The 70,345-nt window shown below is 45.7% G+C and overlaps 1 protein-coding gene across 1 annotated transcript; it reads right to left on the bottom strand.

Annotated features, from left to right (window-relative positions):
- Positions 1–36,846: 36,846 nt before the first annotated feature.
- Positions 36,847–46,318, bottom strand: LOC130475173 (serine protease 1-like). The gene is made up of 5 exons (XM_056846911.1): positions 46,276–46,318; positions 43,324–43,498; positions 40,099–40,349; positions 38,630–38,766; positions 36,847–37,008 (listed from the first exon to the last, which is right to left on the bottom strand). Exons 1-5 carry the CDS (start codon positions 46,316–46,318, stop codon positions 36,847–36,849), a joined length of 768 nt encoding a protein of 255 aa, XP_056702889.1.
- Between the last annotated feature and the right edge of the window lie 24,027 nt (positions 46,319–70,345).

Genomic DNA, 70,345 nt, shown 5'->3' with positions numbered 1-70,345 from the left:
GACCCCTGGAAAGCCACTGCAGATCACAAGAGGCTACTCAGCTAGATGGACAAAAAATTCGATGCACTACGTAGCAACTTCACGCATACAGAGGTTCTGGCTAAGTGACAGAACTTTGCATGTAGAAGGTCCCAGGTTCAATCCCAACCAATCTCCCATCAAAAGGATTCCCAGTCTTAGGAAATGCCATCATCTGCCTCAGGCTCTGTGGAGCCATTGCTGATCGGAACCAGAAAATGCTGAGCTGCACGGACCCAGCCGAAGGCAGCTTTCTATGTTCCCGTTACAGATGCGCATACCGGCGGCTTGCTCTCTCATGCGCACATCCCCCCCAAATGCATCTTTTCGGACCCCATGCAGAAAGGGAGGCATTTCCCTACCTGAAACCACCTGCAGAAACAGTGCTGTAGCCAGAAGCCTCACGGCCCTGCAGGGATGGGAGGAAAGCGCCTGCATGTGAATGTTTTCGTCCTCGGAAGTGCTGTCAAATTGAGAGCAGTTTTATTGTCATTGGATTCGTCACCCTTAAATCCCCGCTGGCCCCACCTTTCCTGCCTTTGCCTAGGAGCAGAAGGATCTTGTTACGTGGGTTTCCTTCCCACGCCCTCCCCAGGCAGGCAGCTTACCTGCTGCCCGCCCCCTGGGAGCACCTCCGGCCACATGAGTGAGGACTCGGAGGAAGAAAGCTCCCTGCTGGTCCTTGGTTCTGGGATGGTTAGGGTTGCCAACTCCAGGTGGTAGCTGAGATCTCCTGCTCTTACAACTGATCTCCAGCCGATAGGGATCAGTTCACCTGGAGAATATGGCTGCTTTGGCAATTGAACACTATAGCATTGAAGTCCCTCCCTTCCCCAAATCCTGCCATCCTCAGGCTCCACCCCCAAAACCTCCTGCCAGTGGCGAAGAGGGACCTGACAACCCTAGGGATGGTTCTTTTCCAAAGCAGCCCCGCCTGTCTTATGATGGAGGCCAGAGTCACTATGTGCTTTGTATTCCTCAACGACGGGCAGACTCCACAGCTAGGTTTGCCAACTCTGGATTGAGATTTTGGGGTGGAGCCTGGGGACGGCTGGGTTTGGGGATGGGAGGGACCTCAGTGCCATAGAGTTAGGGCTGCCAACCTCCAGGTACTACCTGGAGATCTCCTGCTATTGCAACTGATCTCCAGCCGATAGAGATCAGTTCCCCTGGAGAAAATGGCCGCTTTGGCAACTAGACTCTATGGCATTGAAGTCCCACCCTTCCCCTCCCCAAACCCCCCTCCTTAGGCTCCACCCAAAAAAATCTCCAGGTATTTCTCAACCCGGAGCTGGCAACTCTACCTAGAGTATAACCTGCAAAGCAGCCATGAACTAATCTCCTTGGTCTGGAAATCAGTTGTAATTCCAGGAGATCTCCAGGACCCACGTGGAGGTTGGCAGCTAGGGTTGCCAGGTTCCTCTTCGCCACTGGCGGGAGGTTTTGGGACGGAGCCTGAGGAGGGCGGGGTTGGGGAGGGGAGGGACTTCAATGCCATAGAGTCCAATTGCCGAAGTCGCTATTTTCTCCAGGCAAACTGATCTCTATCGGCTGGAGATCAGTTGTAATAGCAGATTTCCAGCCACTACCTGGAGGTTGGAGCAACCCAAAACAGCACTATAACACTATAAAGCAAATAAGTGAATTTTATAAAGTGCAAAGTGAATAAATATATACAGCATATACAAAGGGAGTACAACCAGATACAAAATTTACAATAACAATCCAATAAATATGACTTATCAAGAGGATGCCAAGGATCCTGATTCAACAGGTAAGTTCAAGTAATCAACCAATTAAGGTATCATTTGATATTAGAATTTTTTGAATCATTCAAATTCTTTTTAGGTTGCAGTTATTGGAACAAAGCCACAGGAAAAAGATGTCATTTCGGGGGTCGCATAACTAGTTAGCATGCCAGAGTCTCGTTCGTTATCGGAATTAACCAGACAAATCGCTCCACCAACTAAGAACGGCCATGCACCACCAGCGCCTCACTCTCTCTGTGCCCATAGAAAGGGGGCATAAACACAGCTGGAATTATCAGCCAGAATTACTACCCAATTAATACAGAGTGCCTGCTGGGTTTAATCCGATTTCATTGGCTTTGATCCAAGACCTTCATTTGAACTGTTTCATGGATCACAGTGGGTGGGAGTGCATGCATGTGCAAGAATTAGGGAGAGAGAATAGGAGGGGCCAGCCACAGATTTCCCCTCCATGTTACTAGAGCTGTTACAGCCCTACTTCTGCCAGTGGGGCTTTGATTTCCCCACCCAGGGTTGCCAACCTCCAGGTGGTGATTGGAAAGGAGACACCACTGTTCTTGTACCCCATAGGTTTGGAAATGAGCACCGGAGTGAAGAAATATATACTTACAGTGCAAAGACTTGTTTTAGCAACTAATACAAGTCTTTGCCCTGTAAGTATACATTTCTTCGCTCCGGTGCTCATTTCCAAACCTCCAGGTGGTGGCTGGAGATCTCCTGCTATTACAGCTGATCTCCAGGCGGCAGAGATCAATTTCCCTGGAAAAAATGGCCTCACCCTCCTCAGGCCCCACCCCCAAAATCTCTAGGTATTTCCAGACCTGGAGCTGGCAACCCTATCCCCACCAGACGGCAAGAAGGGGAGGTGATCTTCCTGCCAATAGAAATCTGCCTTTCCTCTTTTGTCCCAAAGACAGACATACTCCAAAATTGGAGAGCAGCAGCAGTAATAACAAAAGAAGCAGAGGAAAAAGGTATTTTGAAACAACACTGATTGTAGGTAGAGTTACCATGTCCCTCTTTGCCACCAGTGGGATGTTTTTGGGGTGGAGCCTGAGGGGAGGGACTTCAATGCCATAGAGTCCAATTCCCAAAGCAGCCATTTTCTCCAGGGGAACTGATCTCTATCGGCTGGAGATCAGCTGTAATAGCGGGAGATCTCCAGCTAGTACCTGGAGGTTGGCAACCCTAATTGTGGGGTAGGCTGGCAAGGTAAAAGAAGCCCCCCAGCTATTCTTTATTTTAAACCTTTCTGTCCCAGCCAGATCAGTTCTCCAGCCAGCTCACAACGAAACAAAATGCAAAAGCATTTAAAACAATTCAAATCTAGGTCTTTATTTCTTTAAAGTAGTTAAAATATGCCTTTCTTTTAAAAGCTATTAAAATATAGGTGCTGTAATCATTTGAAACTGTGATAAATGGTTATTTGCTAGAAATCAGTTAAAAGCATTTTGGGTTTGGTTTTCTCAGAAATGGACACTCTTATATTCCCCAGGTCCTGCCAGTATTAGGATAGGAGACCACCAGGAAGTCCAGGGTTGCTACACAGAGGCAGGCAATGGCAAACCACCTCTGAACGTCTCTTGTTTTGAAAACCCCACGAAGGGTTGCCATAAGTTGCCTGTGACTTGACAGCAAAAAAATATATTTTTTAAAAATGTCCCAGATCAAAGGCTTTCAAAACTCTTCCTCGTCATTGGTTTCCCCTTCCAAGTGTCCCTTCCCCTTAAAAAGCGAATCAGCAATACATCTAAAAATAAAAAAGTCAAACAATCGGAACATTGATTCGTTTCCGGATACACATTCAACATTTCATTACACTTTACACAACCCTTTCTCAAGCCGTGTTAAAAGTTCCCTTGTAAGGAAAAGACAGAGATGGGGGGTGGGGAGGGGAATAGCTGCCATACAGACACAAAGCCCTTTTGCAGGGAGACGGGAACAGAGCCCTAAAATCTCATCCTGCATGTCAAATATTCCGGGAGGGTTCTCATAAACACACGGAGTCTATTGAGGACAGCATGCAAACGTTGGAGCCTCTGCAAAAACACCTTCCGCTTATTGTTGTACAATTGGTGGAAGAGATCTGCACAAGCCAGGTGATGACTTTCTGGGACACCCTGCTGCCATTCTGCTTAGATTCTTCCAGCCCAGCCAGCACTAAACCTCCCTCGCACCGCACCACACCATAAATCACCTGCTGTTTGTGGATGAAGGGAAGAGATGCCACAGCCGCGGAGTGCCCAGGGAGAGAGGTTTTCCGAAGGTCTCTGCAATCGTGACAGATTCTGCCTGGGCTATGACTCAAATGACACTTATCGGCCCACCTTTCCTTGATCAATCACCCCATGCTTATCCCTCCATCGCACATGTCTAGGCAGGGAGGGCACGCCCTCTCCCGTCTTACCCTGCACAGCCTCCCTAGCAGGACGGCTCCATCCTTTTCAGTGTACCGACAGTATCTCCAAAGAGCCGGCGACTCTTCTGTGCAGTCTCTTTCTGCTACTTCCAACCCGCTCGGTTGTCAGGCTTCTTCTCTAATAAAATGTAGGCCAACCAAAGAAAAGGAATTCTTTCACACTCTCTGCTTGCAACTTAATTTGCTCCACCCCTTGTGGTCTAGACAGCCGGCGTGGTGTAGTGGTTAAGAGCGGTGGTTTGGAGCGGTGGACTCTGATCTGGAGAACCGGGTTTGATCCCCCACTCCTCCACATGAGTGGCGGAGGCTAATCTAGTGAACTGGATTTGCTTTCCCACTCCTCCACATGAAGCCAGCTGGATGACCTTGGGCTAGTCGCAGTTCTCTTAGAGCTCTCTCAGCCCCACCTACCTCATAGGGTGTCTGTTGTGGGGAAGGGAAGGCGATTGTAAGCCGGTTTGATTCTCCCTACAGTGGTAGAAAAAGTCAGCATATAAAAACCAACTCTTTTTCTTCTAGATACTCACAACTCTCTGCTAGGTAACCTGACCAAGCAAAGCAAGCACCTAATTCTCAGATGACCTGAAGAGCTAGTTGAACATAACAGAATCCTCATCTGTGTGAGGATGGTAAGCATGCATAGATCTTTTTGATATGTGTGGTTACCAATGTCGTTTGAAATGGGGCAGTACAAATGTTCCGTTTCAGTACAAGTGAACCAGGGTTTCATGGAGCACATATGTCACATACATAATCTGACAAAAGAAAAGAGGGCTGCACCAAACCAAAGACAAAAAGCAGCAATTGGTGCAAGGGGAAAGTATTTAATATTTGAATTGTCCCAAAGCGTTTCGCGTACGCTTCCTCAGGGGGATCTGACGAATAAAACATACAATACAATATTAACATTTATATCCATATAAGTTTAAAACAATATATTTTATAGACATGTTTTAAACTTATATGAATATACATGTTAACATTTCATTGCTTTAGATATTTTATAGACATATTTTAAATTTAGGAACATAAGAAAAGCCCTGCTGGATCAGACCAAGGCCCATCAAGTCCTGCAGTCTGCTCACACACTGGCCAACCAGGTGCCTCTAGGAAGCCTCCAAACAAGACGACTGCAGCAGCACCATCCTGCCTGTGTTCCACAGCACCTAAGATAATAGGCATGCTCCTCTGATCCTGGAGATAATTTAAGTCCTCAAATCAAAGACCTCCAATCAAACCTTATTTTTCTTGCAGCATTTTGTTCAATTTCACTCTGGTTTTCTGTCCCTCTTGACAGTTGCCATTTTAAAAAAAATGAAAGATGGTTCTCCTTGCAGACAACAGGAATGATCCAATTGGTAGCTGTCCAATCAGGGATCATATAGCTATCCATGGTGCTGCCACCTGGCCAGTCAGAGATCATGTAGCCCTCCATCACGCTGCCAATTAATTTGGCTTTGCAATCACACCCCAAAGCCAAACCCGTCAGATTAATGCTTCCTACTATCAGTCCGAACTGGAGAATATTTTTGCCTCTGTTTGTAGGGGCTGCCCCCAAATTACGGCTGAAACGGTGTGAGTGTTTATTTCATCAAGGCATACCCTGCGTTCCTACCAAAGACACCAAACAAATAAAAATATTAAAATCAAATGAAATATAATGAAAAAGTTCTAAACATAAAACCAAAAACCAATAAAGAATTGGAGTAATAAAACCAACCATCAGCAGTCTTTAAAAAGGTAGTCAACAGGATCAATCAGCAATAAAATGAAAAGAAAAGCAACAGGACCACCATTATTTTAGGTCTATTCATCAAAATTAAAAGGGATAAGGCATTTTTCTCCAGGTGCATTTGCAACCCTAATTAGTGGCAACTGATCTTAGATCACAAGCAGGCTGATTTCACTGGAAATAAAAGAAATGAATCACAGTCCTCTTCTCCCAATTTCAGCTCTGCCCTATATGACTGAAGGCAATATGCTAATCGAACATTATTCATGGGGTTAATTTATCCTGGACTGTCCTTGAGGCAATACAGATGTTGTTTGTTACTTATGATCATTTTCACAATCGAAATTCATAGTTACCACATCTTTAAAATTTCTCTGTTGGTGCTGCAAGGATAGGGGAAGGAGAAATCCATTGGGCTGTGAGAAAACGTGTATGCATGAAAAGCCAATTTTACTATTTCCGTAAACTGATGAACTGCCACAAATGGGCTGACAAACAGATGAAGAGTCTGCAAAAAATGGCTCCCTGTTTGATATTGGTGAACAGGATATGCATGGTATGGAGAGAGTGGACGGGGAGAAGCATTTCTCCCTCTCTCATAATACCAGAACACGGAGGTCATCTGCTGAAGCTGGAACATGAGAGATTCAGAACAGATAAAAGGAAGCATTTCTTCACACAACGCATAGTTAAATTGTGGAACTCCCTGCCCCAGGATGTGGTAATGGCTGCCAACTTGGAAGGCTTTAAGAGGGGAGTGGACACGTTCATGGAGGAGACGGCTATCCATGGCTAATAGTCAAAATGAATACTAGTCATGATTCATACCTATTCTCTGTAGTACCAGAGGAGCATGCCTATTAGGTGCTGTGGAACACAGGCAGGATGCTGCTGCAGTCATCTTGTTTGTGGGCTTCCTAGAGGCACCTAGTTGGCCACTGTGTGAACAGACCACTGGACTAAATGGGCCTTGGTCTGATCCAGCATGGCTTTTCTGATGTTCTTATATGATAATAATTTATTAGGTCTATGACCGCAGTCTTGGATCAAGGAAAAAGGGAGGGAGGGGAACACAAAGGAAGGATAGGAAACATAAAATGTAAGAAACATAGTAAACGTAAGACAATATTAAATTAACAATGCTAAAAACCAGGCGTCAGCCCGATAGATGAAATTCCTAGCTAAAATAAACTAGGGGCGGAGCGAACTGACTAAAAGTTGCCAGAGTTAGGCATTGAAAGTTCTTTCTTCTTAAGTGCAACCACTCTGGCCAAAAAAAGAGCCACATTCAATGTTACCAAACCACTGTTTGAATCGCCAAGCAAAAATGGCAACACCCAGGCATGTGAAGGGAGGTCCAAGCTAGTAAGAATTGGAGCAATAAAAACCTCTCTGTCCTGAGACCAGCGAGGACAACGGAGCATCAAGTGGTCCAAAGTTTCAATTTTGCCCGTATTGCATAAGCAGAGACGATCTGGGTAAGGTATCCCACTAAATCTGCCCAACATGACCATAGATGGAAAGGCATTTAGACGAGCTAAAAGAAAAGCCCAACAATGTGAAGAAATTGGAACTGTAGTATGGAAATCTGGAAGCTTCTCTGGTGGAGGGAGTCCCAACACCAAACCGGAACAAGTACGTCTGGCCCTCACAACAGTGCTGGCCCAATCTAACTCCTTCAGCCTCTTCAAAATTGCCACTGATTGAGATGGCACAAGATTTTCAGAGGGAGTAGAAATTGGAAGTCCCAATACTTTTAATTTTTGCGCTAGAAGAGTCAGCCAAGGGTTGGGGGCAGGATCCTTGAGAATAAGATGGAGAAACCCTGCCTGGGACGGAAGGTTAGTGTCGGACAACTTGAACCTAAGCTTAATTGCTCTCCACGCATGTGCCTCAAGCGAGGGTTGGGCCAATTCCATGTGGAGGGCTGTCCCAGCTGAACTGGTGGATGTTGGAGCATCCCTATTCATAATCATTTTTTGAGGATTTTTTGAAACAAGAATTCAGCCAATCCGACCATGAAACATACAGAATTCTGCAGAACAGAAGAAAAAGGCATCTCTAGTATCATCCACCACATTGCATCTGCTTCTTAATGATAAATCTATATATGTGGGGTTTTTTTTAATGTAGTGAACTGGGAACTTGAAAACCTTTCATGTCAATTTTAGAGCTTATTAGATGGCCATTAAAATCTCAGCAGTGGCCTTTCTTCCCTCTTTTGTCTCTTCTTCCTTCTCACTGCTGGTTCCTACATTCTAGGGGACCAGAGAGGGTTATCACCATCATACTCTGACTATGAATTTCCCAAGAGCCTCTTGGAAAAGCCAGAGTGATACAGAGGTTAGGTTGGACTATGATCCCAGAGACCTGGGTTCCAATCCCCGCTCTTCCATGTGACCTCGGGCCAGTCGCTCTCTCAAGCTAGCCTACTTCACAGGGTTGTTGTACGCATTAAATGGGTAAGAGGAGACCCAGGTATGCTGCCTTGAGCTCCTTGGATAAAGAGTAGGATACAAGAGCAGGGGATACATCTAAGTGGCTGCTCTTAGAGACATGATATTAGATGAGCAGCTAGATTCAAGTCCAGTATCATCTTAGAGATTTTTGGGGTATAAACTTTCAAGAGTCACCCTTCATCAGATACAAGTTAGAATGGAGGTTTCTGAGTCCTTATATCCCAGTCAGAAGGTGAGAGGGGGTGTTGCAGAGAAGAAACTCAGGATGCAAACATACAATAATTAGCTTGATTGGAACAGAGGGTAAATGCTTGGGGGCAGAAAATTAGCATTTGTAGTGAGATAAGAATCCTGGGTCCCTATTCAGCCCTGGGAGGTCATAAGAAATAAGAAACACCATGCTGGAGCAGACCAAGGCTCATCAAGTCCAGCAATCTGTTCACACAGTGGCCAACCAGGTGCCTCTAGGAAGCCCACAAGCAAGACAACTGCAGCACCATCCTGCCTGTGTTCCACAGCACCTAAGATAACAGGCAGGCTCCTCAGATCCTGGAGATAATAAGTATGCATCATGATAGCCCTCTCCTCCATAAACATGTCCACTCCCCTATAATACCTTCCAAGTTGGCAGCTATCACCACATCCTGGGGCAAGGAGTTCCACAATTTAACTAGGTCAATGTTCTGAACTTGTGAATGAACTCAAGTTCAGCAATCTACCCTTTGATATTAGATTAGATTGATCTTTGATGGGTCTTCCAGTCTACAACAAACTCTGACCCCAATCACTAAGTATTGTGTTTAAGGTATAGTAAATGACAGCATGAAGATTAATACCTACAGCTAATCAAATATAAGTCTTATGTCCTTTTTGTTCACAACAGTATTATAAAAATTACGTGTGTTAATATTGAGCAATCGTGCCGACCATTATCTTCAGGTTTCCGATATTCCGGCATAGGTTGTTTTTTGTTGCTCAACCTCCAGGTCCTAGCTGGAGATCTCCTGCTATTACAACTGCTCTCCAGCCAATAGAAATCAATTCACCTGGAGAAAAAGGCCACTTTGGCAATTGGACTCTAGGGCATTGAAGTCCCTCTCCTCTCCAAGCCACGCCCTCCTCAAGCTCTGCCCCAAAAACCTCCCACTGGTGGCGAAGAGGGACTTGGCAATCCTACTAGCAACCCTAGCATAGTAAGGAGGGAAATTGGGTGAGATTGAGAGAAAAACCTGACAGTATCCAACTAGGGTTGCCAGGTCCCTCTTTGCTACCGGTGGGAGATTTTGGGGGTGGAGTCTGAGGAGGGCGGGGTTTGGGGAAAAACTTCAATGCCATAGAGTCCAATTGCCAAAGCGGCCATTTTTCTCCAGGTGATCTGATCTCTATCGGCTGGAGATCAGTTGAATTAGCAGGAGATCTCCTGCTACTACCTGGGAGTTGGCAACCCTAGATCCAACCCATGAAGTCCTGTATTGCAATCTCAGTAAGACTGTTGCTCTTGGAATGCCGAACAAACGTAAGCTAGATGCGAACATCTGGGAGGATGTGTTTAAATAATGCATCAGAGTAAAATCAAAAGTGTACGGGAATTGGAATGCTATGAGTAATGGGAAAAAGGGCAAGGAGACCTTTGGCAAGGTGATGGTTGCGTCACTTTGTGCTGCGTACAAAGTTTCGCAGGAGAAATTTTAAGTGGATTGCACAAGATCCCTTCAAAACAAATTGCAAAACCTAGATGCTGTAAACTGAGTTTCAATGATGACCTCTCCATAATTCCTTCTTGGCACCAGCAAAGAGAAAGCAAGTATCCTGTGCCATCTCCCCTGCAGCCATGATGCGAGCAGAAAGTTTGCCCTAAGTCAGGGCCATGTACATGTAGCCTAGGGTTGCCAGGTCCCTCTTCGCCACCGGCGGGAGGTTTTTGGGGCGGAGCCTGAGGAGGGGGGGGGTTTGGGGAGGGGAGGGACTTCAATGCCATAGAGTCCAATTGCCAAAGCGGCCATTTCCTCCAGGGGAACTGATCTCTGTCGGCTGGAGATGAGTTGTAATAGCAGGAGATCTCCAGCTAGTACCTAAAGGTTGGCAACCCTACTTTCAGTATGTGTCGATGGTAATGTCTGAGAAGGCCTATTGTGGCATGCAAAATTGTGTCAGGATGTGGGGCTAGAGTCAGGGGTCCTATGCTCAACCTGACCACTGCCTGGTGTGTGACCAGCAATTAACTTTGAAATGTTTTTCCTAGGGTCCCCTTCTTCAGACTTCAGCACAGAATTTTCAGTCCCCTTTAGTGTGGAGCAAACTTCACCTGGCTTGATTTGAAATTGGGTATGCCCCCCGCCCCCCAAATCAGTAAATGGGTGTATTCCAGGCCCAGTTTTGAGACCAATTCAGACTTGGTGGCACCCTCCGTGATACATACTTTCAGGCAGAGGCACCCTGGGCAAAAGTACATTTCCCAGGTCTCCTGGAACCCAAGATAATATTTCAGCAGGCTCCAAAGAACTCCTTGTTGACTAGGCTTGCCAGATCCCGCAGCTCCACCGGCACGCGCACGCACCCCGAGCGACACGGACGCTCTAGCGATCCCGGCTGAAACTCAGCCGAGGTTGCCAGAGCGTCCACTTCGCTTCCGGGTAAACCAAGAAGTGACATGCGTGGAGCAACCCGGTGGGCAACCTGGTGGGCAACCCGGTGGATTGGCAGGATTTTACCCGCCACCACCGGCCACCTGGCTACCCTATTGCTGACGCTGCCTCCAGCCAGGTAGGAGGGAAGGTGGGAGATAGGCTGGCAATGAATGAGGGGTTCTTCTCTGACTTGAATTAGAATCTAAGGCAGAGAAGGACTCTTAAAGCTGTAACGCACAACTTGGATTGAAGGCAAACATTATGATTCGCTGTAGATTGTCTGCAAAAACCCAATTACTTCTTTCAGCAACAACGCTAGTCACAATATGGTCTTTGCTTAGCTTCCGTCTCACAGTTTTGGCTTATTCTCTGCCTCACTCCTACATCTGCAACTTGTGCTTGACTTACAATGATCTTAAGATTATATGTGAAGTGGGAAGAATGTGTGAAGAAAGACATAACCCCTGTAGCAGCAAGGATGGTTTGAAAGCATTTTCACCACGTTCATTCCATATTTATCTTTTTTATTTCCTCGGTTAAGCTCTCAAGAAACACCTTCTGAAGCTTTTCAGAGTGTTTCTCACTGAACAGTGTTTATGTCTGTATTCAGGTTTAACAGCCCATTAGTAATAATCCAAGAAATACATTTAAAAATTAAAAACAACAGCAAAGAATTTTTTTTTGCCACATCAGGGGTGCAAAAACAGTGTCATTGAACAGTGGAAAGTTGACTATGGATGCCACCAATTGGCTAGTGTCTGTAATGTCACCGACACTTTTTCTTCCTCTCCCTAATACTAGAACGCGGGTCATCTGCTGAAGCTGGAGGGTGAGAGATTCAAAACAGATAAAAGGAAGTATTTCTTCACACAATGCATAGTTAAATTGTGGAACTCCCTGCCCCAAAATGTGGTGATGGCTGTCAGCTTGGAAGGCTTTAAGAGGGGAGTGGACATGTTCATGGAGGAGAGGGGTATTCATGGCTTCTAGTCAAAATGGATACTAGTCATTATGCATACCTATTCTCTCCAGAATCAGAGGAGCATGCCTATTATATGAGGTGCTGTGGAACACAGGCAGGATGGTGCTCCTGCAGTCATCTTGTTTGTGGGCTTCCTAGAGGCACCTGGTTGGCCATTGTGTGAACAGACTGCTGGACTTGATGGGCCTTGGTCTGATCCAGCAGGGCTTTTCTTAGGTTCTCACACATGAATCCCCAGAACAATTATGTTTCAAATGTTTGTGGGTTTTTATTTAATATGGTGAAGGACGCAGGGACTAACATGTAACCAGGCATGTTCTACTTAAGAAAAAAAAGGCAGAGAGTCCATCTAAGGCATGAGGAAGAGGATTGGTCTAATTACTTAATTGGTGTTCGAATCATTGCATACAAGGCAAATTGCAAGGTCAGGCCTATACTATAGGTAGGGTACCCATTGCAATTGCTGTTAAAATAGTATGTCTGTCTTCACTCTCTTATATTCTGGTGTTGCAATGGAATGCATTTCAGAGTTGTCTGGAGCTTGTACTACACCTGGGGTGCATCCAAAGACTAAATGCAATAGTCACAGAGAGTTTGCTGTAATTGCATATACAAATTCATTTAATCACATATCTTTAATCTGCACACAAACACACAATTACTTGGATTTAATTGTATGCTTGTATATTGTACATGGATGATTATTCTATAAAGAGACTTGATTAGAAAGGATTTGTTTATATAAATAGATCGACCTTTCTGTGGTTACTGTGTTGCTCCTCAGCCCGATTCAACGAAGGTCCAAATGCCATGTTGCATTTTTCAGTGAGTTGGGTCCAGGTTCCACAGTCCCTGGACCTGATTCACGTTCATGGTAGCCACCCAGCAGCTGTGGGGAGCAGCATTTTAAAGGTCCACAGGAGCCCAATTCAACTCAGGAGTATGGCATGGGGGGAGGAGGGGCTCCTGCCTCCCCCCATGCCATTTCCCCAAGCTGAAATGGGGAGCTATTTGCTTTAAGAGTTTGAGTGGCATAAAGCTCCTCGCGAGGCGGCACTTCCAGTTGCAAACCGGAAGTGCCCGCCCGTGCATCGGCACACACATTTTCCCCTCCGACCCTCAGGTGGTCGGCGGGCAGAGGGGCAAATTACTGGGGGTTTGTCCGCCGCCACCGGGCACCTGGCAACCCTAATTAAACCACTTACATTTCCTGAGCAACCCTCTGCTCCACCCCAGTCCTTGACTTTGGGCACTTTCACACATACTGAATAATGCACTTCCGTTCCACTTTCAATGCACTTTAACGGTAGTTTGCAAGTGGATTTTGCCCGTTCACACAGTAAAATCCAGCTGCAAAGTACGTTGAAAGTGGATTGAAAGTGTGTTATTTGGTTCGTGTGAAAGTGCCCATTATTGTTAAAAGACAATCCACGCCCTGCTTCAGTTGAAGCATTTGGGTTTAAGCAAAATTCGTCTATTTGACATCTAGGAAAGGAGCTTAAAACCTCTTTAATCCATTTAACTAGGCTGCAGGTCAGATTGTTAATAGATCGACTCTTGCGCATTTTGTACAGCATATTGCTAATGGCAATCCATGTTAATCTGAGGCTAAATAAAATTTAAATCCACATTTAAACTGGTTTAGTTGTTGTACATTCATTAAAAGGACTCCAGGAATTATCATTCTGCGAGGGTGCTTTAAATTTCGGTAGAGGCCCTTGTAGTGGCCAGAATGACTGACAGAATCCATGATACCTAAACCCATTTAAGACCAGAATGCAAAGGCATGGAATGAAACACTTTTTTTTGTTACTAATGCAAAGCAAACTCGTGAACGTGCAGTTTGGAGTGGCACTGTCTGTTTTTCTACCAAAAAGCCACTCACCTCAGCATTCCCCCACCCCCCACGAGATTTTCTGAAAACCCTGTAGAGGAAAGAGCAGTTTTGACAGGGGCATAATTGTGAGCTGAAAAAACACTTGGACCATTTTTGCATGTTAATTAGCAGCGTGTTCAAGGCTGAATTTCCCCGCAGATTTTTTTTTTTAATTTTGCGCGCTGAACCGTCATTCCGGAAGTGACTGCGAAGCTGGCGCAGACTTGCTTCGCATTACAAAAGAGCCCACTTAACGCCACCTTTTGTGTTTGCTCCGCCGCCGCTGCGAAGAATAACCAGAGGGAACCAAGCAAAACAACAGCAGCACGTTAGCTATGCACATGCTAATGGCTATGCAAACGAACGAAGGAGCAGGCGAGTGGGGGTGGGTGGAATGTCTCCTTTTACGTCGGGACCGTGAATAGGCATTTTTAAAGTCGCATTTTAAAAAAGAGCTTTGAGCGAGCATCAAAATTGACCATGCATAAATGACCATGCACAAATGTCAAAGATAGGACATTTTGGAGGACTTTCATTCATAAAGTCGCCATGAGTCGGAAGTGACTTGACGGCACTTAATACACACACACACACACAAATGGCCTTGGTCAAGAAAGGGTTAAGCACCTCCTCACCTTCACTCAAAGTCGCCGCCCCCTGCCCCCCTCGGCAGCTTCTCATTTCTTAAAAGTCGAAGTTATTGTTTATTTATTATTTGAAACATTTTTAAGCGACCTTTCCCCACAACTTAGGGTCCCCAAGGTAGTGAACAATAGAAACACTAAAACTTTAAACCACCTGTAGATATATATAAAACAACTGAAAACAATTAAAACAAAACAAATCGATGCATGAACAGGGAGGAGGGTCAGCGAGAATCAGGGACAGAACACCAGATTCACAAAAATAAAGTTTGCCCAAAAATCAATTTTACTGTTGTCACTATTCTTACAAGATACTCCAAGATGGAAATGGGCACAATGATTTATAGTCATGTTACCAAGAGCTCACAGACCACGAATCTCCATTCATCTATAAAATGCAAATTGCAGGCACGTGAGGTCTCAGTTTCCCCTGGGGCTGTGTGGAGAAGAAAGAGGTACTTTTTAACTCTTTAAAAGCACATCTCCCCCTCCCTTTAAATTGCTAATCACAAAGTGGGAAGCCCAGTTTTGATGAGGAAAACTGAGCGGAGGTTAAAGAGTTAAACCCCTTCCCTACACAACCCCTGAGGTAAATTGAGGCTGTGTGAATCTGCAATTTGCCCTTTACTGATAGAAAGGAATGAGTTGTTATTTGTCAGAGCCGTTTGCAGACTGGCTTTCTGGGCTTTTCAGAGTTTCATTTGGGAGTCTAAAGTATCAAATTCCACGGCACTGTTGAACCTGTCTTAATTTCCTGCATGATTGACAATTGTGTACTGCTCAACCAGGGCAGTTAAGGTGATGCAGACGTGGCAGTTCTCGGGTAAGGGTAGCGAATCCAATCTTAGCGCCTTGTGGCTTCTGAGTCATGACAGGCAGGATGTGACAAACCAGATCCCTTACTCATTGGTGAAGATTTGGGTCCATTGTGGCACCGAGTGGCTGGTGTGCAGAATTCATTCCTACGCAAAAAATGAGCTTGCAGGGATCTGGGGTGGATGCGGTGTCGCAAGCCGGCGGTTGCTGCACAGTGTTGCGAGAGAGCTGCACAAAAGCCCTCTTCGGAGATCCTATAATGATAGGGTGGCAGACGCTGCGGGCCAAATTCTAACCCAACTGCACCCAGCAGAGTCATTTGGGTGACACAGGCCCGCCTGCAGGCAGAAAGCAAAGAAACAGCAGTGTCACATACACAGTCCCAGCCCCGTAGGTGATGTGTTTCAGTCAGATATCATTGTTGGCATTGTCACTTCTGGTATCAGACTAATGAAAGAGTGTAGACATAATCTTTATGGTGGCGTCGCTCCACATTTCCCACTGCCCAGTAGCTGAACACACATGAAACTGCCGGATACTGAGTCAGAGCGCCAGTCTGTCAAGCTCAGTATTGTCTACTCTGATTGGCAGTGTCTCTCCAGGGTCTTTGGAAGAAGAAGAAGAAGGAGAAGGAGAAGGAGAAGGAGAAGGAGAAGGAGAGGAGAATGAGAAGGAGAAGGAGAAGGAGAAGGAGAAGGAGGAGATGGAGAAGGAGAAGGAGAAGGAGAAGGAGAAGGAGAAGGAGAAGGAGAAGAAGAAGAGTCGGTCTTTATATGTCGACGTTCTCTACCTTTTAAGGAGAATCAAAGAGGCTTACAATCTCCTTCCCTTCCTCTCCCCATAACAGACACGTTGAGCAGTATGTTGGGCTGAGAGAGTTTAGAGAGAACTGTGACTAGCCCAAGGTCACCCAGCTGGCTTCATGTGCAGAGGTCTTTCACATCACCTTTTACCCAATCCTTTTAACTGGAAATGCCAGGGATTGAACCTGGGACATTCTGCATGTAAAGGGGATGCTCTATCACTGAGCCATGGCCCTTTCCCTTAACGAGGACACATAAAATTGCCTTATGCTGGATCAGACTCTTGGTCCATCAAGGTCAGTATTGTCTACTCTGACTGGCAGCAGCTCTCCATAGTCTCAGGACTAGGTCTTTCCCGTTACCTGTTGCCAGATCCTTTAACTGGAGATGCCAGACATTAGATCTAGGACCTTCTGCATGCAAGGCATATGCTCTACTACTAAGCCATAGTCTCTCCTTAGGAGGGAGGGTATTGGGTACTGGAGGTTGATCATTTGGCTCGATACACTGCTAGTTTTAGCAGCCCAACACACAGCTAGAGCAGGGCATGTTTGTCCAGCTCCTAGGGTTGTTGCACATAAATAATCTCTAACTCCTTAGCCTTAGGGAAATCTGTCCTCCTGCTTTGCCAAAAGGGATAACAGAACAAATGTCCGCATCTCAGCAAATGTGATACGGAAAAAAAGATGGCTTGGGGGGGAGGGACATAACAAAAGATTATAAAATTATTCAGTCTGCCCTGCTCTACCACCACCCCAGTTCCAAAAAACAATATCACCAGAAGTTCTCAAGCTTCTCAAACCCTTAGGGGTATTTTTCATGGAGATTTGCTGCTGTTTCGATGCTGATTTGCGTCGGAGTCAAATTTTGGTTATTCACTGCAGATCCGTATTTTCCCCCACTGAGCAAAATAAGCCGCGTTAAAAGAGAGGCAATCCAAACCACTTTTGAGACGATCTTTCCTGTGGACGTGTGTTTTGTTGCTCGGATGCCCATGAAAAAATGTTTGCTTCGCTCCCCGGGACGTCTCCTTTCTCCTCCCCCAAGAACGATAATTGGCTGGGGGAGTTTCGCGCTCGGACAAGAATACCACCCCTTTTGCTGCCTGCCTGCCTAGAATCCTGGCACTTCTCTCCCTCTGTCCCGGAGGCTGGCGGGTGGGCAGGCGGCACGCCTTCCCCGCCCCTCGCCCGGGATGGGCCTTGGAGCTGGGCCCACACCTCCAAGCCCAGGGGGACGTCAAACAGACGGCTCCAGGGGGAGACCGGCGGGGCCACGCCATGTGCTCCTCGCGCGCTGGGGGTGGTGGTGGTGGCAGCTCAGTCTAGAGCAGCTGGACCCGTGGGGGGGATGTTCAAGGGAAGGGGCTGTTGGCCCCTCTACCCCAGAGGGGAGGGAAGTTTTTTGAGAAATCGGATGGGAAAATGTGCATCCTGAGAGAAGAAAACCCAAGGCAAAACTCCCTCCCATCACTCTTCTGAAGAGGGGTGGCCAGCCTGTTCTTATCTCCCTACTCTCTTTCTCAATGCACTGTGGCTGGATCATGGCCAGCGTGCAATCCAGGGGCCTTCTTTCCTCTCTCCCCCCCCCCCCCGCCATGCACACTGGCTGGATCGGGGCTGGCACGCAAGCTAGGAGCCCTCCTGTCTCTCACGATGCAATGTGGCCGGATCATGGCTGGTGCGTAATTCAGGGGCCTTCTTTCCTCTCCCCCCCGCCATGCCCCTCTACCACAGCAGGGAGGGGGGATTTTTGAGAATTTGGATGGGGAAAATGTGCATCCTGAGAGCAGAAAACCCAAGGCAAAACTCCCTCCCATCACTCTTCTGAAGAGGGGCAGCCAGCCTGCTCTTATCTCCCTCCTCTCTCTCTTGATGCACTGTGGCCGGATCATGGCCAGCGCGCAATCCAGGGGCCTTCTTTCCTCTCCCCCCCCCCCCGCCATGCACACTGACTGGATTGGGGCTGGCGCGCAAGCTAGGAGCCCTCCTGTCTCTCACGATGCAATGTGGCCGGATCATGGCCGGCGCGCAAGCCAGGGGCCTTCTTTCCTCTCCCCCCCCCCATTCCCACTTTCAGCTAAACACTTCTCTGGGCACATGGATTCCCTGCCCCCCCCCAATCCTGTCTATCATTAAAGGGCAATGGGCTCCACACCTATAGAAAATAGAGGGAAGCTTTGAGGAAAGTGCTGCCTTGCCCCCCCCCCCAATTTGGAATCTGACTGTTCCAAAAGCAGAACAGAGCGAGGGTGGAAGAAAAATGGAGGAGACCAGAGGGACTGGTGCTTGTTTTTTGCGCTGGGGCTGGTGAACCGCACGAGGTAATCTGCTGGGCGGAGCTGGGGCGGAGCTGGGGGCAGGCAGAAACAATGAGCCTGTTGGAAGGAGAGGCCTCCTGCAAAAGGGACAGACCAAACCGTTGTCAAATACAGCGTGCTTTGTTCCCATGAAAAACCAAAACTACATCGAGATTGACAGGGATAAATCGCGGCCATGAAAAAAACATTTAAATCGTGTTTTTTTTTAGTCCGTGGCAAAACAGAAGCAAAATCTACCGTGAAAAATGCCCCTTAGTGAGATATTCTGTTGGGTATTGGAAGCGAGTTTCGTTTCTGTCAGATATAAAAGGGTGAACTTTGTTTATGTTGATGTTTACACAGACTCAAGTATATGATGTCATTTCATTGCGACCTTAAGCAAATGGTCAGTAGATCTTCATTGACTACATGTATTCAGTCACGTGGCTGAAATGTGTTAATTGCTGTTTCTTTGTTAAGGACAGGAAGAGAAGCTGCCTCAAGGCAGAGTAACACACACACCTTTTGCTTTTTCTTAGAAGCAACATGGATCATCTCTGCTCTCTCTCAGGAGCAGAGAAGGCCAATTTTAAGCCATAGATTCCTGCTAGAGAAATCTAGCAACTTTGTAGGTAACTGACAATGTAGAAAGGATTTCTTAATTTATGTATTCCAGTTTACCCTACCCATTAGTAAAGATTTTTGATTCTTAAAACAGAAAGTCTCAGTCTGTTTTGTTCAGTGCAACTTTGTCTGACTCATGCAAATTCAAACCAGTCCCATCGCCTCGATTCATAACAAATTATTCAACATATTCAGTATTGATTTCCAAGTCAATTACATTTGTAAGGATATTAATATCAGCTCTTAAAAACCATCCGACCCCCCTAGGCTTCTTTTCTGTCATTTATTGCACTTCCTATTTAAGGCTTTTTAAAAAAATGTGCCAATGGTTTCTCCCTCTTGTCTGTCACCTGCCTGTCAAATCAATTTCTAATAAATCAGTTGTTTGTATCTTTTAGCTAGTGGCATGATGCTTAGTAGGGGGCTTCCCCACCAAGAAAGTCAAATGCTAATTTTCTTGCACTTTCCCCAAATAAATAGTTGGTCTGGATGCATTCTTGTATTTCCCACCTTTTCCTTTGTGATATGGATCAATCAATGCCTTAGAGGGTGGCAAAAGGAAAAACCATTCTGCGCAGGGATCGTCGTCCACCATGCTCCTTGATGCAAATTCAAGGTGAGTACTCCAAGATGAATGTAAATGAAATGCTGAGAGAGCCAAGAGTTTACAATGTGTTTTTATTGCTAAATAGCAGCTGTGTCCCCGCCCCATTGGAATTGGGGCCATGGTTTAACCTTTTCCTCCTGACCTCCAGTTATGGTTGCCAGCTCTGGGTTGGGAAATCTGGAGATTTGGGGGATGGAACCTGAGGAAGGTGGGGCATAATGGGGCATAATGCCATAGAGTCCACCTTCCAAAGCAGCCATTTTCTCCAGGTGGACTGATTTCTGTCACCTGGAGATCAGTTGTAATAGCAGGAGATCTCCAGCCACCACCTGGAGGTTTTGACAATCAAAGTTGGATCTAGTGCCCCAAACAGAAGTTACTGGAAATCACAGGCACTTATGGCAAAAAGCCTCCCCCAGATGTGTCCTCCTGTTCCCACCCCAGCTGATTTACTTCATTATTCGGTGCACCGTTTTCATTTGTTTTCATTGTAAAGGGAGCCATTATGGCTTATAAACACAGTGCCAAACAGCCTCTGTTCCAAACACAGTTGCTATTAATTTATGGCCGGCAATCAGGATGTCTGAGGACCTGTAATCTTACAAACCTCTTATGCATATCGATTTTATCCACCACCTTAGAGATCTATGTGCAAGAACATTCATGAAGCATTAAAAGCGATGATTGGGGGTGGGGGTGGCATTGACCAAGGTAAAGAGTCTAAAAATCTGCCGTGTTGCATTAAAAAGAACAAGGCCTTTCAGTATAGGACCTCTTTACTGCTATTTGCCACATATTTCTATTTTCATAACGTCATTGACAGCAAACCGGTATCCCCCCCCCACACACACACACTTAACTTTTCAAGAAATTTGTGGAGTGCCTTTTCTCCCTATCACTCCTGTTCTCAAAGGCCTCTTGCTTCTCCAGGTAGTGAGAATTTAAGGGGGGGCCATCGAAGAGTGACTTTCCTTTGATGAGCAGAGTACTGGAGAACTAACGGTGTCTTTGACATAGTGGTGGTGAAAAGTGTGGTCAAGTCACAGCTGAAAAGTGCGGTCAAGTCTCTGTACGGTTTTCAAGGCAAGAGATGTTCAGAGGTGGTTTGCCATTGCAGTTCTGAGAGACTGGCCCAAGGTCACCCAGCAGACTTCATGTGGAGGAGTGGGGAATCGAACCTGGTTCTCCAGATTAGAGCCTGCCACTCTTAACAACTTCACTACGCTGGCTCTTATCTGGGCCCTTCCAAAATGTACATGTCAAATCCTAGAAGATGGTTCTTCAAGTGTAGGTGTTCCAAGCACAAATCAAAATTCCTGGATGATATCAGTTATACATTCTGCTTGGCGTTGACCCTGGAAAGTCGAGTGACCTTTCAACCAAAGCAATAGGCAGAGTTGAAACAAGAACCATGTTAATTGGATTACAAATTGCCTGGCCTTGCTGGTGGGATGAGATTGCACAACCCGCATCCTCAAAACTCAACAGTGAGAACTTTCAACAAGGTGTACGGAGAAATATTCCTTCGTGGAATATAACCAGATTGCAAGATAATATTAAAACAAAATCTAGTAATACTCCTTTTACACTCCTTCTCCTTGTCAGCATAGCTTCCCACTCTTATCTTTGGAACGCACCAAACACTTGACCTGTCCCATTGTCGGAGGAACAGATTCCAGGAAAATAGGCTTGTTAGTCTGTCCTTGTTAGGAAAAGTAAACCAAGATCTGGAGCCATGGTTGCCTCGAAGTGTCCGATGACACTGTAAAAACAAGCACAGCTGTTTATCAGGGAAGATGGCCATAGATCAGGGGTGTCAAACCCCAGGCCCGCAGGCCAGATCCGGCCCCCGAGGGCTTTTCTCTGGCCCACGAGCTGAGGCAGCCAGCCCCCACTCCCCCTCCCTTTATAAGTTTCTCAGGGCCATGGCAGCCTCGCTTTCCAGGTGCAGCAAGGCTCGCTTCTCCCCTCCACACCTCGCCCCGTCTTTCCCGGCCCTCTTTTGTGGATTCAAAATTGGCATCCACTAGGTATGGGATCTGTTCTGTAGTCAACCCACCTCTTGGCTTTTGTCCATCATGGCCTTCTGGGCTCCCTCAGTAACTAATGTTACATGACACTGTCAAAGGAAGGAAGGAAGGAAGGAAGGAAGGAAGGAAGGAAGGAAGGAAGGAAGGAAGGAAGGAAGGAAGGAAGGAAGGAAGGAAGGAAGGAAGGAAGGAAGGAAGGAAGGAATCCTGCAGGAGAAGGCAGGGCATGCCAGCCTAGGAGGGCACTCCTAATATTTTAGTTAAGAAATAAGCAGTGTTCGTGGTCTGGCCCTCTCTCCTTCTCTGTCCTGCATGAAATCTTTCTTCCTTCTCCCTCATAGGGTTGCCAACCTTCAGGTGGTGGCTGGAGATCTCCCGCTGTTACAACTGACATCTAGGCGACAGAGATCAGTTCACCTGGAGAGAATGGCCGCTTCGGCAATTGGGCTCTATGGCATTGAAGTCCCTCCCCTCTCCAAACCCCACCCTCCTCAGGCTTCGCCCCCCCAAAATCTCCATGTATTTTCAAACCCGGAGCTGGCAACCCTACTCCCTCACCAGGTACGCCAATTAATCTATAATTTATAGTCATTTGACCAAATCAAAATAATTGGTATGCCAATAAAGGTATTGAAAGTGAAATTGAAAATAACATACGATCACCATAAAACAATATTAATTGCTCAACAAATCCATAGCTAAAAATTATCGACACAAGGTAGGCGCAGAATCTGCAAAGCCCTTTTGAGAGCTGTAAATTACCCCTAAGTCATCTACTTAAAAGTTAGGTCGTGCTGTCTGCTGACTGCTGCCAGGACTCTCCAATGAAACAATCACCTACAGGTCAATCTATTTTTCCTTTCTTTTTGCTGCAGCAGACCAACAATGGTTGCCTCACTGAGGTTTTATTGCATTAAATAGATGGGCTGCATGGTATGGAGAGATTGGACAGGGATAAGCTTTTCTCCCTCTCTCATAATACTAGAATGTGGGGTCATTTGCTGAAGTTGGAGGGTGAGAGATTCAAAACAGATAAGAGGAAGTATTTATCCACACAATGCATAGTTAAATTGTGGGACTCCCTGCCCCAGGATGTGGTGATGGCTGCCATCTGGGAAGGCTTTAAGAGGGAAGTGGACACGTTCATGGAGGATAGGGCTATCCATGGCTACTAGTAAAAATGGCTACTAGTCATTATGCATACCTATTAATCTCCAGGATCAGAGGAGCATGCCTATTATATGAGGTGCTGTGGAACATAGGCCAGATAATGCTGCTGCAGTCGTTTGTGGGCTTCCTAGAGGCCCCTGGTTGGCCCCTGTGTGAACAACCTGCTGGACTCTATGGACCTTGGTCTGATCCAGCAGGGCCTTTCTTATGTTCTTATGTAATTGCTTGTCTATAGGAGCCCTGTGGCGCAGGACTGCAGACAAAGATCTGCTCACAACCTGAGTTCAATCCTGAAGGAAGTTGGGTTCAGGTAGCCGGCTCAAGGTTGACTCAGCCTTCCATCCTTCTGAGGTCAGCAAAATGAGTACTCAGCTTGCCGGGGATAAAGTATAGATGACTGGGACAGGCAATGGCAAACCACCCCGTAAACATAGTCTGCCTCATAAACACTGTGATGTGATGTCACCCAAATGGGTCAGTAATGACCTGGTGCTTACCTTTAATTGCTTGTCTAGTCCCTGTTCCAAAGAAACATGAGCTGCAGATGTTCCTTAAAACAATAGCATCCAAACCATATTTTCGTCATGGATTCTCTTGGTAATTTTTGTGGGTGCAACATTTCATTCCCAATTATCCATCAGTGTCATTTAATAAAACCATTTAACAGTCTAATTTGCTGATAATCAGGCTCTCTCAGAGAGTCTGAGATATAATGACATATAATTGCCACCACAATTAATTGGAGACATATAAATGGCCTCAAAAATCTGGCTCTGCGTGTTCCGGGGTGATGGCCCCACCCTTAAGAATGGGTCCTGTCAACACGAAGGCTTCCCGAAAGGAAACATGCGTTCATGTGGCAATCTATGGAAGCTCTCTATAACTTGGTGGCCTGATCTATGAAGACAGTGGGATTATATGCATGCCTTCCCATGATGTATATAAAAGAAATGGGAGCAGGCATGTTTGGGCACATGAAGACTTACCAGCTACAGACCTGGCAACTGTTACCAGTGTGGGCAATGGGACACTCTGTGCCAATGGCAGGCTCACATGGTCTCTCCTGCTTGCTGTGGAGTAAAGTCACAGTTCAGATTTCTACAATAGGCAGGAGAGGAGTTGTGGTAGACCGTACTGACCTTCATAGACAAATGGTTTGACTCAGCATAAGGCACACTATGCGGCCTTATATTGAATCAGACTGTTGGTCCATCATTGTTTCCTTGGACTGGTAGAGGCTCTTCAGAAGAGGTCTTCTCCATCATCTCTGACCTAATCCTTTAACTGAAGATGCCAAGGATTGAACGTGGAACCTTGTGCACCCAAAGCAGATGCTCTACTACTAAGCCATGGCCCTAAGTCTGCTGTCCTTTCTGACAGCTCTTTGCATTTCCTCTCTCTTTCCCAATCTTTCAGCATCTTCTCCTGATCCCTCACATTCCCTTGCTTCTCCAGTTCCACAGCTACTGGAATAATACTTGCCTGAGAGTTGTCATCCACCCCAGATCATTACCACATCATCTACATTGATTTGGAGAGATGTCCTTCCTTGACTCATCTTTTGTCTGTGCTCAGTTTAAGCCCAGTCAGAGATGAGGTGGGAGGGAAAATGGAATGTGGTCCCTTGTTTCCTAAGATATCACAAAGAAAGACTTTATACGCGGAAGTGCATTAATGGTACACCTTGTTTCCAAAGGATGTCTTCAACTGCACAAGAATGACTGGTTTTCCAGGAGAAGGTCAAGAGGAGGGCAGCATCCATTAGGACGTCTTGGAAAGGGGGGAGGCAGGCAGAAACTTGGAACAAACTATGGATGAGCTTGGTAGCCAACCATCATTTTCTACTAGCCAACTGTAAAGCAAAATCCTACCATAGTATTACCAGTAACCATAAGATAATTTCTAGACTAATTGGATTTTATACCAACTGTGATTTTTTTAAAACTGAAAACAATTCTTTAAACTTAATTTTTTTGGGGGGGAAACAACCAGAGTTTGAATTCACAGTTAGAGTGTCATCTAGCCCTGGGGGGTTTACTCATCTAGACTAAAATCCTTGCCATTGGAATGTAGGTAAGCACTGTTGTGGAAGATTTGAGTGCAGGAAGAAAAACCATGGCACTAATAAACAGTGACAAAAGAAGAAAAAGAATGGTGCTGGTGAGCAATAACAATATTAATGGTGCTGATGAGCAATGAAAAAAGAAAAGAAGCCATGGCACTGACGAGCAATGACAAAAGAAGAAAAATCATGATGCTGATGAGCAACGTCAACAGAAGAAAAATCATGGTGCTGATGAGCAATAAGAATATTAATGGTGCTGATGAGCAATGAAAAAAGGAAAGAAACCATGGCACTGACGAGCAATGACAAAAGAAGAAAAATCACGGTACTGATGAGCAATGAAAAAAGAAAAGAAACCATGGCACTGACAAGTAACAATAAAAGAAGAAAAATCATGGTGCTGATGAGTAATAAAAATATTAATTGTGCTGAAGAGCAACAAAAAAAGTAAAGAAACCATGTCACTGATGAGCAAAGACAAAAGAAGAAAAATCATGGTGCTGATGAGCAATGTCAACGAAAGAAAAATCATGGTGCTGATGAGTAATAAAAATATTAATTGTGCTGAAGAGCAACAAAAAAAGAAGAAACCATGGCATTGACGAGCAATGACAAAAGAAGAAAAATCACGGTGCTGATGAGATATGTCAACGGAAGAAAAATCATGACGCTGATGAGTAATAAAAATATTAATTGTGCTGAAGAGCAACAAAAAAAGAAAAGAAACCATGGCATTGACAGAGCAACATCAACAGAAGAAAAATCATGGTGCTGATGAGCAATAAAAATATTAATGGTGCTGATGAGAAATGAAAAAAGGAAAGAAACCATGTCACTGATGAGCAAAGACAAAAGAAGAAAAATCACGGTGCTGACGAGCAATGTCAGCGGAAGAAAAATCATGGCGCTGATGAGCAATGAAACAACAAAAGAAATGATGGTGCAGACCAGCAATGACAAAAGAAGGAAATTCATGGCACTGATGAGCAAAGAAAAAAGAAAAGAACCCATGACAAAAGAAGAAGAAAAACCATGGTACAGATGAGCAATGACATAAGAAGAAAATTATGGTGTAGATGAGCAATGACAAAAGAAGAAAAATCATTTGGCTGAGGCCCCTTCCTCCCCCAAACTCCAGTCCCAAATCTCTAGGAATTTTCTAACCTGGAGGTGGCAACTCTAGCCAGTCCTGGCCCTGATGAGTCCTCCCTCAAAGGCCAAAACAGTCCTGGAAAGAACCCTTCCCCTCCCCCAGCATTTTACTCACAGAAACTCAGCCTGGAATGCTTTGGTTGCCTAGCAACGGCCACTGAGGAAATCTGTTTCTTAAAGTCACAGGTGCTCTTTTTTATCATTTTGGGGTTTAAAACCCCCCCAATGTATTTTTAAAAAATATTTCACATTTTCACATTTTTTGCTAACCTGGGGCATTTTTCAGGTTTACAGAAAGCTCTGTCTTGCTCGTTCACAGCAACAGGCACCAGATTTCAGTATGCTCAGATCTGGCCGACTTTGTTATTAGAATATACAAATGAGAAGCTGCAAGGATTTGTAAGAGACTCCTACAATGACATTTTGACATGGATTAATTATTTGAATCACATATGTCCTTTTTGGGCAATTGCGATCCTCATTCTATTCCATTTCTAGATATAGTTGTGTTTCGCACCAAGAACAACCGCCTAGATGTTAAGCCCTATAAAAAGCCCACCGACAAAGACACTTCATGTCTCATCATCCAGCGCATTTGCATAAAAATCTCCCCTTTAGTCAATTTCTTCGGCTGAAATGGAATGCCTCATGTCCAGTAGATTTCACTCTTGCAGCACAGGATCTATCTAAAGCTCTTAAAGCAAGGAATTATCCGGACCACATTTTACAACAAGCTCTTAACAGGGCACATAATGTGGATCGTTAGAGCCTTATCAGTACCAATCGAACTAAATCAACATACCCGAGGAGACTTGTTGCTTCTTTTGACTTTACACATCTCTCATATGACATTAAACACATCATTCAATGACATTGGCATGTGATTAAGCACATTCCGGGTTGTGCTGAACCTCCCCTTTTGGGTTTGAGAAGAACAAAGACTTTGAGAGACAATCTCATTAAAACAGATTTGTACACTAAGAGTGAACCAATAAATATTGTCAGCCATTTTAAATGTGGGGGCTGCACAGCCTGTCCATATAGTCTACCTATCAAACAAGTGACTTCCACTAACTGTAACTTTACCTACACTTTGAGACAATTTTCAAATTGCAGTTCGCATCAGGTGGTTTATGCCTTAGTTTGTTCTTGCCCGAGGATGTACATAGGATCCACGATCAGACAGATCCGACATCATAGGTGAACATCATGCCAGGATCAGGACCCGCACAAGAGAAGCACCGTGGTCGATCACTTTATTACCCATGGCCATTCAGATCAGGACCTTAGATTTTTTGTCCTCTGGTAATATCGTCCTAAGCCTTTCCAAGCTCAGGATGTTAAAAAGATTCTTTTGAGACAAGAAATGAAGCTGATTTTTGTGCTTAAAACACTAGCCCCCAGTGGCTTGATCTCTCTTGCTTTGTTTAAGGCTTGCCACCTACACATTATTAATTTCATTTTATTATTATCATTACGTATGAGGTCCCTTTAAAAATCATTAAGAATTACCAGGCTTAGTTCGGCTTTCCTCACAGCTGTTAGCATTTAAATCTTTTCATGATGGCTACTCCCCACTACTCTGGGAGAATGTGCCTGCTGATTTTCAGGTTTAACAGACATTAAAATGGGGTAAGCTACATTTCTTCATTCTTATTGTTTTTAAGGTCTGCCTGTATGTTATATGGTTCAATATGGTAGAAGTATAATATAATTTTTTCTGTATATCATAACAGAATGCCCAAACAGTAGCGAGATTACATGTCGGTTTCGATACGGCTACAAATTGTTGCTTTTAAGCCAGCTACAACACGAAGGCAAGTTGATGTAGCAAGCTGATGAAGGTCTACCCGAAACATGCATCCTTGCTGCTTTGCCGGTCGTGATTGATGTCTACTCTTGGACTTCTTTAATACTCCGGGTGGAGTTTGATTAATTTCATATCAGAGCGTGGTCCGTCTCCCCAGACATTGTATCCGCCTCTTTGAGCAGATTACTGTAGCCTTTATTGGCATTTTCTTTTTGCTGTCTTAAGCCCTGTGTGGCATATGTGAAATGTACTCATTGTGGTATATGAACATAAGAAAGGCCCTGCTTGATCAAGGCCCATCAAGTCCAGCAGTCTGTTCACACAGTGGCCAACTAGGTGCCTCCAGGAAGCCACAAACAAGACGACTGCAGCAGCACCATCCTGCCTGTGTTCCACCGCACCCAAAATAATAGGCATGCTCCTCTGATACTAGAGAGAATAGGTATGCAGCATGACCAGTATCCATTCTAACTAATAGCCATGAATACCCCTCTCCTCCATGAATACGTCCACTCCCCTCTTAAAGCCCCCCAAGCTGGCAGCCATCACCACATCCTGGGGCAGGGAGTTCCACAATTTAACTATGCGTTGTATGAAAAAATACTTCCTTTTATCTGTTTTGAATCTCTCACCCTCCAGCTTTAGCAGATGACCCCGTGTTCTAGTATTATGGGAGAGGGAGAAAAACTTCTCCCTGTCCACTCTCTCCAAACCATGGTATGACTTTAACACACAAATAATTGAGTATTTTTGAATTTTGGTTTCTTTGGGATGGTACATACCTTTTTTTGTTTATGGGCATTTAATTTAATGCTTATTTCATTGTAAAAATTATCTGAGCCTACGTGCTGTTGTTTTCTCCAGTTTAACTATTTCAGCATAGGTTTGTTGTTTCCTGCAGCACCACCTGGACGTTGGCAACCCTAACTCAGCCTGGGTCCCTTTGCAAGGGCTTTGTGCTTTGTTTGTCTAATAAACCAGCCCATGATCCCAACCGGAGGTGTTACAAAAGGGGCCGGCTGCTCACCCTTCATAATTGTCACCCAGGGAGTTACTCTGGGAAGATGTTTAAACCGCACCCAAAGAGTCATTAAATCTTGTGATGCTGCTACTGACCTGTTCTCACCTTTCCGAGTCACGTGGCCTCCACTAAGCAGATACTTTGTTCTTCCCAGAAGAAATAGCCTGGAATGTCACATTTTGTAAGAAAAAGATGGGACTTGAGACAGCTAATCCTAGCGATGGAAAGAGGATTAGGCTCATAATGAACCCAGTGGTGGCCGATCCAGGTTTTTAAACCCTGATCCGCCCCAGCCAAGCAGAAAGACAGGGTGGGATTTCGATTTCAACACCAACAGGGGTGTGCAGAAAAGGAGTGCAGAACACTCCCACTGGTGTTATGTGACTGGCTGAGAAATTATTTTATTGATGCTTTTATCCTGCTTGTTAGCTCCTGTGTTAGATCTTCTGCAGTGCTGTCCTCCCAGCAGAGTCAGGCCATGCTAAGACCACTGAAATCTAAGGACACGGACGGGGAGTAAGTCTGCAAAGGATTGCACTCTTTGGTTTTTCAAAAATCTCCTTTATAATTCAATAAAGCTTCAGTTTCATGTTCCGCGCACGTAGGAACAAACACACCCAAGGATAGGAATCTTCTAAACAAACAAATAAACAAAACCCCTGAATTAAAAAGCAAAGCAAAAGGAACCCCCTGAATCCTCACCCACACTGGTTTCCAGTCCTCTGTGGTAAAACCCCCAGACATTCCCATAATTTTGTTTCCAGCAGAAATATGAACACAATATTTTTGCAAAGGCCAGGCCAAATTGTAGAAGAAGAAGAAGAAGAAGAGTTGGTTTTTATATTCTCTTGTTATGTGCAGTTGTTGGGTTGCCAGCTTCGGGTTGAGAAATATGTGGAGATTTTTGGGGTAGAATCCGAGGAGGCCAGGGTTTGGCGAGGGGAGGGACTTCAATTCCATGGTGTCCAATTGTGAAAGTGCCATTTTGTCCAGGGGAATTGTCTCTGTCACCTAGAGATCTGTTGTAATAGCGCAAGATCTCCAACCACCACCTGGAGGTTAGCAACCCTAGAGGAGTAGCCATTTTATGTCAATTGAGTAACATACATGCGATGAGATAATTATCTTGTATCCTGTTTAAAAGTCTGAACCACTTAAATTGTGAGAGTTATTCTCACCAGCCGAGTAGCATCGGAAACTTTTAAAGGATCTACACAGAGAAGTCAGTAAAGGGGGCAAATTAACTAAAATTGTACAATATTTATAAGTGAGTTCTGTGTTTGACTATGCATCAGCAAACCAGGCAGAATCAGTGACTTAATGGTCTGTTGGAAAAAGAGACCAATTTTTTTTATTAGGTAAGATAATAAATAGCAGAGACAAGAACAAGTCAGCCCTAAAATCACTGAAGGACACATGCAAGGGAAATCGACTCTCCTAATATTTCTAAAGCATAATTGAATGAGCTTTAAAGCTGATAAGATTTCAACTAATCATCTTAGAATGTTTTAGAAAGCTTTGACGCTCCTTTAGCAGAAAACCCAAGTAACTCTTCTGTTTGACACTTTTTATAGACCAAGTAGCAGCCACTGTCTTAGAAAAACCATTATAATTTTATCATGTGATGATTCTGCAGATAAGTGATTGGTTCTCAAAAAGATTTTATGAGTTTATTGGTTCTTGTGGGTTATCCGGGCTGTGTGACCGTGGTCTTGGTAGTTTCTTTCCTGACGTTTCGCCAGCAGCTGTGGCAGGCATCTTCAGAGGAGTCACACTGAAGGACAACAGCTGCTGGCGAAACGTCAGGAAAGAAAATACCAAGACCACGGTCACACAGCCCGGATAACCTACAAGAACCAATGAACTCTGACCGTGAAAGCCTTCGACAATATTTTCTGAGTTTGTTATGCAGGTGTGCTGAGATTATATCTGATCATGCTTGTTAACTGCTCAAGCAAGATTTAAAAGGCTATATTGAGCACTTCACTAGTAATTAAAAAGTGAGAATTTTATTTTTTCATTTCAGCTTCATAAATTGGCTGTCAAAAGTTTAAAAAACCCTGTACTCTTCCTGGCCAGCTGGGGAACTATCTAAAATGGCTATGAGAAGTGCATGAGAACATTCATGTTTAGCGTGTATTTTATGAGTCACATATTTTCCGGATTAATGTGATCAGAAACCCAGATTTTATTTCTTTATTTGTTCAGAAGATTTTTATGTCACCTCTCCAGAGTCCTGGTTGAGATTTGGGAGGGAATGTGTTTGCAACATTCCAAAGCTGGAAAATACATGCAGTGCCCTATTCACACAAAATGACTGCCACGTATATTGGGAGGCTTGTGAGTAGCGCTATTTCCTGTTGTGCAAGACTGGGGAGCCAACATTGTAATGACTAAACAGGGCTTTTGTCTGATCTGGAAGCACCTTTCAAAGGGTCTTTCACACACCAGGGCGCCCTAATTATGGGGGAGGAAGTGGGGAGCATGGGTGCAGCCCTCAAGGAGAGGAACATCAGCACCATTGCAGAGAAGAAGAGGAAGAAGAAGAAGAAGAAGAAGAAGAGTTAGTTTTTATATGCTGACTTTCTCTGCCACTTAGGAAGAATCAGACCGGCTTACAATACCTTCCCTTCCCCACCCCACAACAGACACCCTGTGAGGTAGGTGGGGCTGAGAGCTCTGTCAGTGCAGTGACTATCCCAAGGTCACCCAGCTGGCTTCGTGTGTAGGAGCGGGGAAACCTACCTGGTTCAGCAGATTAGCGTCCGCCGCTCATGTGGAGGAGTGGGGAATCAAACCCGACTCTCCAGATTAGAGTCCACCGTTCCAACCACTGCTCTTAACCACTACACCAAGCTGGAATATCCTGGGAGGAGGCTGTCCCCCAGCTCTGGGGGCTTGACAAGGGCAAACTTCATGTGATACTGAGGATGCATGAGTAACTGAGCTGAATGAAAGTAGCTTTGGGGTGTAGAATCATACAGTTGGAAGGGGCCTTACAGGCCATCTAGTCCAACCCCCTGCTTAATGCAGGATCAGCACAGAGCATCCCTGACATGTGTTTGTCCAGCCGCTGCTTGAAGACTGCCACTGAGGCGGAGCTCACCATGTACCTGACCCCAGCATATGGATTTAAGAATCCTCACACCAAAGTCCTGTTTCAGAATTAGATATAGGATACTCCCAATACCAGTCACCGGCCCTCCTTCTAGTGATGTTTATATATTTTAATTGAATTGTTTTATAAGTTTCACTGTATTCTTAATTTCTAAAATATTTTAATGCATTCTAATGTATTTGTGGATTTTTGTGCAAATCTGGGGGCTTACACAAGTTTGTACAAAGGTCCCCCTATTACATACCTGACCTCAGCATGTGGATTTAACAATCCTCACACCAAGGTCCCGTTTCGAAATTAGATATAGGATACCCCCAATACCAGTTACTGGCCCTTCTTCTAGTTATGTTTATGTGTTTTAATTGAATTAATTGATAATCTTCACTGTATTAATTTCTCAAATGTTTTCATGTATTTTCTGTCTGTCGCCTTGTGGACCCTGATTGGGTGGGAAGGCGGCATAAAAATGTTTTAAATAATAATAAATAACAATAACGAAGTGGCAAAGCTAGGCTACCCGCCTCCAAGGAAGGGATCTCTGGGGGAAGAAATGTCTTTGTAAGTTAACTAAGAGGTTACCAAACTGGAAGAAACTTTGCGATTTCTGTGTAGATGAAATGCATTTTCTGCCCCCTGGTGGCAAACTCCATTATCCATGGAGGTTCTGGGAAGCATGGAGGTTCTGCCACTGAGAATTTACAGCTACAGCCGCTGAATGAGGATCCTGGTGGCGGTGGTGGAAAGTGTCATCAAGTTGCAGCCAACTTATGGCAACCCCATAGAGTTTTCAAGGCAAGAGATGAACTGAGGTGGTTTGCCATTGCCACCTCTGTGTGACAACCCTGGACTTCCTTGGTAGTCTTCCATTCAGCTACTGCCCAAGGCCAACCCTGCTTAGCTCCCAAGATCTGATGAGACCAGGACAGCTTGGGCCAGGCAGGTCAGGGCAAGGAGCCTCGTAGGAGATATTAATCCAGGCGTAACAAAAACAAGATTTGCCTTGCTGGATCACCCCAGAAGAGTCTGTCTGGTTCAGCACTGTCTCCAAAAGCAGCAATATGAATGCATGAAGTTGCCTTAGACAGAGTCAGTCTATTAATCTATGAAGCGCAGAATTGTATCCTGTGGCTGGCAGCAGCTCAGGCTGGGCTCTTTTACATCCCTTACTACCTGATCCTTTTAAATGGAAGTGCTGGGAACTGAACCTGGGACCTTCTACATTAAAAAAATAACAACAGTATCTGCTCTTCAGAGGTATACCACCTCTAAAAGAAGGTGTTCCATTTAGGTTTTCGTTCATTCATTCAGTCGTTCAGTCGTTCATTTGCAGCTGGTGCAAAATTCAGCAGGCTAGCTTTGAAAGAGAGTTGGCTTCCAGAAACATTTAAAATTGGCTTGTCTGTATTGCCTTCCTTTGAGAACTTTAAAGTGCATTTCACACAAATATTGTGGGTTTTTTTACTTTTCTCGACAGGGAAATCAAGCAAGTCAAAATTCTAGGAGGACGTAGCCCAAATGTATCATATCTTTCAACATTTCTTAAATAAAGATACTTGTAATACATCAATTCCCTCCTGAAAGGTTACTGCCCAAGGGGGTACTCAATGGCCATTTATGCATGGCTGTTCCCTCACAGTCACCCCACTGACTACTCTGGGGCTTTGCCTTGATTTTGCATTCATTTCCTGATTGTCAGAGGCCGCCTCACTCTCCCCGTGTGTTTCCATGCATCTTGCTCGAGTTTTCTGGATGCTGGCTAAACACGAATCCAGAAAACGTGGGCAAAATGCACAGAACTGCAAGGGGAGAGCAAGGCGACCTCTGATGGTCAGAAAATGCATGCATAATCAAGTCAAAGCCCTGAAGTAGTCGGCGGGATGACCGTGAGGAAACAGCCATGCATAAATGGCCAATGCTATATGGTATATGCTGTAGCCATTTATGTGAATGGTTTTAAAGCCAAGAAGGTACTTGTTTGTTAGGTTAAACGTGGGACTGAAAAACAAAACCCATAGTTCAAATGAAACCTTCCCAGGCATATGTAATGGTCGGATCTGTATGTAGGGGATTCTTCGTGTTCAAATGCAGCCTTTTTTCACATGGAAGTGCACTGAATACGCTTCCAGCATTCCACCTCCCACTTCTACAGAATTTAAAGGCAGAAATGAATCCTGAAGATAGCTCTAACAGTGCACACTAACAAAATGTTATCTGCCACTAACTGATTGTGAAAATAAAGTCTGCTACACGAGCAAGAGAATGAGGTAAAAGTGAGACAGTGGGATGTGCCGCATTGTTTTAGAAGGCATGTGGGAGATTCTAGCTTGCACATAAAAAAAACTTTCTGGAAGTTTTTTTTTTAAAGCACAACAGAAGAAAGCCATTTCCACACTAATTATTTGTAACATTTAATAAAGGTTTTATCTTTTTGGGTCCGCACTATTTCCCTCTGTTTGGTATTGGATATGTTTCCCAATCATTTAATCATATTAAACACGAGAGCTTTGGAGGGTGAATGCAGTTGGTACCAATGGGAAAACAGGAATTGTATGTTGGGCTGTAGTGGCCCCATCCCCACTCCCTGTGATTTTCCTGGTCAGCCCTTTTCTCTTGTTCCACCATGTTAATAATACATGGCATTTGTATAGAGCTTTCACCTGTTCACAGAGCTGGACAAAAATGACTTTGTCTTATCAGTCTTCAAAGCAAACATTTGTGGGTGTGGGTGTAATAGTTAGGGTTGCCAACCTCCAGGTGGTGGCTGGAGATCTCCTGCTATTACAACTGATCTCCAGGCAACAGAGATAAGCTCCCCTGGAGAAAATGGCCACTTTGGCAACTGGACTCTATGGCAGGGGTGTCGAACTTAATTGTTATGAGGGCTGGATATGGAACATCAACTTAATTGTTGGTCGGGCTGGGTCATACTTTGCCAGCCCAGATTGAGAGTTGGGGGGGAGGTGGTTGCCTCAGCTGGCCGGATAAGAGCTCTCAAGGGGCAAGATGTGGCCCTCAGGCCTTATGTTTGACACCCCTGCTCTATGGCATTGAAGTCCCTCCCCTCTCCAAACCCTGCCCTCCTCAGGCTCCATCCCCAACATCTCCAAGTATTTCTCAACCCAGAGCTGGCAACCCTAATAATAGTTGAAAGGGACTGAAATCAAACGGGAAAGCAGAGGACACCTGCCTCGTCCCTGAGAAACCAGGATGTGGAATGACAGCCGTTTGCCACCCCTTTTTGACAGTTCCACTGATTATAGCCACATCTTGCATTTGCATGGGGTAAAAGAAAGGGCTGCAATTGGTGAAACATGTGCAATTGGTGAAAAACTGCAATTGGTGAAACTCCTTCATCCTGGAGAGGAGTGACCAGTGGGGTACCACAGGGGTCTGTCCTGGGACCAGTACTATTTAATATTTTTATAAATGACCTGGATGATGGAATAGAAAGCATGCTAATCAAATTTGCAGATGACACCAAGTTAGGAGGGGTAGTTAATACCACGGAGGGTAGGGTCAAAGTTCAGATTGACCTCGATAGACTGGAGAGCTGGGCCATAAGCAATAAAATGGATTTCAATAGGGAGAAGTATAAAGTACTTCACCTAGGCAGAAACAACATAAGGCACAGGTACAGGATGGGAGATAGTTGACTTGACAACAGTACATGTGGGAGTCTTAGTGGACCACAAACTGAACATGAGTCAACAGTGTGATATGGCGGCTAAGACGGCCAATGCAATTCTGGGCTGCATCAATAGGAGTATTGTGTCTAGATCAAGGGAAGTAATACTACCACTGTATTTTACATTGGTCAGACCTCACTTGGAATACTGTGTCCAGTTTTGGGCTCCACAATTTAAGAAGGATGTTGACAAGTTGGAGTGTGTCCAGAGGAGGGCGACCAGAATGGTCAAGGGTCTGGAATCCATGCCTTATGAGGAGAGACTTAGGGAGTTGGGTTTGTTTAGTTTGGAGAAGAGAAGGTTGAGGGGAGACATGATAGCCATGTTTAAATATTTGAAGGGATGTCATGTTGATGAGGGAACTAGCTTGTTCTCTGTTGCTCCAGAGACTAGGACACGGAGTAATGGATTTAAACTAATAGAAAAGCGATTCCACATAAACATTAGGAAGAACTTTCTGACGGTGAGGGCTGTTCGACGGTGGAATGTGCTGCCTCGGAAGGTGGTGGAGTCCCCGTCTTTGGAGGTCTTTAAGCAGAAGCTAGATGGCCATCTGTCGGGAGTGCTTTGATTGTGAGATCCTGCATGGCGGGGGGAAGGTTGGGGTCACTGGGGATGTGGGGGAAGGTAGTTGTTAATTTCCTGCTTTGTGCAGGGGGTTGGACTAGATGACCCTGGTGGTCCCTTCCAACTCTATGATTCTATGTGGGAGGCTCAATTACCCCTTTTCCAAGACCGTTGGGATAATGGGGTCTAGGGTGGGGACAGATGTGACCCATTCCCCAACAGTTTTTCTGATTAGAGCCCTTTCCTCTTACTGTATTTTTGACGCAGACACAATTTCCAGCTTTCCCTCTCCACCCCCTCCCATATGATGAAATGCAAAGGAGGCGGAAGAAGCAAAATGAACATTCGCTTAAAGCAGCAACAGAATGTGAACCTGCATGTGGTGAGAAACTCTGAAAAATATGGGGCATTGGTCACAATGACAGGGCATGGACTTGAGAGGTTTAGGAAGACGGCCCCGTGTATTTTTTAAGTTCAGTGAGAATGCACGTGCAAGGGGTTGGTCTCGTGGCACTGATGTTTCTTCTTAGAGCCCTGCTTTGTAGGTTTGGGTCAGCATTTGCCCTGCTTGCTGATGGTATCTTTGATCCACGGCACGACACAACAGACTTTGGCATAGACTCCTGGATTCCCTTTCTGCGCGCATATGAAGGTCCCCCAAGAAACCACGCCTTCAACTTTGCCGTCACAGACCAGGGGGCCCCCAGAGTCACCCTGCCGGGAGAAATCACAGAAATTATCCATGGGCACACCTGAACTGATTTGATGCATTCATCTACTTCATACTCTTGAAGCCCAATTCAATAGCCTAATTTGTTCCGTATACTACCACTTAGGTTTAATACAGTGCTTTAGGGTGTGTTCAGATAAGATCTAACAGGTGAAATCAGAACATGCCCACGCTTCTGTGACCTCCTCATTAGTAGGGTTCCCAGCTGCCCAGTTATGGCGAGCAATTGCCCACCAATCGCTTCTGCTGCCTGGCAACTCTCAGCTGGTCAGCGGGTGGAAGCAGGTAGGGGAAGGGAGGGGAAGCTATCATGTAGATGACGCCACTTCTGGTTTATGCAGAAGTTTTGGCATTTCACTGGGGGGGGGAATGCTCTAGCACTCATGAAAAACTCTATGGAAACCACAGAGTTTTTTCTGCAAGTGCTAGAGCATCCCCCCCCCAGCGATGCCTGCACTTCCTCATAAACTGGAAGTGACTTCAGCATGTAGATGCTGCTGATAGCTGCTCCCAACCCTGCCTCCGTAAACCTCCCACCGGTTGCGAGGAGGGACCTGGCAACCTTACTTATTAGGGTTGCCAACCTCCTGGAGGTTGGCAACCCTACCCATGGTTGGCAGCTGGTTCTCTCTTAGAAATGGCTGCTGCCAAAGGAACAGGTAAGTTGCGATCCTCCCAGCTGGGTGATGAGGGGAAAATACTGGGGGAAATCGAGAATGAGTGGCATTGGGTCAACACCATGATGTCACTTCTGGAGTGACCCGAAAGTCCCAACCGTCTCCCACACCTTATCTATCTATTAAATTATGTGGGGGATTGTCTGCTCTACTGGGCCTTCAGTGGCCACTATAACGTAAGAAAATAAGAAAGGTCATGCTGGACTGACCAAGGCCCATCAAGTCCAGCAGTCCATTCACACAGTGGCCAAGCAGGCACCTCTAGGAAGCCCACAAACAAGATGACTGCAGCAGCATTGTCCTGCCTGTGTTCCACGGTACCTAATATAATAGGCACGCTCCTCTGATCCTGTAGACAATATGTATGCATCATGACTAGTATTCATTTGGACTAGTAGCCATGGATGGTCCTCTCCTCCATGAACCTCTCTACTCCCTTCTTAAAGCCTTCCAAGCTGGCAGCCATCACCACATCCGGGGCAGGGAGTTCTACAATTTAACTATATAATTCCTTGGTGGTCTCCCATCCAAGTACTTACAAGGGCCAACCCTGCTTAGCATCTGAGAGCTGATGAGATTGGGCTAGCCTGGGCCATACAGATAAAGACAACTTTGTAAAGTAGGTTAGTATTAGTACTGCAGATGGGGCCATGGCTGCAGGCAGCAGCTTCCTTTGAACCCAGGGCTTCCTTGTTCACAATGCTGTCTCTTACCTGCCACATGACACAAGCCTAAGGGTTATAGGGCCATGATTTATTCAGGGATCCTGTGCCCATGTACACCATGCAAGAAATGTAACAGCTGAACAAAAGAAAGGGGATGGTCCTGAGAAACGATACCAGATGCTATCTGTCCCGCTCAGTCTTCAACTAGTGGAGGAACCCTTCAGAAAGTGGTTGAATCCATCCGACTATTGACCCCTTCTCACCTGGCAGGAGTCTGTGCCTCCCTGAGGGACTCCGGCACACATCATGAACGATGTTATGGCACCACGATATGCTTTATTGCACGTCTGTTGGGGGACAGTGCTGACATCTGCACATTGTAGGATGTCTGGAAGCTTCGCTAGAAGAGATAGAGGTAGACCAAGAGGTCAGTGAAGAAGGAGAAGAATGTTGGTTTTTATATCCCCACTTTTCTCTACCTTTAAGGAGTAGCAACCCCCCCCCCCTTTTTTTCTCGCATTTTCCCCCAGCTGAGTAGCAGGTATCTCCATCTTAATGGAACTCTCCTTTACCGATCTCTCTAACCTCCATTTACTGGGCCAGTTCAGAAGCACTTGGCTGCATTCCATCCAAATTAGGGTTGCCAGATCCCTCTTTGCCACCAGCGAGAGGTTTGGGGGAGGGACTTCAATGCCATAGAGTCCAATTGCCAAAGTGGCCATTTTCTCCAGGTGAACTGATCTCTATTGGCTGGAGATCAGTTGTAAAAATGGGAGATCTCAAGCTAGTACCTGGAGGTTGGCAACCCTAATCCAAATGTATTTCCCCCCCCCACTCTCCTAGATAGGGTTACCAGGCCCCTGAAATGGTGCCTATCCTTTAGCAGTTGTGTAGAATGGAAAGTTCATCCCAGTGTAGTTATTGCCGGTTGTAGTGTTGCAAAGCCTGGCAAATACACCTGGAAGGATTTTCCATCAGTGTATTCTTAAAAGTGCAAGGGTAGGTTGTGGGGTTTGGACCTGGCAATTCCACCCTCATAGTGTCATCACATCTAGGCAAAACATAAAATGGTGCCTATCAGACTGTAGTTTAGGGTTTAGTATACAGATGAATTCCGGTAAGGTATGATTGATAAAAGAAATACAAGGCAATGTTCAATCTGTTGAGTCATTTAGCCGTGACGTCAACAAGATAAGAATGTACTGATGAAGTTTTTAAACGAAACAAGAATAACCCTGGGAACTTGCCTACACCTGATGATTCCTCTACCTGACATACCTAGCAGATTCCAACTAGACAAGAAAACTTCACCTGATGATTTCTCCATTTGATATGCCTAGTAGTTTTCAATTTGACAAGAAAACACCAAGAACGCTTCAGCTTGTTAGCAAAATGAACACCTAACAAAGAACCTTCGTCCCTTCTTTGAAATCTTTACCTGATGAATTATTACCTGTATTCCTTTTTGTATGTATAATAGACTAAAGACTGTATGACTAATTGGTAGAAATATATATTGTATTTACATCAATTTACACTATGTTACACACTGCTGTTAAAATTGCTACTTGCAAAAAATGTATATATAGAAATTGTATTAAAAATAGGTATTCATATACAGTACGATGGGTACCGTTTCATGTTGTTTATCCTTGATATGTCTGGCACCCATATTACCCATTCTTTATGTTAGTGATTATCACATCTAGGCAAGCAGAGATAGTCACAGTACCTTGAGGAGTTCTTATGGTACCCCAGCCTGACACTGTGCATGGCACATTATCTCCAGGGCACTTGGAAGGCAGGGGAATGGTCTTCACAGCATTATTGAGCTTGGCACAGGGCCGAAGCCGAAGAAGCATGAAATCCTTGTTGTTGTTGCGTCTCGTGTAATTGGGGTGTTGTTTCACTTCGGCGATATTTAAGCACTGCTCTGTGCTTTCTACCTTTTTCAAATTCTGCTTGCCTAGGCACACCTTCATGCTATGTGAAGAAAAGAGGGACAGCGAGAAAACAACTGAAGACCTAAACTCAAAGGGACTGAAGCCAAACAGCTCTGGGAGGGCTAAGGAGTCCAATTGCCAAAGCGGCCCTTTTCTCCAGGGGAATTGATCTCTATTGGCTGGAGATCAGTTGTAATAGTGGGAGATCTCCAGGTAGTACCTGGTGGTTGGCAACCCTACCCGGTAGTATAGGTAGCTGGAGGAGGCCACAGACAGTGCAGTTGCTCGGGGCCACAAAATACCTTGAATGGGCCCTCTCAGCTCTGCCCCTCAACAGATAGAAAAGCAAGGATCTCTAAACAGGAAAGTTTATTTTCTTGCAGTTTGAAGTTGGAACTTGCTTGCTTACTTTTTTTTTTAATAGCATGCCTCACAAGTCCCCTTGTGCAAAGTATTTCATTTAGTTCTATTTATTAGGATTTCCCTGTTTGGCCAGTTAATGGGCTAGTTAGAATAACTTGTGAACACTTACAACTGGTTAAGAAGGTGCCTCCTGTTAATCAGGTTGCAGATGTGTAATTATTAAACGGTTACATTAATAGTTCCTTAATAATTAGGTGTTCATTTTCTTTGAACACTAATACTTAATCAGGACCACAAGCAGTAAGGGCTTTCTTAGAAGAGGCATTCCCGCCAATGTGAGAAAGAAGGTGGAATGCTTCTTCAGCAGGGATGCCCATTAGGGTTGCCAACCTCCTGGTGGTGGCTGGAGATCTCCTGCTATTACAACTGATCTCCAGGCGACAGAGATCCATTCACCTGGAGAGAATGGCTGCTTTAGAAGGTCAACTCTATAGCATTATACCCTATTGAAGTCCCTCCCCTCCCAAAACCCCATCCTCCTCAGGCCCCACCCACAAAATCTCCAGGTATTTCCCAATCTGGAGAAACCCTGCTGCCCACTGTGACGCCCATGTGCATGATCCCACAGAGAAGCATCTATTTGTCTAATTCTCCGATTTTTCATACGTCTGATTAATTGAAAGTGCTTTTTTGAATGGCATGACAGCTCAAAAATTTATAGGTTGATCTTATTATTTTTTTTATTTTTTATTTTATTTAAAATTATAGCCTGCCCTCATTCCCAGTCAAACCAGGCTCAGGGCGGGCAACAACCTTAAAAACCACATAAAATTATAAACATAAAATTAAAACACAGCAGTCATAGTATCACTAAAACAAGGTGGCATTCATGTAAACAATAATAGCCCCCATGTCCCCAGAAAAGCAGATTTCACCCCCACAAATAACAAGAGTGTGTGTGGGGGGGAAAGATAAAACATGCTCAAAAGTGACTTAATGATAAGGGTTTAAAAAAAAACAGGTGGAAAAGATTGGTATTTGTAATTAAAAAGCAGCACCGAAACTATTAATAAAATCAAAGACCGAAAAACAGGAAAGTATATTGGAGACAAACAGGTTTGCAGTTGCTGGTGGAAGGAAGTGAGGGAAGGTGTCATGGTGGAGTTCTCTAGGAAGGGTGCTTCCACAAAGATAGGTGCCACCTCCGCGAAAGCCTCCACACCCCAGCCACTCAGTAAATATAGAGCAGATCATCACCTGAAGATCTGAGTGACAGGGGAAGAATGCAGTAAGTGTAACCAGCCGAGAAGTGACTGACAATGGGGCGGATTGGCATTTCAGGCCATTGGCAAGCGGTCCAAAAGCGGACTGTGCAGCTAGGGCGGGAGCCTGCAGACGATGAATAGAGAACCAAATGTGGCTCAGTACAGGACCTCCCTCTATCAGATCTTTAAGTTAAGGTCTATTTGAAAGGATAGGTGGAATGCTAGAATCACCAGGAATGCAGGTGACGATTTTGATGGGACTAAAGGGGCTTCTTGGAGACGCTTTACAGAAAGGGAGACAATACAGGTGAACCACAACCAGGAATCCAGTCTATGCCAGTGCTCTGAAACAGTTGCGCAGGGGCACTCCTGTGTAAACGTGTGAATTTTATTAGACCTGGTTAGTGCCACTTCCTAAGAAAGGGCTCGCAACCAGCAGTGTTTGGACTGCACAAACTTCCTAAGAAAGGGCTCACAACCAGCAGTGTTTGGGCTGCACAAACTTTATGGATTCTTAATCCACCTGTCAATGGCCTTTTATGCATGGCTGTTTCCCTCGCGGTCACCCCTTTGACAACTTGGGGGCTTTGCTTTGATTATGCATGCCATTTCTGACTGTCAGAGGTCGCCTCACTCTCCCTCTGCATTTCCTGGCATTTTGCCCGCATTTTCAAATTCGGGATAAAACAGGTCCCTGAAAACACAGGCAACAGGCACAACGTGGGGAAACGCAGGGGGAGAGTGAGGCGACCTCTGACGGTCGGAAACGGCATGCAGAATCACAACAAAGACCCGAAGTTGTCAGAGGGGAGATGGTGAGTGAAACAGCCATGTATAAAAGGCCAATGATAATTGAAGTTGGAAATAGATTTCTTATCCTAGCTCTTTGTGGATCTCTTCCACTGAAATTTGATGCAGTCTGGCTCTTTAATTAGAAAAGGTAACTGACCCCTGACAGAGGATTACTGCATAAGTTGGCAGCAATCAGGTGGGTTGATGGCCCGAGGGGGTGCCCAAGTCAGGTTCTTCGTTCCTTCGTCCTTTGAGGGGTAGTGTCCGGGTAGTCCAAGGCCAGGGCTATTTTCCCGGGCAATTTCCCCTCTCCCAATCTGCCCCTGACTAATTACCAAGATGCTGGGAGTTCTGTGTTTGAAGCTCGTTGGATGGAAGATAAAGGGAGGAGGACAGTACCAATACCCCCTCCCCACTTCAGGCTGCAAGGGTCTCACTTGGAGGAAGGGGGTGACATTGCATCCTAAGGGGGCATAGCTTAGGAAACCAGACTCCCTTGCTGCTGTCTTTTTATTCTCTTGTACCCTGAGACTGTCAGGCAAGGGTATTCTGTTGACCTCCCACCAGCCGTACCTTACAGAGGCATTCACTTACCCCAGTTTGGGTTTGCAGTGAGCAGCAGACAGGACCCAGCAAGGATGCACTAAGCTCCCTCCACAATAAATGTTCCAATTGCCTTTGCGTCCATATACGAGGGCTGCCTGGTAGGGGCGGTTGCCTTCTCCGCAATTGTACCCACCAATGATTCGGGTACCTGGCTGGGCAAACACTGCAAGACAACAGCAAACATCATAGCATCACCACACTTTGGGGATTTCCCTATTTCTGAGGACCAGTTCCCAACCAAAACATTCTAAAGCATGGGTGTCGAACTCAATTGTTACGAGGCCAGATATCACTTGGTCGGGCCGGGCCATGCCTCGCCAGCCCAGATTGAGAGGGGGGTGGTGGCTGTCTCGGCTGTCTCGTGGGCTGGATAAGAGCTCTCCAGGGGCCAGATCTGGCCCATGGGCCTTATGTTTGACATCCCTGTTCTAAAGTAAGGCTGGATAGAGGCAAGATCACAAGGTGCTGCCTAGGATCAACAGTGCAAAGCAATGCCCTTGCAGTTCCAAGCTTTCAGCAACTTCCACACATTATCATGGTCGTACCTAACCTATTGTGACATCATTTCTTTATTTTTTGCTGCTGGGACCAGGGCTAGCCCACCCAGCAGACCCATCAGGCAGAGATAGTGTTGCCATGTGTGCCCAGAAGTGACATCATCCCTCTCCCCCACACGACGCCCTAGGAATTGACCAAATCTCTATGGTATTTACCACTAAATTTTGGGGATTCCTACAGCATTGTGGGGAGGCAGTGATGCTTTCGCTTCCCAGAGCTAACCCCCAGACAGCTCTCAAAGAGCCCAGACGTGGGCCTAGCAACCCTTGGCAGAGATCAGTGGGTTTCCCAAGTTGGATACAAGAGTATTTCTAGCTCAGTTCTCGATCCCAACCTCTGCATCCAAAGCCCTCCTTGAATCTCAAAGCCATCTCTCACTAGTGGTAGCCAGGTCACTGACACCTCCTCCTAAAGAAGAATACCTCCCATGGTTTTTTTGGGTGGGGGAGGAGGATACACTGACAACTTAAGCAGTAATCCTCTAACAGCGGTCAGTGAGCTTTTCTAATTAAAGAGCCCAACTGCATCAAATTTCAGTGGGAGAGAACAAAGAGCCAGTATAAGAAAGCCCATTTGCATAACAGAAGCCGTACAAATTAAATATGATTGATAGGTGGATTAAGAATCCATATAGCTTGGGCAGCCCAAACACTGCTTGTTGTGAGCCCTTTCTTAGGAAGTGGCATAAACAAGGTCTCATAAAAGTCACACATTTACACAGGAGCAGCCTGTTCAACCATTCCAGTGCACTGGCATAGATCTGATCATGGTTTGCACTCAGATTCTTGGCCATGGGTCACCAGTTTTTTTTCCCTTTCTGTAAAACATCTCTGAGAAGCCCTTTAGTCCCATCAGACTTTTCACCTGCTGTTCTCTTCACATCCTGGGTGATTCTTGCATCCCTTCTATCCTCCCAACAGACCTTAACTTAAATATCTGATTGCTGGGCGGGGCGGTTCTGTACAGAGCCACATTTGGTTGTGAAGTCATTGGTCTTTTATGCATGGCTGTTTCACTCACCATCACCCCTCTGATGACTTTGGGTCTTTGTTTTGATTATGCATGCCGTTTCCAACTGTCAGAGATCGCCTCGCTCTCCCACTGCATTTCCATGCATTTTGCCCGCGTTTTCAGGGACCTGTTTTATCTCAATTTTGAAAACGCCAGCAAAACACGGGGAAACGCAGGAGGAGAGCGAGGCGACCTCTGATGGTCGGAAATGGCATGCATAATCAAAACAAAGACCCAAAGTCGTTGGAGGGGTGACTGCGAGGGAAACAGCCATGCATAAAAGGCCATCGTCTGAAGACCCCCGCCCTAGCTCCACAATCCACTTTTGAACATCTTAGTGAACTTAGATTCTGGATAATAAAAAAGGATGAAATGGACTTTGGTCTAATTCAGCACGGGATTTCTCATGTTCCTAAGCAAGACTTCAAGTGCAGAATTGTTTTACACAGATCATTCATGCCTCCACTGTGAAGGGATCATGTATATGTACTCTTGCTCGGGACATGTAAATCACAGATTCTAGCGGGTGGCTACAGATGAGAGGGTCTTTTCCTTAGCTATGGAAAGGCTTTGGGATCGTCTGCAAAGGCTATTTGTCTTACCCCATCCCTACTGGCATCCCTCTGCATGCTTAAAACAGTCCTTTTTATAAGAGGCTTTGATAGCTATGTTGTCACTGAGTTATTGAGTTGGTTTCCTGTCTTTTAATTGGTGGTGGAAAGTGCCGTCAAGGGTTGGGTTTGGGGTTTTTTTTGTAAATTTTATCAGCTTATTTTCTATCCTCCCCTTCCAGCCACAGAATGGACCTCTAGGACAGCACACATTAAAAACATAAACATTACCACTGCAGGTAAAGGATTGGACCCAACCAGGTTTTCTGCTGATGAAAAAGAAGGAAGGGGGTCACCACAAAAAAGGCAATGCTAAGGATCATTGCACCTTTGTGTACAAAAGACATGTGGGGAGTTTAAGTAATAAGAACAAAAGGGTGAAACTGAGTGAAAAAGCTGGCTAGATCCAACCCAAAGTATCATAATGACAATATCATAAGAAGAGCAGCATTAAAATCAACATTAGAATAAAATCATCATCTGTGCTAACCAACCATTGGTTCATTAGCAGTTAGATGTTGTCACTTATTGAAGATGCTGTTTTTTAATTAAAAAGTTGTTAAGAACCCTAGATTAAGGCACTGCTTTGGTGGCTGAATTTTGTGATTTGTTTTCTTGCAGCTTGGCGTTACCCTGCCTGAGGGTCCTTTCTTCGGAGGGGATCGTAGGGCAGGATTTCAGTGCATTAAATAAATAAAGGGGGAAAGCGCCGATCAGCCAACTGTTGAAAGCTCCTTGGAATTTAACATTCTTGCCTTACCTGCCGAGCTCATGAGAAGTAGCCCAAAGGCGAACAGCTTCATCGTCGTGCTGATGGATCAACAAGAGGCCGAGTCTTGCTGTGGAATAGGCTGCAGGGCAGAAGATTCGCGAGGAACCGCTCTAGGATGTCAACGGGAGGTCAGCGACTGATACCAGTTCAGTCTCCGGCCTCGTGCACACACCCAACTGATGATGCTGAATATCGCCACTGGAATTTATTTATGTAAACAATTCTCCCATCGTTGTTATTGCTGATACACTGTGGTTAATTCCTATGCCGAAGGAAGAGGAATTATTCACCGCTGAAGCAAGCACTTCCTGTTTAGGTAAGGAGAAGATTTGGACACACAAGGGGGCGGGGACCTGGGGAGAGGGGTTAAGATATGATAAAGAAATGATAAGTAGGGAAATAGTTACGCCACTACAATGCATCCAATTTACACCATGCAAATTAGACCAAGTTCAACCTCCTGCCCATTCACAATGCACACTGGAGAATGGTTCCTAGGTTCAATACCTGGCATCTCCAGATAGAAAGATCAGGGAGTGGATGGTGTGAAAGACCTCAACTCGAGACTCTGGAGAGCTGATGCCCATCAGAGTAGGCAATACTGAATTTGATAGATCAACGGTCTGAGTTGATGTACAGCCATTTCATGTGTGTTCTTGTCAAGGAGAGTGGCAGTGGCTCAGTGGTAGAGCATCTGCTTTGCTTGTAGAAGGTTCCAGGTTCAGTCCCCGACATGACCGGTTTAAAAGGTAGGCTAGTAGATGATGTGAAAGACCTTCACTATAAACCTCGGAAAGCCACTTTCAGTCAGAGTAGACAAGACCGCTACTCAGGACAATGAAGAACTGCTGCCAGTCGGAGTGGGCAATATCCGGATAGACCAATGGTATGACTCTGCAGAAGGCAGCTTCATGTGTTCATGGCGGTCTTTTGGTCCAATATCAACCTATCTCACAGGGCTGTTGCAAGAATAAAATTTGGGGCAGGGAGGTTTTGCATGTTGTGGAGGAAGAGTAAGATTAAAATGGAGGCTTATTATGACATCTGTAATATTTGTTTATGACGTGGATATCCTGATTTTCCTCCGTCTTGGAGCTAGAGGAGGTATATGTGGGCTCGATCCCCTATCCAGCCAGTGTCCAGACTAGGGCTGTCAATTTGGTTCCATCTAAACTGAAAAACAGCTGAATTTGCCCCGATTTGGCGGTTTACAGTTCGGATAAAACCAAAGTAAAAAAAGGTGGGAAAAGGACTCAGCGAGTTTGGAGAGACACCAAATAAATTCATGCAAATTCAGGGTCCCCAATCTGCCTTTTCCCGCCTTTTGGAAAGAGCCCCGAGAAGGGGTGGGGGTGGCTCTTTAAACAAATCCGCGCTGCCAAAACCTTGGCAGCGCGGATCTGTTTAAAGACCCACCAGCCCTCGAGAAGGGGTGGGGGCTCCCGAGATATGTTTAAAGATCTGTTTAAAGACCCACCCGCCCCCCTTCTCGAGGCTCCCGAGAAGGGGTGGGGGACGGGGGTGGGTCTTTAAACTGATCTGTGCTGCCAGCCTTGGCAGCGTGGATCAGTTTAAAGACCCACCCCCCTTCTCAGGAGCCCCAAGAAGGGGGGCGGGTGGGTCTTTAAACAGATCCACGCTGCCAGCTTTATTCAGCCGAATTTATTTGGGAACGCCGAATTTCATTCCGAATTCCACAGATCCGAATAGGGGGAGTTCGGACTTTGGCATTTCTCAAATAAAAACGGGCCGAATTTTGCCGAATCTGAATTTTGCCGAATTTTTTTTTCAACAGCCCTAGTCCAGACTCAGATCTGATTAGCTTCACCAAAGGTTGCAGTATCATATGCTTTTAGACCATCATAACAAAGCGGTCCCTTCATCTCATGTCACTTCTGTGCCCTGAATTCCCACTAAATTCTCTTCCATAAATGTAAAAAAGTCTTAGCCACTGTTAACCTTCATTAGCATATAATACATAGTTAGCCCCAAATTACTGGAGGAAATATGAAAATAGTCCCACTCCACGCTTCATAAGGACACCACAGGGGTGGTCTTAACCAATGGGTAGCAGTGGTAGCTGCCCCAGGCCCTTTGCTTGGAGGGCCTCAACCACCCACGGCCCCACTCACCCCTGACAGAGGAGGGAAAAGAAGAAAAAAGATCAGGCCCTCGCTGCCAACACTCACACCCATCCTGTCTGGGGCTTGGGCCACCAGCTTGCAACAGCAGCTGCTCACACCAACCCCATCCAGGGCTAGGGTAGTGGGAACAGTGCCTGCTCCATGTGCCTGCTCTCTCCGAGGCTGTCAGCTTCTGGCGACGGCTTCTACCCACCTTGCATGAGGTGAGGGCCATTCCTTGCTTGGTCTTGGCAAGGGGGGTGGGTAATAGATGACAATGATTTCAGAGACCCATCCTGGCCTTTTGCCCAGGGCCCCAGAATCACCGAGACCACTCGTCACACATATAGTGCTACCATGTGAATTTTACGATGAAATTAGAACAAACACCATTTCCCCTCTGCAATCTCGTTTCAAGCATCTGAACTATTTTCTGGAGGGGTACGGAGTTAGCCCTGGTCAAACTATTGCTTGAGGATAAGGAGGCTGCCGTATCCCATGCAATGGCAAAATTCTGCTTTTTATCTTTTTAAAAAAATTATTTTTTGCGCTTTTTTATTATAAACATTTAATCTTACAATAAAAGAAAAAGAAAAGAAAAACCCAAAATATAACATTACTATTAAAAATAAATACTAATGATACAAATTATTAAAAATAAAAAAACTGAAAGCAGTGCTACTAATATAACTAAAATGCCCGTAGCACGTAACCAAGAAATACTCTAACTATTTATCTAAAATCCGTATGATTATTACATCACTGCCTCTGTACAATTAACCCACTGGAGTATTTTTTCCATCCCTGAAATTGTAAAAATTCCAGAGAGCATCCAGATCTTCAGTATTTTTGTTGCTATTATAATACGTCAACTTAATTAAAGTATCTTTAACTTTGTTGAGCCAATTATTTAAGTCAGGGAATTTATTGCTTTTCCAATATCTCGCAAGATTTGTTCTAGCAGCTGTTAACATATCTGCTTTTTATCTATTAAGAAGATAAACGCACTCACAAGTAAGGAGGTGGATTAATGGCCTTACATTCACAGTACTAACATATATCGTAGCTGAGGTTCACATACTTATGATAGTTATATAGCTATCCTTAGCCTATTTATTCAATCAAGGTTTTTAGATTTTATACAATTTTCTTCTTTTTCTTTTTTTTACAACTGTGTGTGTGTAAAGTGCCTTCAAGTCGCAGCCAACTTATGGCGACCCCTTTTGGGGGGGTTTTCACGGCAAGAGACTAACAGAGGTGGTTTGCCAGTGCCTTCCTCTGCACATCAACCCTGGTATTCCTTGGTGGTCTCCCATCCAAATACTATGACTGTAATTTGTATGTTCGCTGGTCTTAGACTGTAACAATAAAGATTGACTGAGACCACTCCTGTGAACACAAGACCATCCCTGATGGATCAGAACAAGGTCCATCTAGTCTAGCATCCTGTGGCCAGCCGTGGTGGCCAGCCGCAGGTACTTCTGGAAGGCATGTTGTAGGTTCCTGGACATTCAAAGATATACCTCCTCTGAACAAGGAAGTTCCACTTAGCTTTCCTGTTCCCATCAGCTCTTGCACCTCTATGTGAACATACTCTTTCTCCACCCTAAGCAACCCATCTGACTTTCTCACACAAGGTCCATCAGCTCTGTAGGGCCAGGGGGTTACAACTCGCCTTCCTTTGCTTTGCCATAATTCTGCAACAGAAGAAGAAAACAGCTCTTTCTTACCCACCCAAAACTAGACCCACGAGGTCACAAAAGAAGGAAACATACCCATACGCTTGTAGGCTGAGAGGATAGCTGACTCAGAAGGCTATCTACAGTGAATACTTACAACAATTCTGATACAGGAGGAAAGGCCAAGTACCGCTAAATATCGTCACGTAAGATGAAATGCGCAGTGCCCTGGCAGTCTGAGAAGTAATAAGGGTTTCTTTAGCTCTTTTCTCCCTGGCACATGCACACGTGAGCATATGTGTTTCCTCCTAAGTCAGACACCCATACTGTCAAGGTCAGTATTGTCTACTCTGACTGGCAGCTGTTTTCCAAGTAGCTGCAGAATTATGCCTTTTTTTCCCTTGGCAGGGCTCTTCATTTTATTGATTTTGTTTATTTATTTCATTTATAGTCTACCTTTCTCCCCAATGGGGACCCAAAACGGTTTACATGTTTCTCCTCTCCTCCATGTTATCTTTACCACAACCTGGTGAGGTAGGTTAGACTGAGAGTGTGACCAGCCCAAGGTTACCCAGTGAGCTTTCATGGCAGAGCAAGGATTTGATCCTGGGTCTCCCAGATCCTAACCACTATACCACACTGGCTGTCATAATATATGTGCAAATATTTGACAGTCACAGCATCTCCATACTAAGAAATGCTTCATCTGTTGAATTTCTGCCTGTTTCAGGAGTTCCGTCAGGGACATGAAAATTAGAGCAGTAACCGAAGACTGGAAAACTGCGGAACCAATTCTAGATTTTAATAGAAGTATTTATTTATTACATGCTACTATCTAACAATACTGAAGTTATTTTGGGGGTGCAGGAAGATGAAATTTCACTCTTCCATTTCTATATTTTGGAATTCCAATATTTTCTATTCATTGACTTTTAAGTTATAAATGAATATTCCTATTTTCAGGTTGTTTCCAAGCCTCCCTTTCACTGTGAATACTTAAATTTTGGTGACAAGGCCCAATCCCTCCGAAAATCTGAAAATTCGGATATTGCTTTAGAAATCTACATTTTTTAAATTTCGGTTTCTTCTACAGAACAGAACTCCTTAAGCATTTTGTTGTACTTTATTGAGAAAAAATTGACAGGAACAGATAAGAGAAAATTCTCAGATATCAAGGATTAGAATAGAAACCCCTATTTCAAAATCTAAATTTTTAAAATTCATCAAAAGACAAATTTATACAAAGCTTTAATAGTACTTCAGTATCAAACTATCCTAAATCTAGAATACACAAGTCTACAGTTCTAAAGACACTTTATTGGGAGAAAGCTGAATTGAATAACATGTGCCTTATTTCTGAGTAGACCTGCCTGTGATTTCCCCCCTGTGTCCCTTTCCTTCTCCTCTTTGCAGGGCTGCCAAGAAGAGTAACTGTGGGGGCAAAATTCTGAGGTTCTTTCAGTACCATCCTAAGCAGTTACCTCCTCCTACATCCATTGAGGTCCATGGCCTTAGTAGGGTATAACTCTGTGTAGGATTGCATTAGTCTCCTTTTGGTCCTAGGAAACCATGAAATCAGGTGATTTCTTTTTAGATAATGTTTAATTGAATCTGGGAGGGTTATAATGGTGGCTCCAGCAGCCCCCTCCTAGTCCATGATGACCCCTGCCCCGGTAATCCAACTACCTACCCCCAGGGATATTTTGCCACAAACACTTTGTCATGACACTTACTTTCTTTCCTTACCCCTTCCCAAGAACATCCTTGTTATGAACCGAGAATGCCTTATACCCTCCCCCAGATGTGGAACAATGATGATAATAATAATAATAAAACACCAGTGATTAATAAACAGCTCAACTCTTACCCCAAACCAGGCATAACATCACGAGTGAACCCTTCTAGCCTTTCACTCACCTGCAGTCCCTGATGGAGGAGCACAGGATGGAAGATGCTTGGATGTTGTTGTCTTAAGAGCAGGTGAGTAACTGGTACAATCGTTACCATTTAAATGCCCGGAGAGTAGGATGGCCTTGGCCCATTCCCTGCTTGACGCCTCAGAGCTGTGACTCAAAGCAATGGCTCTACCTTCTGATCTCTGCTCCAACAAGGTGTTTAACCTGCCGCTGGATCCACCCCCCTCCGCCTCTGCACATTTATTCCTCTTGCAGTCTTGCCAGTGGGCATTTCCATGCAGGCTCGCCCCAGGGCAACATGAGGACTAAAAGACATGCCTGAAAGAAGAGAACCTCTGTTGCAAGAAGCGAGTCATTCTTGGGCGAGGGGCGGCCGTGGTGATGGCACTGGGGGATGTCTGCAAATCAGCACCCTTAAAAAGAGAAACCTGAAATGCAAGCTCTTCGGCTGCTAAGGAGAATCCAGATCCTTCGCTTCTCTGTCAGACAGATAATCCACCCTGGCTGGAAGTATTCATACACATATCCATGTTTCATTTCATCTTGAAATGTAACTGTGCAGTAGACAAGAGCTGCCAACCTTTGAACCCCTATAGTAGTCCCCTTCCTGACCTGGATAGCCCAGGCTACCCTGACCTCCTCATATCTCAGAAGCTAAGCAGGCCCTGGTCAGTATTTGGATAGGAGACCACCAAGGAAGTTGACAGTTGCTACACAGATGCAGGCAATGGCAAACCACCTCTGTTTATCTCTGGCCTTAAAAAAAAACCCATGAGGGCTCTCCATAAGTTGGCTGTGGCTCAATGGCAAAAAAAAAACAGTAGCTACTGGTGCTGGCCAAAATCCTAGAGCTGATTCCCTCTTCTCCAATCCCCTTGATTTTGTATTGCCATACTGTAGCGTCTGTGCTATGATGGCGAGGGGCCGTGGCTCAGTGGTAGACCATCTGCTTGGCATGCAGAAGGTCCGAGGTTCAATCCCCGGCATCTCCAGTTAAAGAGACTAGGCAAGTAGGTGATGTGAAAGACCCCTGCCTGAGACCCCGGAGAGCCACTGCCAGTCTGACTTTGATGGACCAAGGGGTCTGATTCAGTATAAGGCAGCTTCATGTGTTCATGTGTACCCTGACCACTCCCCCCGATTCAGTGAGAAAATGCACACTTTCAGACACAAGAAAAGAAGCATTCCGACAACATCATGTCAGGAAACGGTAGGTTTTTTTTTCCTGGTTTGACAAAAATAAGGGGTTTGGGGTAAGGAAAGAATGGGGCTGTTCATAATTTGTACAGGAATGGGCGATGTCGTGGGGAAACGGAAACAAAGCACCCAAATTCTACTCATCCTACTCTTCCGTTTGTATTATTCTAAGCTGAGGATTGGGGGGAGGGTGTTGGTTGTCCACAGGCCTTGCGGGGGCTATTATACTACAAATGAGCGCCATCTGTTAACTCGGAATTTTTACGGAAGTTTTACGGGGCCAAAATATATTGATATTGACGTTTCACCGATTTTATGTGACTTTATTGTAATTTGGGAGCCCCCCTGAGCCCGTCTGCAGCCGGGGAGTGTGGGCAGGATATAAAAGGAATAAATAAATAAATAAAAGTTGGGTGGCTGAAATGGGGGAAATCCACCATGTGGAATCAGCCCAGATGGTCATGTCAAGCTCCATGCCCAGAGGAGCTTCCACCTGTTGATTTCAACAGCTCAGGCCTTTGTGAAAAGGATAGGACCAGGTAGGGTTGCCAAACTCCAGGTGGTGGCTGGAGATCTACGGCTATTACAACTGATCTCCAGCCAATCGAGATCAGTTCACCTGGAGAAAATGGCCGCTTTGGCCATTGGACTCTACGGCATTGAATTCCCTCCCTTCCCCAAACACCGCCCTTCTCAGGCTTCGCTCCAAAAACCTCCCGCCGGTGGCGAAGAGGGACCTGACAACCCTACTCAGGTGGCGTCCTTCGCCACGCAGCCGTTGTCTAACTAGCATTTGTTTCTGTCTAGTTGGCCACCATTCTGCAAACTGATTTAAGTCAGGTAACTTGGGTCATTTTATCAGAGCAGGGGGAGAGTAGGAATCTCAAACAAACAAAAGACCCCAGAACTTCTATAAACTGCAATTTGAGAGAAGCCGTGTTAGTTACAGTCTTATAAAAAAAAAAAACTTGTTGAGGTTGGTAGGGTAGATATGCCCTCAGGGAGTTTTCCTGCAGTCATCTGGGTCACAGTATCCTGGTGGTGCTAATTTCCTGCCTCATCAGCTTGGAGCGAAGTAATCGTCCATATCCCAGTGGCACACATTGTATCCAGCCCGGTTTGGGCTATTCAGCAAAAGTTGCTTGCAAGCACAAGGTCAGCCCAATTCCAGTACTGTACAGGCTGTTAGTTAGGGTTGCCAGCTCTGCATTGGGAAATACGTGTAGATTTTCGGGGTGGACCTTGAGGAGGGTGAGGTTTGGGGAGGGACTTCGATGGGATTTAATGCCATAGAGTCCACCTTCCAAAGCGGCCATTTTCTCCAGGGGAACTGATCTCTGTCACCTAGAGATCAGTTGTAATAGTGGGAGACCTCCAGCCACCACCTAGCCCCGGGCCCCCTCACTTTCAATCTTTAGGAGGCAGTTGAAGACAACTTAATTTAGGACTGCATTTGTATGGTTGCCATCTCCAGGTTGGGAAATACCTGGAGATTTTGGGGGCGCAGCCTGAGGAGGGCAGGGTTTGGAGAAGGGAGGGACTTCAATGCCATAGAGTCCAATTGCCAAAGCGGCCATTTTCTCCAGGGGAACTGATCTCTGTCGCCTGGAGATCAGTTGTAATAGCGGGAGATCTCCAGCCACCACCTGAAGGTTGGACAAGAGAAGACACCGCACGAGGCTCACATATAAAAGAACTTACTCAATGCTTATATCTGTGTGATCAAAATCACTCAATTGTAATTAAATCATATAATATGACACAGTTGTAATTTCACAGTAACAATAAATATTCGTATGTACAAAATAATGGAAAGAATTACTCACAATTAAAATGCAGTACAATTGCCCTGACCTGGATGGCCCAGGCTAGCCTGATTTCATCACATCTCAGAAGCTAAGCAGGGTCAGCCCTGGTTAGTATTTGGATGGGAGACCACCAAGGAATACCAGGGTTGCTATGCAGAGGAAGGCACTGGCAAACCACCTCTGTTAGTCCCTTGCCATGAAAATCCCCAAAAAGGGGTTGCCATAAATCAGCTGCGACTTGAAGGCACTTTACACACACGCACACAATACAAAAGTATACACTTCCAGTGAAATGCAACAATACACCTGACACACGTAGCCACAGAGGCTGCGGTGAAGTATCCAGCAATTAATGAGCTGCATTCTTTTATATGTGAGCCTCGTGCTGTGTCTTCTCTTGTCCAGTACATTTTGCAGCATAGGTGTTCTACTTTTTTCTACCCCCTGGAGGTTGGCAACCCTATGCATTTGATTCAGTGTGAGTCTTAAATTGTGACTTTTAAATTCTGATTTTTATTATTGTTATTTTAAGCCACCTTGAACTCTGTAAGGAGGAAAGGTGGCCAAGACACGTTCTAAAAAAATTAATATCATGGTCAATAATGTCTACTCTAAATTGAAGTCTGACTAGAGGACTCTCACATCACATCTTCCTGTTCCTTTTAACCTGAAATGCCAAAGGTTGGACCTGGGACCTTCTGCATGCCAAGCAGATGCTCTACCTCTGAGCCACAGCTAGGGTTGCCAGGTCCTTCCTCATCACCGCCAGGAGGTTTTGGGAGCCGCGCCTGAGGAGGGCGGAGTTTGGGGAGGGAAGGGACTTCCATGCCATAGAGTCCAATTGCCAAAGCGGCCCGTTTTCACCAGGGGAACTGATCTCTATCAGCTGGAGATCAGCTGTAATAGCAGGAGGTCTCCGGCTGGTACCTGGAGGTTGGCAACCCTAACCATAGCCCTTCACCATAGCACGAGATCTGACACACTACGGGTTGTTCCATTCGACACAGCACATGTGACACCAATTCCGCCAACCACAAAACATTTTGTCGATCATTTTTGAGCCTACTACAGCAATAGTGTATACAGATAATAACAACCGTTGTAGTCTGGGGGAGGTGCTGAGTCATGATTTACACACCCAGGGCCTACACAAAGTCCTACGCTTTGATGTTCCGGTTGTGTAATGTGGCCAGAAACATTCAAGAAAGTGGAAGCACTGGTCATTTCTTTTCCTGCTACATAAAGGACAGATGTTCAGCGTCAATGAAGGAGGTAAGAATGATCCGGGAGGGAAACCCTTTTGTCTCTAGGCAACAGTCTCAGCCCTATCTTGGTTCAGGACTGTAGCTCACTGGTAGAACATCTGCTCGGCACGCAGAAGGCCCCAAGTTCAATCCTCAGCATCTCCAGTTAAAAGGATAAGACAGGAAGTGATGTGAAAGACAATACTGACCTTGACAGACCAAGGGTCTAACTCGGGATAAGGCAGCTTCATGCTTCCAATTGAGCACTGTTTGGAAGCTTAGCACAGGTTTCCCCAATGAGGAGGTCAAACACATATCTTAGAAACCCTTTGAGGTAGGCTAGGCTGTGAGTGTGTGACTGGCCACAGATCACCTAGCAAGTTTCCATGGTAGAATAAGGATTCAGAGGTTCGCGTACCCTAGTCCAACACTCTAACCACTATGCCACACTAGCCCTGGCATGATTAGGGTTGTCAGGTCCCTATTTGCCACCGGCGGGAGGTTTTTGGGAAAGAGCCTGATGAGGGCAGGGTTTGGGAAGGGGAGGGACTTCAGTGCCATAGAGTCCAATTGCCAGAGTGGCCATTTTCTCCAAGGGAACTGATTTCTATCGGCTGGAGATCAGTTGTAATAGCAGGAGATCTCCAGCTAGTCCCTGGAGATTGGCAGCCCTAGGCATGATCCTGAGAGGATGGTTAAAAAAAGCCCCCCACCCATCATCTGTTGTGGTACAATCCATCCTAGCGCCTCTAAACTGTACTTATTCCACTGTTTCATGCCTAGATCCAACCCCAGATGTGCTTGTCCAGATTTCTCCAAAGTGAGCCTCTGAAACACGACGCCTGGGGGACCTTGGCAGCTCCAATGCTTATTTGAATCACTAGGACCCACAATGAATTGTCCGTTTCACCTAGGGTTGCCAATCTCCAGATGGTGGCTGGGGATCTCTCGCTATTACAACTGATCTCCAGGGGATAAAAATCAGTTCCCCTGGAGAAAATGGCCACTCTGGCCATTGGACTCTACGGCGTTGAAGTCCCTCCTCTCTTCAAACCCTGCCCTCCTCAGACTCCACCCCCAAAGTCTCCAGGTATTTCCCAACCCGGAGCCTGCAACCCTAGCTTCTCTTGATGCTGAATCAGTAGGAAAAAACCCAAACCCACTTCTGTAACCAAATGGCATCGTCTTCTGGCCGAAACGCGTTTGGCTTGTGGTGACAGACATCCACTGTAGGAAAGACCCCAGAAACAGGGAGCAGCTAGGTGGATGAAGTTGTTTAAGACAACTGGCTCTACGCCAGGTATCAGTGTTTGGAAACTCCCGGTGTGATCCAGATGCAAAACTCGAGGGGGGTACTCAATATGGACTGGGGCCGCAGCCCTGGAGGGGGGGGGTTAACTCTTTCTGTTTCTTTGCCATGATGTTTCACTTATCAGAAATGTTTCCCCACCATGGCTTAAAGCACTGGGGTAGTGTTGCCAGCCTCCAGGTACTAGCTGGAGATCTGCTATTACAACTGATCTCCAGCCAACAGAGATCTGTTCCCCTGGAGAAAATGGCCGCTTTGGCAATTAGACTCTATGGCATTGAAGTCCCTCCCTTCCCCAAACCCCACCCTCCTCAGGCTCTGCCCCAAAAACCTCCTACCGGTGGTGAAGAGGGACCTGGCAACCCTACACTGGGGAGGGGGGGTGGAATTCTGGCCAGGAAAAAAGCACTGAGAAATTAGCTAGCCCTCCTCCCCCGTGGCTGTTTTGTGCAGCTCAGTTGCCTACGGCAGGATCTGAACACAGATCCTCAGCATCATGTGCTGCTTGCCTTTTTAGATGGCACCTAGAAGGAGCTACATATTCATTTCAAGGAGGTGTTTAGATCACAACACGCCTGGCGGGAGGAAAAGGCAGTGAAAGATGCCGACCGGAATCGGGGTGTTGTAATCGCCTCTCAAAGGTGCTGGTACGCTAATCACAAGAGGTCCACTTAAGGGCAACCGAGGAAGGGTTCAAGGAAGAACAAAAGACCCGGAAGAGAAAAACAACAACCCAGAACATTGTGGGTGACTAAGGACAGGCAAGGCGGGCAGCTCCACCTCCATGTTTCTTAGAGAAGGTTGACAACACAGGAAAGATACAGATGTTAACTGCTGTCAGCCCGAGGCCCTGTTGCCACATAAGTAGGTTCGGAAGATAATATTTTAAGCTGTGAGCAAAGAGGGTGTGAATAAAGTACATAATCTTTTGGGGAGCGGCTGGTGGCTTCTGCTGATGGCAACATCTCTTTGGAGAATAGGAAGCCCTCGTATGGAAATCTGCTCCATTGCAAACAGGCTGGCATCGGACGGATGTAGCACTATGGCATCGGAACCAGGCCAGCCGGTGCTTCTCGGCGTAAACCCCTTTCCTCCATTACTTTTTACCACACGTGCCCAGGAGAGCACACTACACACTAGACAGTCCTCCTGATACAGGCGGTTGCCATTTTGTCCGAAAGGAGCAAAATGTATATTTGCAGCCTCAGTAAAAGAAGACCACTGAGGAAGGCCAAATAGGTAGGGTTGCCAAGCCGAAGATCTCCTGCTATTACAACTGATCTCCAGCCGACAGAGTTCAGTTCACCTGGAGAAAATGGCCGCCTTGCCAATTAGACTCTATGCCATTGAAGTCCCTCCCCTCCCAAACCCCACCCTCTTCAGGCTCCGCCCCAAAAACCTCCCACTGGTGGTGAAGAGGGACCTGGCAACCCTCCATATAGGCTGAAACGCGTTTGGCTTGTGGTGACAGACATCCACTGTAGGAAATGCCATTGTGCTATTTTAGCGGGTTTTAAATAATTTTAATCTTGATATAGCGCTTCTAATAAATTATATATTTTCATTATTTATATTTTTTCATCCCACCCAACCTTGGGTAAAGGTAAAGGTAGTCCCCTGTGCAAGCACCGGGTCATTCCCGACCCATGGGGTGACGTCACATCCCCACGTTTCCTAGGCAGACTTTGTTTGCGGGGTGGTTTGCCAGTGCCTTCCCCAGTCATCTTCCCTTTACCCCCAGCAAGCTGGATACTCATTTTACCGACCTCGGAAGGATGGAAGGCTGAGTCAACCTTGAGCCGGCTACCTGAAACTGACTTCTGTTGGGAATCAAACTCAGGTCGTGAGCAGAGCTTTTGACTGCAGTACTGCAGCTTAACACTCTGCGCCGCGGGGCTCTTCAACCTTGGGTACGCAACAACTATTTGCAGCCTCAGGACATGTATATTGATTATTTGTTTACTTCATGTATACCCCCGCCTACAGCATAGTTCTCCTATCCTCCATTTTATCCTCACAACAACCCTGTGAGCTTCCATGACAGAGTGGGGATTCGAATGGTGGTCTCCCAGGTCCTAGTCTGACGCTCTAACCACTGCACCACACTGGCTCTCACTCATACCAGAACCGTGATTTGGCTAACTAGGAAAAATGAGGAGAAAGGGGAATTGTGAGGGAGAGGGAGGGGTGTCCTAATGAAAGCAGTGTCAAGAGGCAGGAGGGGAAGGAATGGGGGTTGGGTTGACAGCTGCACCTCAAACATGGGGGTCGTGGGCATCATTTCTATCTGTTCTCATACTGTTTGCTACTGCTGCTATGGAGGAGGAAAAGTTTTATGCCCCTGTGGGGATGCAGCCCTATTAGGGTTGCCAGCCCAAGGCTGACGACCAGCGAAGACGTGCCCGGGAAGGGGGCCGCGCTTGTGACATCATGCTGCAATGATATCACTTCTATTGATATCATTGCATAGGGCAACACTCTAACATTTGTCCAACACTCTATGGTTTAACCATAAAGTTTGGGGCAAATGCTGGAGTGTTGCCCAATACAATGATGTCACTTTATTATTCATTCATTCATTCATTCAGCTTTCTATCCCACCCTCAATCCCCAGCCAAGGCCGGGCGCAGAGCGTGTAACAACCATCAATCACAATACTACAGTAAAACCATAATATTTAACCATTAAAACTCTTAAAACATACAATACATTAACCATTAACCCTTAAAATACAATAATATAAAATTACAACAGATGGCGCTCTATCAAATTTGAGGGGAGTGGACATGTTCATGGAGGAGAGGGGCATTCATGGCTACTAGTCAAAATGGATACTAGTCATGCTGCATACTTATTCTCTCCAGGATCAGAGGAGCATGCCTATTATATCAGGTGCTGTGGAACACAGGCAAGACGATGCTGCTGCAGCCGTCTTGCTTGTGGGCTTCCTAGAGGCACCTGGTTGGCCACTGTGTGAACAGACTGCTGGACTTGATGGGCCTTGGTCTGATCCAGCATGGCTTTTCTTATGTTCTTATGTTCTTAAATTATAGTGGCCACTGAAGGCCCAGTAATGTAATAGATAGGTAAGGTGGGGGAGAGGGTTGGGACATTCGGGTCACTCCATAAGTGATGTCATGGTGTTGACCCAATGCCACTCATTCTCCATTTCCCCCAGTATTTTCCCCTCACCACCCAGCTGGGAGATGGCAACTTACCTGTTCATTTGGCAGCAGCCATTTCTAGGAGGGAGCCAGCTGCCAACCATGGGTAGGGTTGCCAACCTCCAGGTACTAGCTGGAGCTCTCCTGCTATTACGACTGATCTCCAGCCTATAGAGATCAGTTCACCTGGAGGAAATAACCGTTGGCCATTGGACTCTATAGCATTGAACTCCCTCCCCTCCCCAAACCCCGCCCTCCTCAGGCTCTGTCCAAAAAACACCTGCCGATGACGAAGAGGGACCTGGCAACCTTAACCATGGGACCCACCAAGCTAGGGCCTTGCCCACTTCACTGAAACATGTGGCAGGTGCCACATTGGGGAACAATGGTTATAGGTGATATGCAAAAGAGCCACACGTGGCTCCCATGCCACTGAGTTTCGCTGCTCTAACCACTACACAACAATAGGACATGCGCTTGGTAAATTTAAATTATGGAAAATTTAAAATATGCACAACGGGTTTGTTTTACAGTGCTATCCTAAACAGAGTTGCACCCTTCAAAGTCCATTGAAGTCAATGGGCTTAGAAGGGTGTAACTCGGTTTGGGATTGTCATCCTCTGTTAACGCAAACCTCTGTTTCTGTGGTCACAAAATGCTGTAGCAATACATGGAGGGATAAACAGAGATAACCCCTTCATAGCAACAGGACCATTCAGCATCTAATAATGGAGCAATTCCAGCCATGGAATATTACAAAATCAGCCATCATTGTGGTTAATTTATAAATATTTGTAAAATCAAGCCCCCTTCCCCACATTGGTCGCATAGTCATCTGTGATCATCCAAAACGAAGGCGCTTACTGTGGCACAGACATACATAACCTTAAAAAACAACAGGAATGAAATATGCAATGTTTGTTTGGGCTACCATTTCATTCATATGCAGAATTATGCAGACTCATCAATTAAGCAGTTGATCTGTTAAAATGTGCACAGTGAATCATTGAAGGTAGCGATTTTCCATTTTGGTACCAGCATGTGTCAATGAGTCCATCAATATGTTTCCTGGTGCCCGCTTGCTTCTTCCAGCATGGTGTAGCGGTTAAGAGTGGTGGTTTGGAGCAGCAGACTTGAATCTGGAGAACCCGGTTTGATTCCCCACTCCTCCACATGAAGCCAGCTGGGTGACCTTGGGCTAGTCACAGCTCTCTTTGAGAGAGCTATTCTGAGCAGCCTTCTGGCGCAGCTAGTGTGATTATTTAATTCTGTATTAGACTGCTACTATTGCATCTACAAAGACAAATTATTTAATATTTATGAAGATTCCAGCTGATGAAGCTGCAATTTTGCAGTGAAAACGCTTGAGAGCTTCCGGACCGCGTTACTGTTGACTTCTTCATCCTTACCCAGCTTTCCTTGTGCTACTTTTTTGAAGAAACAACCTAGAGATAAGACTTTTATTTACCTTGGAAAAGACTTTCCACTCTGGACTTGCTTGTATATATAGATTCACCGTTGTTTTCACTTGTTTGTAGATGTTACACGTCTTTCACAATATATGTTTGCATAGCTTGCTTGAGTATTGTTTATTGTGCTTGGTTTGAGCCCAGTACTATATTTCCACTACTATCCTAGTAGTGCATTATTTCTAGTAGTGCATTTATTTAGTAGTGCATTATTTCATAATATGTGCATATTTCTCTCAGCCAGTACCTGGAGGTTGGCAACGCTACCCACCTACCTCACAAGGTGTCTGTTGTGGGGAGAGGAAGAGAAGGTGATTGTAAGCTGGTTTGATTCTTCCTTAAGTAGTAGAGAAAGTTGGCATATAAAAACCAACTCTTCTTTTTCTTCTTCCCCAAAGCAAAGAGCCAGTTCTCTTTGTTGGAGTAATGGGTGCTTCAGAAGAGCCCGGGAGGAATCACCATTGGGTATGCAGGGAGCACCAATTCGAAAATACCTTTCACCATTGTCGGAGGATCTTTGCCCTGGTGCCACTCAACTTTTGTGAATCCTCCCAACATTTTGTTTGGTCCCAGCCTTCATGTGGCAACCATTTTGTGATTGGTCCTACCCAGAGTTGGCAGGCCCATGGCAGAAGTGGGCATCCTCAGCCCTCAGCTCCGGTTTCCCACTGCTGCTGTGAATGGCGGCAGGAGAATGTTTTCATAAAAATGGCTGTTGGGCTGACAGCATGATGTCCTCTCTAGGAGTCACCAGAAACACAGTGTTTTTACCATAGAATTTCTTGTGATTCCTAGAGAGGCATGACAACCCTTTGGGTTTTTTCAGAAGTGACATCACACCATTACCAACAGCCACCTCCCTGTGTCTGTGCCATCCCCAGTCTCCCATGGGCCACATCTGCCAACCCTAGTCCTACCGCCCAAGGCAGCCATTCTGTTGTTGTGCCAACTGCTTGTAATCAAATTTCTAGAAGTGCCCACAGGTTTAACAAGGTTAGGGATACCTGATATAAGATTTCTTTAACTGAGAGACAGCCCCAGGGAGAAGTGTGCTGAACATACAGAAAGAGATTCGATGTAAAAACCAGTGGCTAAAGAAGAACCCGGAATCAAATCACATTCAGCAGCTTTATGGCTCAATTTTCTGCTTGGATAATACTGCAAAAATATTAGTTTTTAGGGTGTATTTTTGATCATGCTAGGTGCTTCGTGGCGCAGAGTGGTAAGCTGCAGTACTGCAGTCCAAAGCTCTGCTCACGACCTGAGTTCGATCCCGACGGGAATCAGTTGCAGGTAGCCGGCTCGAGGTTGGCTCGAGGTTGACTCCGCCTTCCATCCTTCCGAGGTCGGTAAAATGAGAACCCAGCTTGCTGGGGGTAAAGGGAAGATGACTGGGGAAGGCAATGGCAAACCACCCCGCAAACAAAGTCTGCCTAGGAAACGTCGGGATGTGACGTCACCCCATGGGTAAGGAATGACCCGGTGCTTGCACAGGGGGCTACCTTTACTTTTACCTTTTTGGGTGCTTTGATCATGTGACTGCTTTAATTACTTTAATAATGCATGGTTCAAATCTCTCTTTTTTTGGTGGTACAGTTGTAGGGTGGCCACTGGCCAGCTCCGGGTTGGGAATTACCTGGAGAATTTGGGGGCAGAGCCTGAGGAGGGCAGGGTTTGGGGAGGGGAGGGACTTCAATGCCATAAAGTCCAATTGCCAAAGCAGCCGTTTTCTCCAGGGGAACTGATCTCTATCACCTGGAGATCTGTTGTAATAATGGGAGATCTCCAGCTACCACCTGGAGGTTGGCAACCCTATACAGTTGGAATGCATTTTCTTAACTCTGAGTTGTTTTCTGGGTCAGGCTGGTGCTCCTTTGGTTTTTCTGGTGAGCCTCTGTACATTTCCCTTTCCTTGAGGAGTCAGGGGAGTGTTTTAACCTCTCAACGACCCTGCGAGGTAGGTTTGGTTGTGAGATAGGGCCTGGCCTGAGGCTACCTGGTAAACTTTAGAGCTGTGCAGGGTTCTGAGAATGAATTTGTACCGTTCAAATGCTGCCCCGCAGCTACTGCTGCACCATGGCAGGAGCTTGTCTGGAGTGGTGCAGCTGAAAACCTCTCAGTTTGCTCTGCTTGGGACTGATTGGCTGGGAAGTTCGCTCATCAACTTGATGCTACCGTATCATTAAAGATAATCTAGCACTGACTCACAGGATGGGTTTAATTATTTTCTCTAATTGCAATGGCACAAAAAAAAAATCCTCAGCAGCATTTAGCAGGACAGCTTCATGAATATTCACACTGTTTCTTATAGTTGTTAACTACATGCTTATGTTTATTTCATAACCATTCTTTACATCTGACTTTTCAGGACCTTTTCTGGGTAAAGGCACCAGTGTCTCCCAGAATCCCTTGAGGTGTTGAAGAGGAAGCCTTCCTCCAACTTAAATGGGTCTTCTGTCGGAGGCAACGCATTTAAGTTGGAGGGAAGCTCCTTTCGGCTGGAAGAAGGTTTCAACACATGAACACATGAAGCTGCCTTATACTGAATCCCAGACCCTTGGTCCATCAAAGTCAGTATTGTCTACTCAGACTGGCAGCGGCTCTCCAGGGTCTCAGGTAGAGGTCTTTCACATCACCTCCTTGCCTAGTCCCTTTAACTGGAGATGCCAGGGATTGAACCGGGGACCTTCTGCATGTCAAGCGGAGGCTCTACCACTGAGCCATGGCCCCTCCCTTTTGCTGAACGGGGTGGGAGGATGCAGGCCAATGTTTCTGGAAAGATTCCAGTAGTGCCAACAGCTTTGCGATGGCAATCAGCACCATCTAGCCTGTTGTTCTAAAACTATGAATCTCCCCTGGGGTGTGAGAAATCCTGGCTTCCTATTCTGACAAACTGTGCCCAGAGGAATAGGGTTGCTGTCAGAGATGGTGAACACTCCTCCTTCAGATCACAAACTGTGAACCCTCAAAGAAGGTTTCCTTTAAATCAGGGGTGGGAAACCTTTTTTCTGCCAAGGGCCATTTGGATATTTATAAAATCATTCGGGGTCCATACAAAATTATCAACATAAAAATTAGCCTGCTATATTTGGTCAAACATTTAGCCAAGAGGCAGGACCGGAGACGGCTCCAAGTGTCTGCCACATAGAGCGACTCGCTTTTGAGCTCTGGTGTCCCCAGCTGGGCCCAAGAGATTCAGGCAGGGCAGCATCCTTCTGAGCTAGAGATCTACCAGGACCCATGAAGGGCCAGACCAAATGATTTCGAGGGCCTTATACGGCCCCCGGGCCTAACGTTCCCCACCCCTGCTTTAAATCGATTGCTTGAAATTGTATTAAAGGGTGTTGAAAATGTGTTGTGCGAGCATGATCTTGTTCTGCTTTCTCATGGCTGCCTTTGTCCCTCTTCCCTATCCACGACTTGCACAACCCACCAGATGGGAATAAAATTAACTTACAAAAGAAAAACTTACATTGGTTGTTGCCTGCTGGGGAAGTGGTGGTAGTGGTGGTGGTAAGGAGTTGCATGGCTTGTCTCTCCATTATTTCAGTCTTTTCCATATTGCCTGACTCCCAAAACTGAGCATGTCCATGTTCATTGAATGTTCTCAATTGGATCAGAAAACCAAGCCTGTTCAAGATCACTGAATGTTCTAAAATTGGGTCACAAAACTGAGTGTGTTCACTGAATGTTCTAAATATGATCAGAAAACCAAGCATGTTCGTGTTCACTGAATGTTCTAAATGGATAGCAAATCTGAACATGTTCATTGAACGTCCTAAAATGGACTCACAAAACTGGACAGATTCATATTAATTGAAGGTTCTAAATTGGATTGCAAATCCTCTGCATGTTCTCATGCTACCACTTGGGTAAAGTAGTTTGAGCAAATAGATTTTGATCACATGCCAACATGAGGAATGCTGCTGATTAATACCAGAGGCTGCGCATGTGCAATAGACACATAGACTTGAAACGACATTGATTTTAGTATATGTGCTGCCAAAGCGAGCATGAAACAACATTGATTTTAAACCATGCATGATCTGCTCATCTTACAACCATGGGGTGTACATAAAGCAAGCCAGAAACATTGTAAGACTGTACTAACAGTGGCTGCTTGGCCATCTACCTTGCTGAATGCCACTAACTGTCCAGATAACAAGATTGCTGATTGCTTAAATTGTAAACAAACAATTCATGCCAACAAATAATCAGATATGTATTATGCTTCTTTAAGTGCCCAGGTGCATTGCCCTAACCTGGATAGCCCCAAGCTACCCTGATCTCATCAGATCCTGCAAGCTAAGCAATGTTGGCCCTGGTAAGTATTTGGATGGGCAATCTCCAAGGAATACCGGGGTCGTGACGCAGAGGCAGGCAATGGCAAACCACCACTGAATGTCTCTTGCCCTGAAAACCCTAAAGGGAAGCCTGAAGTCAGCTGTGACTTGACAGCACACACAAAAAATGCCCAGGTGGATTACTGAACCAAAATCAATAGTCAAGAATTGTTTTTACTGGCCAGCAGGAATGTACCAAAATGCCTCTGAGCACTTGCACTCCCAGCAATGATAGCGTACATAAGAAAATAAGAACATACGAAAGGCCCTGCTGGATCAGACCAAGGCCCTTCAAGTCCAGCAGTCTGTTCACACAGCGGTCAACCACAAACAAGACGACTGCAGCAGTACCATCCTGCCTGTGTTCCAAAGCACCTAATATAATGGGCATGCTCCTCTGATCCTGGAGAGAATCGGTAGGCATCATGACTAGTATCCATTTTGACTATAGATAGCCATAGATAGCCCTCTTCTCCATGAACGTGTCCACTCCCCTCTTAAAGCTTCCAAGCTGGCAGCCATCACCACATTCTGGGGCAGGGAATGCTTCATCTGTTTTGAACCTCTCACTCTCCAGATTCAGGAGATGACCCCACGTTCTAGTATTATGAGAGAGAGAGAGAGAGAGAGAGAGAGAGAGAGAGAGAGAGAGAGAGAGAGAGAGAGAGAGAACTTCTTCCTATGCACTCTCTCCACACCGTGCATAATTTTACAGACCTCTATCATGTCTTAAAGAAACCCCAATACTTGGGCCAGGAATACTTCTTTCCTCAGAGACTATTCCTCCCCCCTCCCCCCCATGACTAGAGTAGGGACCTTTTCCCAAAAAACTCTTTTGTCACCCTTCAGGTTTTCCCCCCAGTCACACTAGGCCCAACCCATCACACCGGAACCCAGAGTAAAAATGTGAAATGCTGCGGTCAGATTCTCTATTGTGAACTTCGCTAAGGAGCCCAGCAAACTTTCCCACCTTTGAAAGCAGTGGGCCATGGTGGGAAAGTTTGCCGGGCTCCTCCATAGAGAAGCATATGGGGGTTCAGGCAAGGAGAGTCTCTTGCAGCTACACTGAAAATTTGGGGGCTTTACCTCAAAAAATGCCCTCCCCCCAGGAGCTTCACAAAAATCCCCATAGGCGCAAATGCCCGAATTCTTTCAGGAAACCTGGAAATAAGCTGAATTCCCATATTTACCGGTATGGGAATTTGGCTTATTTTGTGTTTACCGGAAAAAAATTGGCCCCAATAAACCCGAATCCTAAATTTACAGGGTTTTTTTTTTTGTTTTGTTTTTTTGGTACAGCCCTATGTTGGCTGGAGCCCCGTGGCGCAAAGTGGTAAGCGGCAGTACTGCAGTCAAAAGCTCTGCTCACAACCTGAGTTCGATCCCGACGGAAGTTGGTTTCAGGTAGCCGGCTCAAGGTCGACTCAGCCTTCCATCCTTCTGAGGTCGGTGAAATGAACACCCAGCTTGCTGGGGGTAAAGGGAAGACTACTGGGGAAGGCACTGGCAAACCACCCCGTAAAAAAAAGTCTGCCTAGTAAACGTCAGGATGTGACGTCACCCCATAGGTCAGAAATGACCCGGTGCTGACCTGAGCATACCCTGCAGAATTGGCTTGTAGCGCCACAGGGCTGCCCCACATGGCTTGTCACTTGGCTGTTCTGAATTCCTGGTCAACTCCTGTATAGGTTATCATTTCCTTGTGGTCTCACAATATGTTTCTTATTCTAGATCTTTTTTGGGAGCAACAGCAGTCCCAGGCAGGCTGCAATACCAAAACATTTAGTATGTCCTAAAGCCTGCCATATAGTACTGATGGGCTGCATTTGACTTGATGGCTCATTGGTTTAGCCAGCCGCACATCGGTTTTGCCAACCGCTTGCGTGATGAAGGGTCCTGAGGCTCTCCCAGATCTGTAGAATAAGAAAGCCACTGCTGTTAGAAGGACTGTCAAGCCTGTTATTAATGTAGACTTTGGGTTGGATCTAACCAGTTTTTCCATTGGTGAGAAAGGGAATCATAGAGTTGGAAGGGACCACCAGGGTCATCTATTCCAACCCCCTGCACAATGCAGGAAATGCACAACTACTTTCCCCTCCACACACCCAGTGACCCCTACTCCATGCCCAGAAGATGGCAAAAAATGCCCTCCAGGATCCCTGGCCAATCTGGACTGGAAGAAAATTGCTTCCCAAAGTGGTGATCAGCACTACCCTGGGCATGCAAGAAAGGGCCACGAGAGCCAAACACTGACGCAAACCTTCCTGCCCTCCCTCTCATGATCTGCCTAAGTTCATAGAATCAGCATTGCTGACAGATGGCATCTAGCCTCTGCTTTAAAAGTCTTTTATTAATTGTGTGTATTCTAAAATTGCAAAATTGCTTATTTCTTTGTTTCTCTGTTTTTCTGTACTATGAACGCTTAAAACTTTGTCATTGAGCAATAAAGATTTTGGATTTGGCCAAAATAATGCTAAGAACTAGGGCAGTTCCCCTTTGGTTGTGTTCACATCCAGGCAGTTCGGTGAAAGACAGCCGGGTCAGTGCAAACCAGTCAAGCATCAGATTTGTTGTTGTTTATAGCCTGCTTTTGGCTTACAATGCAAGGGAGAAAAATACAACAGAAACAAACAGGAAAAGGGAGGGGGGAAATCTTCTGAGTGCTGAGCTGGTGTTTCCTTTCTCTGCTGACTAATCCACCTCTAGGCTGTGACCCTCAGGCTTCGAGCCGATGCACAAGAGCCCTTTGGCTCTTGCCTTTAGGCTCACGCCGAAGGACTCACGCCAAAGCCTTAAGTACTTTTTGGCAGGGCAGAGGGGCCGTTGCTCAGTGGAAGAGCCTCTGCTTTGCACGCAGAAGGCCCCAGGTTCATTCCCTAGCATCTCCGATGAAAAAGGACCAGGCAGCAGGTGATGACCTGAGACCCTGGAAAGCCGCTGCCAGTAGGGTTGCCAACCTCCAGGTACTAGCTGGAGATCTTCTGCTGTTACAACTGATCTCTAGCCGATAAGAGATCAGTTCCCCTGGCGAAAATGGCCGCTTTGGCAATTGGACTCTATGGCATTGAAGTCTCTCCCCTCTCCAAACCCCACCCTCCTCAGGCTCTATCCCAAAACCTCCCGCCAGTGGTGAAGAGGGACCTGGCAACCCTAGTTTGTTTAGAACTATCCTTCAAAGTTGAGAAATTCAAAAACTTTTGGGGGAGGATTTTTTTTGCTTGCCAAATTTCAGGTTTGTCTGAGGATTTTGAAGTATTGTGATTTATTTGAGCTTCTTCACACAGGTATGCGTCAAGGGACAACTGCCGCATCTGGTGATAATTTGCATCTGGGAATGAGCCATCATAGATCTGCCACCTCCCTTCAAAGCACAATGCTTTGCAGTGGTCTCAGCTCACACGTTCCACCACCAGTCATCATGCTCTGAAAAATGAACATGACGTGCAGGGGTGTGTGGATTGGCCTTGTGATTTGGCAGCCCTGGCTGAGGAAGAACATCCTTCTGCTCTGTGGTCCATCCGCCTGGCTTCCAGGTCAGGCTGTAGCAAATAATATCTCTGGGGTGGGGAAGAAGAAGAAGAAGAAGAAGAAGAAGAAGAAGAAGAAGAAGAAGAAGAAGAAGAAGAAGAGAAAGAAGAAGAGAAAGAAGAAGAGAAAGAAGAAGAGTTGGTTTTTATATGCCGACTTTCTCTACCTTTTAAGGAGAATCAAATCAGCTTACAACCGCCTTCCCTCCCCCTCCCCACAACAGACACCCTGTGAGGTAGGTGGGGCTGAGAGAGTTCAGAGAACTGCGACTATCCCAA

This window comes from Euleptes europaea, chromosome 3 (genome assembly GCF_029931775.1).
Source record: "Euleptes europaea isolate rEulEur1 chromosome 3, rEulEur1.hap1, whole genome shotgun sequence".
NCBI lineage: Eukaryota > Metazoa > Chordata > Lepidosauria > Squamata > Sphaerodactylidae > Euleptes > Euleptes europaea.
This window is presented reverse-complemented; position numbering and strand designations above follow the sequence as displayed.

Bases quoted from the DNA above. Each gene is read 5' to 3' on its own strand.
- LOC130475173 (XM_056846911.1), bottom strand. From the start codon at position 46,318: ATGAAGCTGTTCGCCTTTGGGCTACTTCTCATGAGCTCGGCAG. The intron at 40,350-43,323 runs GTAAGTGAATGC...TTCTTCACATAG, and splicing joins CACTGCAAACCCAAACTGGG to CATGAAGGTGTGCCTAGGCA. The intron at 37,009-38,629 runs GTGAGAAGGGGT...TTCTCCCGGCAG, and splicing joins GAGGCACAGACTCCTGCCAG to GGTGACTCTGGGGGCCCCCT.